Consider the following 61,723-nt stretch of genomic DNA (forward strand, 5'->3'; position numbering starts at 1 on the left):
TACATTAAATTTATTATGAATTATAGAACCGCTAGTTACCCGATTACTTGTTCTGATTTCGACGGGAAAGGGCGCGTGTCTAAAGTCCCCGGTAGGCTATTCTTCAACATCCAAACCGTAGTTTGGATCCTACAGTTCTAAACAAATATTACTTGGCCGAAATCCTTTGGTAATCGTTCGCGGATTTTCTGGAAATAATTGGTCGTTTCGCTTATAATGCCAGTTAATCGTCGAAGGAAATCAAGCTCAAAGTTCGTCGATGTTAACGAAGAATCCCCTATTGTCAAGCAAGTGCCTTTTGACGTCCTTAAGGGTCATGGTTCAGACCTAAATAGGGTTAATTATCATGGCAGTGATTCTAGCCTTAATTCGATGTCAGATGATGTAAAAATCTTAGTTTAAAGGAGGAGCAAAGGCCTGAATTACTAGGAAAGAGCATGTCGCCTATAGTCCATGTTGTTGGCCCAGAGCTACCAAAGGTTGAACTGAGTTATTTCGATGGAGAGCCAAGAGGTTATTGGAAATTTATAAGGCAATTTGAGACGTATGTAGCATCAAGAGTCACGGATGATAGCCAGCGCTTGCTCTATTTGATACACTATTGTAAGGGCAAGGCTAAAACAGCTATTGAAGGTTGCGTCATGATGGAGGCATCCTCTGGCTATAAAAGAGCAAGGGAGATTTTAAAACGTTTTTCGGACAGTCTCACGTAATTGCTCGAGAAACACTAGAGGACTTATTCAGTGCTGTGAATTTTGAGTATATTGACGGGGACCAACTATCAAATTTGGCTATTAAGATGGAAAACTGTGCCATGGTCTTGGAACAGATGAATTATACTTCTGATCTAAATTCCTTAGTTACCTTGGAAAGAATAGTGAGACTCTTGCCTCAACCTATGCAAGCCCAGTGGGCGGACTGGGTGGATAAATTGACTGAAGATAACAGGGAACCGACATTCGACGAGCTCACTCAGTTTATCGCATCGCGTGCGAGAGTGGCTTGTAGTAGATTTGGACGGTTAGCAAACCGTTCTAGAAAAGGACATAACGTAAAGACGAACTGTCACGTGCAATCAGAGCAAGGGAATAGTTCGACAATGAAAACTAAATGCAGTATGTGTTCGTACGACCATGCCATTGATAAATGTCCACAGTTCTTAGCGCTTACAGTTCAAGACCGATGGTCTCACGCTAAAAGCAAGGGTATCTGTTTTGTCTGTCTTAGACAAGGACATAAGGTTAATGAATGTAAGATGACAAGGCTCTGTAAGGTTGACAGTTGCGAGAGGAGACATCACGCTCTGCTGCACACTGACTCGACAAGCAACGTCGTAAATGATAAGCCATCATGCCCGGAATATAGGAAAAGAGTTGTTAATCATATCAGTAAGATACAGACATTAGAGAACGAAATACGTAAGCCTTATGACGTAGAGTTTTCAGATGCTTATTCAAGTGATAAATCATTATCAGTAGACGACAAGGTGGCTATAAAGATTGTGGAAGGTGGCACGCGCTTCGACAACGGTCATTTTGTAGTTTCTATACCGTGGAAAAGAATCCAGATATGAAAGTGGATAATTATGAAGTAGCAAACCGTAGATTACAAAGTTTGAAGGGTATGTTGTCGAAGGATGTCAGTCCGCACATCAGGTATATCAAAAGTACTGAAAGTGATTTTACTAAGACTTATGCGGAGAGGGTCTTTGAAATATATCTGCAGTCTTATTATCGCCCTCGATGGTATTTACCTCATCGTGCAGTATTAAACATGAAAAAACCAGATCTTAGAGTGGTCCTTGATTGTGCCGCCCAGTTTGCAGGGGTTTCCCCAAATGATATGATTTATCAAGAACCCGATACCACCTCTGAGTTAAGGTGTATATTATTAAGTTTTCGCAAGGAGGCAGTTGCAATCCCTGCAGATGTTGAAGAAATGTTCATGCAAGTGAATGTCCCTGAGTCTGATCGAGGAGCTTCAAGATTTCTGTGGTGGCAGGAGGGGACATGTCGAGAGAACCGTCTGAGTTTCAAATGACAACTCATGCATTTGGTGCCACATCATCGCCCTTTCGTGCGAACCTTGCCCTGAATAAGACGGCCCAAATATTCTCTGATGGTTATGTTGTAGATGATGTCAAGAATAATTTCTATGTTGATGATTGCTTGATATCCATTCCCACTTGTGATCAAGCAAAGAGTTTCGTTAAGCATATAAGTGAATTATTATGTAGAGGAAGTATACAAAAATGACCGATCTTGAATCTTGGTTCAAATGTCCTATTTTATTGCATGGCGAATTTTATATAACAATCACTGACTGTACGGAACCTACTCTTGACGATATTGAGTTTAGAAAAACTGCTGTGGTTAACTTGAGTAGTATAAAGTACAACAAGACACCTGTTCTCTCTTATTATTCCGAGTGGTTGAAATTAGTCAGAGCTGTAACCTGGTTTAGAAGGTTCATCGAATTCCTGATGGTACTTCGTTTACCGAGTTGTGAAGGATCCGTTCATCTAGGATGTTTAAAGGTCAAAGAGCTTGAGATTGCCAAGCGTAAGATTTTATTGATGGTTCAGAGAGAAGTGTATGGAGAATTACTTAGTGAATTTAAAAACAGCAGTAAAGTAGTAAGTCATGATGATCTGAAAGGTTTATCGTTGATAATGCTTGATGGGTTACTCTGCGTTGGAGGTCGACTAAGATACTCAGATTTCCCAAATGCTTTTAAACATCCAGTAATTTTACCCAGTCGACACTTAGTGACGGAAATGATAATTAGACATTGTCATAAAGAACAAGGACACATAGGAAGATCATTAGAAAAAGGGTATGGATATGTGTTTACTTGTTTGCAAACATGGGCAGTACATATTGAAATGATGTGTAGTTTGATTACTGATTCATTTTTAATGGCTCTATTACGTTTTATTGGAAGAAGAAGGAAACCTCCAGAGATTTACAGTGTCAGTGCGTCAAGCTTCGTGGGGACAGTTTCTGAGTTAAGCAAGTTTGTGCAGCAGTCGAATCAGAAGATAAACATTGAATTGTCAGCGAGGCCCTCATCCAACAGCATGGGTGGAGTTTGGGGAAGAGTGATTAGGTCTATATCACGACTGTTATTGTTGATCACCAGAGAACAGGTGAAGCAGGTCTCCTTGAAGCTTTGGATTAGTCTTTGTTGTTATTAATGTAGTTAGGTCGAGTAGGCGTACTGTTGTAAGTCCTACTCGTTCCTATGGTGTGATATGTTATATAATGAACCATGACCGTAGGCATCAAGGTAGCTTGTGTGGTATGGAGGGATTTTGGGGGCCGGTGTAAGATCCATTTTGAAGGTCTTGTGTGTTGGTGAAAATCCCTCCATGTATATACTTGTACTTTATTCCTATTGATCACATTAGTTGTACATTGTTGTATTTTGATTACATTTGAATTGTTAATATTTGTATTTTTGTTATAGTTTTTGTTTTTATTACGCATTCACTAAGTTTGTGTTTCTTCCTGAACTGCATCTGTGTTGTTTTACTTGACACTTGTTCTTGGCGGTAGCCATATTGATTTGTTCCTCCTGTTGTGTGTGATCTATCCAGTCAGGATAGAATAACGTTCATTTGTTGTGATTGGTAATTTTTCCTCATCTTCTATCAACTTCTTTATTTATTGTAATTTAGATTTAATTGATTGAACAATCATTGGTTGAATAACCGGGTGATAATATTTGTTTAGGTAATCATTTAAATTAAATTTATTATGAATTATAGAACCGCTAGTTACCCGATTACTTGTTCTGATTTCGACGGGAAAGGGCGCGTGTCTAAAGTCCCCGGTAGGCTATTCTTCAACATCCAAACCGTAGTTTGGATCCTACAGTTCTAAACAAATATTACTTGGCCGAAATCCTTTGGTAATCGTTCGCGGATTTTCTGGAAATAATTGGTCATTTCGCTTATAATGCCAGTTAATCGTCGAAGGAAATGAAGCTCAAAGTTCGTCGATGTTAACGAAGAATCCCCTATTGTCAAGCAAGTGCCTTTTGACGTCCTTAAGGGTCATGGTTCAGACCTAAATAGGGTTAATTATCATGGCAGTGATTCTAGCCTTAATTCGATGTCAGATGATGTAAAAATCTTAGTTTAAAGGAGGAGCAAAGGCCTGAATTACTAGGAAAGAGCATGTCGCCTATAGTCCATGTTGTTGGCCCAGAGCTACCAAAGGTTGAACTGAGTTATTTCGATGGAGAGCCAAGAGGTTATTGGAAATTTATAAGGCAATTTGAGACGTATGTAGCATCAAGAGTCACGGATGATAGCCAGCGCTTGCTCTATTTGATACACTATTGTAAGGGCAAGGCTAAAACAGCTGTTGAAGGTTGCGTCATGATGGAGGCATCCTCTGGCTATAAAAGAGCAAGGGAGATTTTAGAACGTTTTTCGGACAGTCTCACGTAACTGCTCGAGGAACACTAGAGGACTTATTCAGTGCTGTGAATTTTGAGTATATTGATGGGGACCAACTATCAAATTTGGCTATTAAAATGGAAAACTGTGCCATGGTCTTGGAACAGATGAATTATACTTCTGATCTAAATTCCTTAGTTACCTTGGAAAGAATAGTGAGACTCTTGCCTCAACCTATGCAAGCCCAGTGGGCGGACTGGGTGGATAAATTGACTGAAGATAACAGGGAACCGACATTCGACGAGCTCACTCAGTTTATCGCATCGCGTGCGAGTGGCTTGTAGTAGATTTGGACGGTTAGCAAACCGTTCTAGAAAAGGACATAACGTAAAGACGAACTGTCACGTGCAATCAGAGCAAGGGAATAGTTCGACAATGAAAACTAAATGCAGTATGTGTTCGTACGACCATGCCATTGATAAATGTCCACAGTTCTTAGCGCTTACAGTTCAAGACCGATGGTCTCACGCTAAAAGCAAGGGTATCTGTTTTGTCTGTCTTAGACAAGGACATAAGGTTAATGAATGTAAGATGACAAGGCTCTGTAAGGTTGACAGTTGCGAGAGGAGACATCACGCTCTGCTGCACACTGACTCGACAAGCAACGTCGTAAATGATAAGCCATCATGCCCGGAATATAGGAAAAGAGTTGTTAATCATATCAGTAAGATACAGACATTAGAGAACGAAATACGTAAGCCTTATGACGTAGAGTTTTCAGATGCTTATTCAAGTGATAAATCATTATCAGTAGACGACAAGGTGGCTATAAAGATTGTGGAAGGTGGCACGCGCTTCGACAACGGTCATTTTGTAGTTTCTTTACCGTGGAAAAAGAATCCAGATATGAAAGTGGATAATTATGAAGTAGCAAACCGTAGATTACAAAGTTTGAAGGGTATGTTGTCGAAGGATGTCAGTCCGCATATCAGGTATATCAAAAGTACTGAAAGTGATTTTACTAAGACTTATGCGGAGAGGGTCTTTGAAATATATCTGCAGTCTTATTATCGCCCTCGATGGTATTTACCTCATCGTGCAGTATTAAACATGAAAAAACCAGATCTTAGAGTGGTCCTTGATTGTGCCGCCCAGTTTGCAGGGGTTTCCCAAATGATGTGATTTATCAAGAACCCGATACCACCTCTGAGTTAAGGTGTATATTATTAAGTTTTCGCAAGGAGGCAGTTGCAATCCCTGCAAATGTTGAAGAAATGTTCATGCAAGTGAATGTCCCTGAGTCTGATCGAGGAGCTTCAAGATTTCTGTGGTGGCAGGAGGGGACATATCGAGAGAACCGTCTGAGTTTCAAATGACAACTCATGCATTTGGTGTCACATCATCGCCCTTTCGTGCGAACCTTGCCCTGAATAAGACGGCCCAAATATTCTCTGATGGTTATGTTGTAGATGATGTCAAGAATAATTTCTATGTTGATGATTGCTTGATATCCATTCCCACTTGTGATCAAGCAAAGAGTTTCGTTAAGCATATAAGTGAATTATTATGTAGAGGAAGTATACAAAAAATGACCGATCTTGAATCCTGGTTCAAATGTCCTATTTTATTGCATGGCGAATTTTATATAACAATCACTGACTGTACGGAACCTACTCTTGACGATATTGAGTTTAGAAAAACTGCTGTGGTTAACTTGAGTAGTATAAAGTACAACAAGACACCTGTTCTCTCTTATTATTCCGAGTGGATGAAATTAGTCAGAGCTGTAACCTGGTTTAGAAGGTTCATCGAATTCCTGATGGTACTTCGTTTACCGAGTTGTGAAGGATCCGTTCATCTAGGATGTTTAAAGGTCAAAGAGCTTGAGATTGCCAAGCGTAAGATTTTATTGATGGTTCAGAGAGAAGTGTATGGAGAATTACTTAGTGAATTTAAAAACAGCAGTAAAGTAGTAAGTCATGATGATCTGAAAGGTTTATCGTTGATAATGCTTGATGGGTTACTCTGCGTTGGAGGTCGACTAAGATACTCAGATTTCCCAAATGCTTTTAAACATCCAGTAATTTTACCCAGTCGACACTTAGTGACGGAAATGATAATCAGACATTGTCATAAAGAACAAGGACACATAGGAAGATCATTAGAAAAAGGGTATGGATATGTGTTTACTTGTTTGCAAACATGGGCAGTACATATTGAAATGATGTGTAATTTGATTACTGATTCATTTATAATGGCTCTATTACGTTTTATTGGAAGAAGAAGGAAACCTCCAGAGATTTACAGTGTCAGTGCGTCAAGCTTCGTGGGGACAGTTTCTGAGTTAAGCAAGTTTGTGCAGCAGTCGAATCAGAAGATAAACATTGAATTGTCAGCGAGGCCCTCATCCAACAGCATGGGTGGAGTTTGGGGAAGAGTGATTAGGCCTATATCACGACTGTTATTGTTGATCACCAGAGAACAGGTGAAGCAGGTCTCCTTGAAGCTTTGGATTAGTCTTTGTTGTTATTAATGTAGTTAGGTCGAGTAGGCGTACTGTTGTAAGTCCTACTCGTTCCTATGGTGTGATATGTTATATAATGAACCATGACCGTAGGCATCAAGGTAGCTTGTGTGATATGGAGGGATTTTGGGGGCCGGTGTAAGATCCATTTTGAAGGTCTTGTATGTTGGTGAAAATCCCTCCATGTATATACTTGTACTTTATTCCTATTGATCACATTAGTTGTACATTGTTGTATTTTGATTACATTTGAATTGTTAATATTTGTATTTTTGTTATAGTTTTTGTTTTTATTACGCATTCACTAAGATTGTGCTTCTTCCTGAACTGCATCTGTGTTGTTTTACTTGACACTTGTTCTTGGCGGTAGCCATATTGATTTGTTCCTCCTGTTGTGTGTGATCTATCCAGTCAGGATAGAATAACGTTCATTTGTTGTGATTGGTAATTTTTCCTCATCTTCTATCAACTTCTTTATTTATTGTAATTTAGATTTAATTGATTGAACAATCATTGGTTGAATAACCGGGTGATAATATTTGTTTAGGTAATCTTTTAAATTAAATTTATTATGAATTATAGAACTGCTAGTTACCCGATTACTTGTTCTGATTTCGACGGGAAAGGGCGCGTGTCTAAAGTCCCCGGTAGGCTATTCTTCAACATCCAAACCGTATTTTGTATCCTACATCATTAATATCTAGAATTTGAACCATAGATTTTTCAACACTATCCTCCCCCGCGAAATAATGTTGGATTTTTATATCCCCAAGTTATGAATAATGTGGCTTCATTTAAAACATATTTCTCACATTGTTTAGAGTAAACACTAGAACTGTTTTTGTGATAAGGGTAAACAGCAGTTGATATGAAATCATCCGAAATGTAATCAAACTCGAGGTCACTTAGTACTCATGCTCCGCATTGAGCAGGTTTTTCATAAGGATCAAATGCATTATGAGGATAGGTAATATATGATATGACATCAGGATTTGATTCTTCTGAAATATTCTTATGAAATTCATTAGGACTGTCGTTGCAGAGCGTAGGATCGTTAGAAAAATCAGCATCTATCCAAACCACATCAGGTTTTCGATCATGACTAGGTACATTTAACATATTTTTCTCAGAATTGCAAGTAATTTCATTAGAAATATGTGAATCATTAGGAAAAGTCATACCTGGTACAATAGCATGAGAATTCTGATAAATCGGTTGATTAGGAACTGTTGTCTCACAGGAATTCTGGATTTCATTTAACTCTGAACTGCAATATGACTCTGCACTGTCTTTTGAAATCGTTGATAAAGATAAATGATCATCATGAATACTAGACTCAGTAGAATCAGAATTACAGGACTTAATATTAGTTGCAGTAAGATGAACATTAGCATTACAAACCGACTGAACTTTTCCAATATCACGACATTTGAAGCACTTAGAATTACGAAATTGACATGAATTAGAAGAGTGGAACTTGCAACAGGACAAACACTGACCAAACTTGTCCCCATCCTCGTGAACTGCATCCAAACTCAATAAATTGTCTGCATAACCTTGAGTATGCACTGGGTTGGGATGACGTAGTAATGTAGTGGTGTTTTTATATCCTCATGAATCATTTTACGAGATCTTCCTCCTTTACCGCGTTCGAAATTTGTATAATTAACATAGTCTAGCAGCAGTTCCTTGAGAGTTGTATAAGGAAGCGAAATGAGCTTTTCCGGCACAGTTGGAATTCTTAAAAGCTGTATGCTTCTTTTCCAATGAGTGTGAGGAAGTGTGCCACAATATTAAAATCCTCATCATCTTTCTTGGTCATAGCCCAGAGTTCGGACCTTTCAAAGTAATCTTCAAAAGCTTCCGAAGTTGAATGAATATCTAACTTTTCGAATACAGGCTCCATCGCGACGCCAATATAATGTTTTGAATTATTTGAATTGTATTATGAACTAGGAATCCGAGAATTAAGGCAATTGAATTAAGAAGTGAGACACAAGCACAAACGAATGTATTGTAATTGGAATTCGAAATCGAGCATTCAACAAGTACAAAGATATTATTAGTTCGTTCAAACACCACATTTTCGTAATCCTAAGAGAAAATAATCCGTACTACTCTGGGAGAATAAGAACGAAACTGTGGGCCTTGGTCTGAGAGTAATTTCCAGTTCGCCATAAATAAAATCGTTTGATTAAAAGTTATTAGAAACCGAAATCGTCTCAGTTTCATTCCAGCACTTTGAAGATAACACCACATACGACCCAATATGCTTCCCAAAAGGCCTCAGGAAGTTTGAAGCCTGCGCTACTGTGAGTTCTTACCCTAGTTGCGTAACATTCCACAAGGTAGACAGGAGTTTAAATAACAGTTTCTTACAAAGTACTACTGATTCGCATTTCTAAAAAATTCTTGTGAAGTTTCTTCCCTTGATATTCAAGCTTTTTATCAGACATATATGTATATCAATATACATTGTGATCAACTGTATACACTAGACTATAGTCTACTGAATGTGTAGATATATATGTACGGGAGTGGGAACGTTGTCGTTCCTGATCAATCAAAAAGCGGTGTTTTCAGGGTAACTTCTTACACGAGTTTGAATTTAGTTGTACTCGTTTCTCAACGTTGAGAAATACTTCAATCTTAACATGTTTTATTAGTTCGAACCTAGCCTAACCATAGTTCTATATTTGTCCAATCATCACGCTTATTTCAAGTTCTAGAGGTTGTTTCCTTTTAACTTCCAGCTGTATTAGTGAGTCGCTAATTAATATTAACCAACTATTCAAATAGTTCACTTTGGTTTACGTTCTGATTATTACCTATATTCTAATGTTTAACACCTTGGTATTGTTTGCTATCAGCCCATCAAAACTGATATACAATTCCTTACTGTTGAAACAAATCAAGATCCTATAGGACCGGCTTATAAGCCGGTCCATTATGTCGTGTAGTCGATCGAAACTTATCTATGTATGGAATAAATTCCTTTGGGTTTTGTCTTTTTGCTGTAACTAATGGATTTGCAGCATTACGCGTCTCGTCCATCTGTGTGCAAAGTAGTATGCATGAGAGAATCTTGAGAAGAGAAGTATAATAAAATAGTGACGATTTTTCTGTGAGATTTTAAATACGTTGAATCCCACCACAACTAATTTTGGGGCCATTCGTTTGTTGAGTGAACAAAGTGTTGATCTTGCCAAATTACATCATCTGTCACGTGTGACACATATTTATCCGTATTGAATGTCATGGATGTCTCAGAAAATTACAATGTTATGTCCTATGACAAAATATAATTACTGGACATAGCATACAAACAAGTATTTACAAATGCACATCCTTTTGGCCTTGTCTCTGTAGTTGATTAGTCAAGGTAGTGGCCAACTCGATCTTAAGCCATCATTGTTTGAATTAGTTGAGATATGTTACGTGCCTGTACACACACACACGACTTCTATATGTTATGTTAGCTCGTATGCAGACATGTCTGGAATAGATTAAGGGCGGACATGCTGCTTTGCAAACCCATAAACTCTGGCAGTTGGTTTTCATCATCTACGCAAATTCTTTCTCCTCGATAAGGTTGGAAATAAGTTCACGAAATCTGAAAAAAATTAAAAAAACAGTGCTAGACACTTAAATATACCATCTGCATTTTAAAATCCTATGCTTTTCCTCTCTTCTAATTCACTTCCATCTATGTTATAGTTCGTTATCATCATAATGCGCTTGACATTCTTTTGTACCTTTTGTTTTCCTTTGTCGTATCACTATTGTGTGTGGCAGGTTAGGGAGATAGATAAGTCATGGTTCTTATTTTCCACTTCATATCACGATGTAACTGGTAGCGCAACCTTCCCATTTCATAACTTCTTTTCGACATATGTTTGACCTTCTACTAGCTTCCATGAGAAAGACCATTCTAAACGCATATCACACGTTAATGAAACTTCCTGTGATTGGGCCATTTTCAGGTCGTTATGAAAGTTGTTAATTTGCACATAAGTTTATTTGCTTTCGGGTTGTTCGCCTTATTTATTTTTACAAAAGATTCTTCTTAGGTATATATATTTTAGTCATATTTTATTCATTCTTATCTTTTTTAGTTTTTTTATCCTAATCCTGCTACTGTTTCGGATAGAGAGAGACATTTCGATTCACTTGCAATATGAATTTGAAGGATCTTGTAAGTCATTTAATTTTTGAGGTTACGTACGGTGAGTTTTTGAAACCATTAATCTTGAGAATATGATAATATTTCAGTTGGTTATTAATTTCTTGAAATCGAAACAGTCATCATATAACCGGATGAGTAAAAAGTAGCCATTTTTCCAAAACACCGTGTGAATTAATAGTGTGCTTCCTAAATATCACATAGAGCGCAGAACTGAAAATTTTAAATTTTCGCTCAATCATCCTACTAGTCATGTACTAGGGCTTGCGGATTCGTAGTCATTCTTGGATGAGGGTAGCCTTTGGGAAACCCTAAATAAAGTACTCATCTAATTCGACATTTCTTTTAATCCTACCATAAAGTCTTCTCCTACAGTTCCAGCTTTGTCCTGCCAACGCTAGCAATTCAATTCCTCAGTGTTACTCTTAGTATGCTAGTACCACACTCTGAAGTACATCTTGGGCTTTAAAGTTTTGAACAGGGCAGGTTCTTGTAAACTAAATTTCGGTAGATTGCAGCTCATGCACTTTCTGACTAAAAGGATAATAGGAACTCGGTGGATTAATTACACACCAATGTCTCTTCATCCTCTCTGCCTACGTTACCAATGATCGCAGTTCGGATCAATTGAAGGATTAGTTTTAAAAAAGGACTGTCTCTTCTACAAGAAGTCAAACACTTAGACGTAATTGTAGCAGTTGTTGAAAGTCGATGTAGGAGGAATAATAGGAATCGAAGACGGAGGTTTATTATGAATACAGTGGTCTTGAGTGCTGTTAGAGGTATGAGGGCGGTTATCACTTCCCGGTTGCCCACATCGTGGAAGGGTTCTTCTAAAGGTATCTGAAAAGGAAATTGGATTAGAGGCGGTCTCAGTGACTTGAGAGCGTGACCGCAGTGCCCAAGGGACAACTGCTTGAGGCCGGTCGCGCACGGCCTTTTCGTGGGAGGTTCTTGACGTGCTAGCTACGTTCTTCAAAGGGCCTTACCGCCGGAGACGGAAATCCGTGAGGTAAGGTGAGGTGTGCATTTTTAGGGTCGACCTTTTCTAACCCCACCCCTCCTTGTGGGAAGGCAGCATCGCTGTCATGCTGGTTGTCTGAAGGAAACACACTGCTGTCACACCTCTGTACAGTCAGCAGTACGACTTCGCCTTCGGACCTTGGGTTTGTTGCTTTTAGTCTTAACGCTCTTCAACCGACCTGTCTGACATGGTAGGACCTTGAGGAACGGTTGTTCCAGCCAGTATAGCTCGGTTGGTTCATCACGATAGGCAAGCCCGACCACCACGTCAAGGTAGCAACAACGGTCGGACGAGTATACTGCGCGGCAGTCCGTTCTGTTTTAATTTACGGCAGCGAAACATGGCCATTAAGAGTAGAAGACACTCGTAAGCTATTAGTATTTGACCACAGATGCCTTAGAAATATTGCTGACGTCTTCTGGGATCACCGGGTAAGTAATAGTGAGGTTAGACGCAGGGTATTAGGGAATGATGGCAAATCAGTTGATGAGGTTATAAATCTTCATCGACTGAGATGGTTGGGCCACGTGTTACGTATGCCTGAACACCGATTACCACGACGTGCAATGCTATCCTATATTGGAAATGGTTGGAAGAAAGTTAGGGGCGGCCAAACCAAAACGTGGCATCAGTGCTTGAAGTCACTAACTTCTAGTCTGAGCCATGTCGGTAGATGCAGACTACTTGGTTGGGGTCCGCGTGACTATCGTAACCAATGGTTGGAGACTCTTGGTGACATGGCTCAGAATCGATCATAATGGCGTCGGTGTATACACTCCCTGTCTTCCCTTAAACTAAGAGATTAAAATCGCTTCATATCTTTCTTTCTACGAACCAATTCTTTCTTCTTGTACTATATCTCTATATGCAATCTTTCTCGTACATATCACTACCTTTGACCTAACCACTGCTATGAATCCGGTGTTCATCTTGTTGTGCTGATGCGGTATGGCAACCTGGACCGATGCACATATGTGCCTGGTCCTACGTTGCAGCTGACTGACTGACTGACTGACTGAATTGTAGCAGTGGTTTTATCACCCAAGTAGGTAGTTTCAAGTGAAATAGAAGACATTTAGATGGACCTTACTGTGTCCCAGCCCAACGAACAGATGACGACGAGCATCTGTCCAGACAACCGTTTATTCCTAAAAAGTATCAATTTTAAGCATAAGGAGAGACATCGTCCGACATGGCGACCAGTAGAATTAACTTGAATGTATTGATCAGATACCAACCCTTTGTCAGGTTCTAGAGCATTCCCACACCCATTATCGTCTCATAGTAGTGGCATTTCATGACATGAGAACAGCGTTCGGTTCCGTTAATGAAAACCTCACATAGCAGTGTTAATCATAGAAAGAAGTTTCAAAGAGGTACATGAACCTTGATATAATTTTCTATTCGAACACTTTTGGTCGAGTCAATGGTTGTGACGAACCATCAACTTCAAATGGTGTTCGTCGGGGCTACTTACTTTCGCATTTCTAGTTAACTTTCTCATGAGATAGTATCTCTGTCTAATCCCTCAGGGATTGATCTTTAACTAGGCGATTCACTTATCCACTTGAATTTATTTACTTATTTAAACACATAAATATCGGTACAAAAACGCAACAAAATATATATGCCCCACACAACGTAGTTACCACTCAATTTGCTTGTGAGCTGGGATACCCTCCAGCTTCTCAAACCTAAACAGGTGGATTTTAAGGGCTCGACCCCCTAGCCTTTGACCCAGGCCCCCAAATGCCCTGGCACGTCCGAGAGTGGAGAGAGTCCGCTCACCCTCCCAAAATCCTCTCACATGGCCACGAGTATATAGCCTCTACCAAGGAAGTCCTACTCGCTGACTCCTCGTGGCCGGGGTGTTGTTTACGAAAATGAGAGGACCTAAAGCGAATGTCCGGCGCTTTAACCGGGTTGGTGGACACAGAGAATTCACCTAGGGGAGTTGGAAAACCCTGATTCCAAACGAACGGTGCACATGGGCTCCAGTATCCTGAAGGAACAAATGGCGTATGTACCAATCATTGGTCACCGGCTATTATGGGACTGCATCTCCTTACAATGCTCCACTGCCTTGTGGATCAGACCTTCAGGTCGAATGCTCCGAGTGTGGCCTGAAAAAACCATCTGCTTCGGTTTGGGCACCCGGGCAGTATCACAGCCCTCAAACAAATCAAGTGAGATTTGTGTGGCGCATATGTATTTGGTGCCTACTTTTACCAATATCTATGTGTTCAAATAAAAAAATAATAAACCTTTGACTCAGAGGTCTAATCTGTAGTATCTAGCACTATGTCAAGCCCACATGGGAACGCTAGCTTCCGGACAGACCACGTTATTTATTCTTGAGTCACATTTTGACCTTGTCAATTATTCGCTTATTAACCTTGACTATCTCTATATGAACATATGTATATGTATCACATCTTTGGCTTAATTTATCTGGCTGTAAATATTGAGTGACATTTGCTCGGGGTCAATAGGTGTGTGAAGTATACGTATCCAAAATTCTCGTGTTTAACTTATTTTATTCCGTTGTTCTCTAACGCAAACTAAATCGATAATTGTATACGAGAGTTGGCGGCATTTTTATCTTGTTAACATCATCATTCAATCAAGTTGGTGTCAAATCAACAAAGCACGAAAAATCCACAAGGCAGTAAAACGACGTTAAGAGATGCGGTCCCATCATAAACGGTGGCCAAGAATGGGTTCACGAGCCATTTTTCCCTCAGGATCCTGGAGCCCATGTACACCATTGGCTTGAAATTAGGGTTTTGCAACCCCACCAGATGAACCTTGCGTAGTCACTGACCAGGTGTAAGCACCGGACCTTCTATTTTCGTCTTCTCAATTTCGTATACAACAGTAATGCCGCGAGAAGGCAGTGAGTAGGATTTCTCAGCAGTGGCTATATACGTGTGGCAATATGAAGGCATCTCAAGAAGGCGAGCTGGATCTCCCCACCTTCAACCGTATCAGGATACTTGGAGGCTATCCATTTAAAATACACGGGTAAAAATCTTGTTTCATAAGGTTGACTTTTGATTTCCTTAAGGGACAATGCAAAGTGTTACTTTAGGACTGATCTATGTCAGTGACTAAAATGATATGTAGCGAAATATTTGAGTGCATGGACTGCTTCACTTATTTCAGAAGTCTCGTCAGCTCTTGTGGGTTGTCATCTAACGAAATCTCAATACGGATTCTGTAAGCTCGGTTGGCTTATGCAAACTTGAACTTTTCAGTGCATAATAATTAATGATAAATATAATCTTGGGGTTGCTCGTTAAATTACGCCTACTCTTCTGATTGTATTATTTTACTATAAGTTATTTTAGCGATATAATCTATTTTGTTTCCAATATTGTTTTAGGTTCCTGAAGAACGTATGAAAATCGCTGCTCTTTTAGCAGAGAAAAAGTAAACTTTTAAACATCTAAATAAAATTTACTTTTCCCCATTATTAGGAGTACAAATGAGAATTCATGGATGTATGAGAAACCGAAAGATGATCCTGAAGCATTTTTGTTGGGAAAACAAGTTCAAAGCTTAAACCAAATTCAGGAAATTGGTAAAGGTAAAAGAAAAAAATCGAGTTTAAAAAAAAAAAAAATTTAGAATATGACGAATCACCTGCTCAACGACTTGCTAGATTTGATATGGAAGCCAAATTTCGTGAAGATCCCCTGACAATTATGAAGTGATTATTTAAATCATATTGAGGTATTTTACTCATTTACTTAATAGGCAAAGAGAAGCGGAAAAACGAATAGAACTGCTCCAGAATACAGCTAAAGTTAGGAAACTTCGAAGACTTGTAAGGTCTATCCAATCATTTGATAATATTTTTTTTATAGCTAACAGAGCAAAAATTGCGTAAAGAAAAACGTAAAAGCAAAAAACATTTAAAACAAAAACGTCTGCATAAAAGTTCAGATGAATCAGAGGGAGGTAGTTCAGATGATGAATTACTGAATAAGTTCATTGAAATTATTCATCAATCCAATGAACTGAAAGAGGATAGCTCACAGAAATCTATGGATAAATGTAGTAAAGAATCATCTAGTACTGTTAAAAAACAACTTTCAAATTCTTGTGATCAGGAACATGCACTTTCAGACCAAAAGTGTTCAAATGTGAACAGAAAACATCATTCAGAACGTAATCAATCAATTTCATCCTGTTCAGAAAGATCTAACTATCACAAATCATCATCGAATCGACGAAAGTTATCCAAAGAAGAAATCGAAGCTAAGCGAGCCCAGATGATTTCTGATGCAAAAGAACATGAAAAAGAACGTTTACATCGTTCCACTACTCACTATAAGATAAAAAAGAATGAAGAGGAAAGGGAATTAGCCTCGAAATTTTCTCATGGACCATCATTTATTAGTCATTTAAAAAACCAACACGTTGACAGGACTACTTTAGAAGAAGGTATTCATCGTAAGGCTAGTAATCGTCAGAAAGGGGAGCTTCATGATAATTTTATCAAACGTTAGGTCTTTTAATTTTCTCATTATATTGTACATAAAAAATGTTTCTTTGATAAATTGCATAAATGTAATTTGTTGTTCTGATAATGAGTTTGACTTTAGTACCCAACTTAAACCTCTTACGCGGTCATGTGATTAACGTTCATTCCTCCTGGTTAATTTGTTACGGACAAATTAGATTCAGATCTACCTCCTAGTTTACGTGTCTTTCAGTAAGTTTATTATTAACTGACTGAACTGATATCGAGTTCTACATCTTCCAGGGTGTCTTAATGCCAAATTATTTATTTTAGTTAAACACATAAGCAATCTCTATTTGTCCTTGTAGGATCCTGGAGCCGTGGTTTGGAATCACGGTTTTCCAACCTCACTAGGTGAATCGTCCACATCCACTTACTTGGTTAAAGCACCGGGCACTTGCTTGTCCTTTCAAACCCCGCCGCGAGAAGGAATTTTTATGTACGCATGGCTATGTAAGAGCTTTTCGAGGTGAGAGAACTCTCCACACCCTCAGCCGTACCAGGGCTTTGAGTGCAATACTAAATTGAATTCATCGTGAATTCTGAAGAATTTGTAGTTATATGTCACCTCCGTAATTCTGTACTACCTTTCAGGTGATATAGGGCACTGTAAAGTATCTAATTCATTATGCATATAATTTTTATATCTGTTGTTTATGAAGCGCATTGTATATCTTAATACATATACAGTGAATGTCATCCTACTAACTCCTATATCGTTTTTTATCTATCGACGCTGGGACTGGGTGTAAATGACAGGAAGGTAGTCAATTTATGATATTGTCAACGAGTATGAGAGCTGTGGAAGAATATTCATCACGGTTTCCTAGTTTTACTTTGAGAGCAAATACACATAAAACTTTAAAAACATAATGATAGTCGTCAAAGATCGAGGTACATGACGACTCCAAAGGCATAAGTGAACAAAACAAAACGACTTTGATTCCCTTCAAATTCAAATGAATCGTATTACGCCGAAATATATCAAAGCATCTACGATAACTTTACAAAAGTCTAATTGTGAACATTTAGTTGTTTTTTTTAAATTATATCAAATCTGTTAGCCTAATGAAAAAACTAAAATGATACGAAATCAACTAGATAACGTAAGCTAACAAGATAATAACGGAAAGCCTTTAATTAATACGAACCATTGTGCAAATAAAGAAAATATATACTTAACAAATACATAATTAGTGGATTATGTAATTAGATTGAAGGTACTGATATCCAACACTGACAATTTGTTTACGATTGAATGGAATAATAAACAAAACACAATGATAAATAGAGAATATATATATATATATATATATATATATATATATATATATATATATATATTCATTTTATTTGTGAAAACGATCAATTTTTTCATAGTGAAAGAACAGTGAAAAATACATATTATTACAAGTATCAAGAACTTGGGAGAGTGTTATAGCAATAATAGTAATAATAACACATTGTCACAAACACACAAGTGAAACAAATAAAAGTTAAAATGGTGTACAGAATGTATACAAAGACAAGCTTGATTAAACAGGATAGTTACTACAAAATGACTTCAACCAATATAGTAATAATAAATAACTAAATACAAACATTCTATTATTGTAGAAAACAATACACAATTCCAAGATGATCAGACATCAGGAACTAAAAAAAGGGTTAATATGAAGTGAAGATTATTAATATATATATATACGTATAAATACAACTTGAATTGGCATATAATAGATTCATAATTGAGAATAGTCCGATTTACAGTAGATGCACATACATTGAATAAAAATTGAAATTTTTACTACATATAAGGATATTCAGTTGATTACACAACAACATACACCGAAAGAAATAACAAGTGAAGTGTACCATTAATACAGAATCAGTCATGTCAGTATAACAACACAACTGACGACGATAGGGTAGTATGGTGAAAGAGAATGAAACGCAACAATAGAATGTATGTATATATAAATAACCTGGACCCGTCATCCATGTATTAATCAGTAAACATCACGTACAGTGAAAAGTTATGTTTTACAAGGAGGTCTCATACATTTCTTTGCATAAAAAAAAGAAAAAAAAATCAAAGCTTATACGTACATATACATGAGACAATGGAAGGTCGAAATTTTTCTTAAAAAAATATATAATAAAAAGAGAGAAAAAACATTACATAATAAATCGTCTGTGCAAGAGAATGATATTTGCTGAACATGAGGAAATCTTTTTAAAATAGTTTGAGATAAATAGGTCATTGCACAAGGAATTGAAGCTTGATAAAATACAAAACATGGAAGATACTATCAAATAAGCAATTTCCTAACGGTTAATTGATGATCATATAACATTTAGAAAAAAAAGGATTTAAGAAAAAGAAGATAAATTGACATAAAGGAAGAGGAAAAGGTATAGCAAACATTATTAATGATCACTACCGTTAGTCAGTAGTTCACCGACACTTCTTGACTTTCCACCATTAACATCTACTTCATTAAGTTTGACGCTAGTAGATGTTGGAATACTAGATTTTGTTGTTGATGACACTCGAAAATCACTTGATACATCATTGACTACTTGATACAAATGACTAGTACTGCCTGGATCTGATAATTTTACTTTTCCTTTATTATCGTCACAGTTCCTATTGGAGCGTTCATTCGTAGTCGTTGGTGTTTGATTAAAATTAGATGATTCTAATTCGGAATTGTGTTTTTCATGTTTACTTTTTAAGGACCTAATATTATCACCACCACAGAACTCGTCATCAAAACTTCTATGCACTTCCAACGTCTCTTTGGATGAACTCGTACTATCAGACATAAGTGTAGAACTACTTTGCATTTCCTCATTTGAAACTTTCTGAGAATTTGAGTTACTATTATTGGACTCTTTATGTTTTACCCGATGTGATGGTAAACCATTACGCGAAAATGAAGATAAATACGACTGATGATGGTGAGAGATATGATTAGAATAGCAATGGTGTGAATGACCGGATCGATTCACTGAAATTGACTTCGAAGCTCGAATAGCCATATCTGTTGGAGTTAACAGTGGTGGGAGGAGTGATGCAGCCGAACTGCTATGTGTACTTCCACAACTACGAATAGTTGAATTTAAATTCGATTGAGTGATGTTTGAAGAAGCGTTTACAATATCTAGAGATGGAGGTGGTGATGGAGAATTTAGTCCAACGGCTAAATGTAACTGATTTGTTTTCATGTAGTATTTTTCCATCTTATTAATGATATGTTTACCGTAAGTATATTTACGTAAAATACCTAAATGTGGACGAATTTGAATCATAAGCTCTTTCCTTATCGGTTGCTCAGCAACATCCAACATTTTCTGGATAACATAATTAGCAAACTGATCTTTCATCATCATAACTAAAACCGAACTTCTCGTTCTGGGTTCATCATCATCATCGTCATCATCATTCTCACTAAAACTATCATCAACCCGAAATTCCCTAGATTGATTTTGTCCATTTTGTACAATTTGATTTTCAGTTAACACAGTTTCTTCAAGTATTTCATTGATAAGTGATTGACGCTCAACTCGTGAAGCGTTCGCAACAGCTTTCTCTACAACATTACTAGCGAACTTGTGCACACTCAGCTTAGCTACACGACCTTTGATGTGTTCTACGATTCGGCTCTTATCTTCCGTTTTTCCGTGTTCAAGAACATGCTAGAAAAAAAAGAGGAATATTGTATTTAAAAATTGGTATGTGTGAAAATAAACATGAATTTATAATTAGATATGTATTAGGCGCTCTCCTTTAGAAATATCAATAATCTGTATAAGCTAAATAGCATAATTCTAGAAATTCAATTGTGTTTGTTTTGCCCAATTACGATGTTAAACTTGTAGAAAGGCCGTATTGTAAATATATTCCAATTATGAAAATTCAATAAAAAGTAGATACTTGTTTACTAATAAGACAAAACTATTGCGAACATTATAAAAAATCTCAGAAGTTCCAAAAGAGTATACAACAAATCCATGTTCTTAATTACATCATATAACTTTATAAACAAGAAACAGTATTAGGTACAAAATTTTCACCACCTACTTGAATCACATAATTTCCATACTGATCTTTAACAAGCGCATCAGTGTGTTGGTGTAACTCAGAGAGAATTGGAGTAGTTTGTTCAGGTGTACAGTGCTCTAAAATACGTTGAATAACACGACAACCATACGAATGAGTAGATATCGAATATACCTATGAAGAAAACACATCCACAAACGTCGACGTGAATTAATACACAGCAAGCAATGCAATGAAATAAAATATAATAGGCCCCTTTTTTAGAAATTTAAAGCAATTAGCCTTTGTGATAAATTTGGATAATCTAATAGAAAGAGGAAATTATTGGAACTATGTTGATTAATATCAAAAGGACTTTTGTTGATATTATAGTAATTGCAATAGTTGACATCATGAGTCAATTGAAGGTAGACCATGGAAAACCTGGAAGCACTGGACGACCATTTCGTCCTAGTATGGGACTCCTCAGCAGTGCGCACCCGCGATCCCGTCTCGCGAGATTCGAACCGATGACCTATCAGCACTAAACCTCTAGACCACTGAGCCGACATCCTATTTCTAACTTTAACCAGTCCAGTGCTTGCAGGCTTCCCATGATCTTAATCATTGAAATATATATGTGGTCAGAGTGTTCGCAATGTATTGCCTAATATATCACATAGTTCTGAAAATCTTCGTCTATCTTCATTAAATTATACTAATCAGTGACAAAAATGAAGTGTAGAATTATATTTAGGATTGAAATTTTCTATTAAAAAAATACTTCATAATGTAAAAGTTAGTTAGAACTTTACGAAGTAATTATTTAGCAAGATAATATCGAAGTTTACACACAAAGCATGTGTCAGTAATAATTTTAGCTTCAATTTATAAAATATGACACAAAATTACGTAAACAATACTGTTATGTAATAAGGAAATGGTCATAAATAAAAATATGAATTAGGATATTTCAGTGTTACTTAGTGATATAATCTGAAAAGTACTGATACATACATGTTAATTAAACTCGCTATATGGTAGGATTGTTTTTCAGAATTTCAAGTAGTAGTATATAATAGGTTTAACGTAGATACATTGTACAATGCAGCGATAGAACACAACTTTATGTGCTAAGCTACAAACTTTGTTCAGTGTTACTGGGAATCTAATGACAAAGCCAGTTTTTTTTCAATCACAACTAGGCTGTCACTTTCACGAAGGAGACTACACTTGCTAAGGTTGAATGGCAGGTGCTAATACTGGACTATATATTAAATGAATATAATTAAGAAACACGTGCATTGAATACACCTCACATCTACTAAAAAAAAACGTAAATATTATCCAGAAGATTGAGTGAATGGTGTGAAAAAATTACATCACAATCCATTTTTGAACTGGATTGACATTTAACATGAAGACTGTAAGCTGTTAGTGCTATATATACGCTTGCCTTCAAACCACATAAGGTGAGCATTCATCCTTACTAAAACCGAGTTTGCACTGTGTTATAATTTCTCTTGTTACTACCTAGCTACTTCTATCGCTTAGCACGCTTGGACACTACATCACTCGATAAGTCCCCAAATCAGAACAAGGTTGAAAAGGAACGTAATTATATTCCAAATAAAAAGGTTGAATGGAAGTAGGAATCACAATAAGAAAAACGTTGTTATATTTATAGATTTTACGTGAGAGGGTTCCACAGTGTTCTCCAAGTATTCACTAGCGCTGATTGGTTAAGAGATAACCAATCAGCGTGTCCTAACATAATCTTACAACCAGCGTGCCTTAATTCAATCTATATCCCGCCAACACCCTGTACGGTTAATTGTATTATGAAATTCGGTTAAAGTAGTTGTTAATTTTATTTGAATATATTCACAAAACTAGATCGATCTGTGGTACAATGATATTAAAAAGTGTAAAAGTTGGACGTCATATTGAGGGTGCCCCGAATGGCGAAATTTGCAATAAAAATCCATCTAGCCTATTTTACGAGTAACTTCAGAACAAATGATGTAACTTACATGTTTTGATAATATAAATTCCCTGACAAACAGAAAGCCTTAACTAAGACAATTATTCTTTATTCAGTTTGAGGTTGTGGAGATTGTTGAATTTCATTGTAATCATGAAACGATCTATAGTGGTCTAACATTGATTGGATCATGATTTCAATGACCTTTTTAAATTATTCTTTTTAAAAGTATTGTCGACTGACCAATCAAGCTGTTGTCATTAATGACTCATTACATTGGGGAAAGGAAGTATGAGGTATAGCTAGAGTACGGAAAATTGGTACGACGGATAAGGATAATAAAAATATTTACCTCAAGTACAATGTCAGGAGTCAACTTCTTTCTTTAAAAAATGCAAACAATCTGAATAGATACAGATGAACCCGTTATATTGTTTTCGACTTTAATTACTGAATAAAAAACTTGCGAGATCGTGGATGCGCACTGCTAAAGAGTCTCATACTAGGACGAAACGGCCATCCAGTGATTCCAGGTTTTCCGTAAGGGTCTAGCCTCAATGGACTCATGAATTGAACAATAGAAAGAAACAATTCCACACTTCTAAAAGACCTGAAGACCTTACAAAAATTTTATCGACATATCGAGTAAAACTTTTAATTTATTCACAAACGGCTTACATGATCCTTAAAAGCGTCTATAATAAACTGTAAGTGTTCTGGAGGGACATTTTCCACGCATTTCTGTACAACATGATTTCCATTTTGATCCTTCACACATTTGATTACACATCCATCCAGTTCCTTAACGATTGATATTTGCATTTCCAATGGGACAGACTCAACAGCTTTTTGTATGACACGACAACCATACATCTGAAGGGACAATGACAAAACTTGTCCACGTATTCTCTGAGCTAGTATCTAGAGTGCAGTAGAAAAATTAGTTGAGAGGGTAAAATTAATATGAAGACTAAAACTACAAACTATATTATTCTCAATATTATAATGAAGTTTTACTTGTGAACATAAATAGTGCAACAAATCAATAATGAATATTAAGCAAAGAAACAACTGTGTGATGAATGTCAAGTGACTTAAGGTGACCAAGCTCATCTTTAATACGCCGAACTGTTTAGCACAACATAAAGTTGTTATAGGTAATAATTACTCTGCCAAGCTTTTGAGGTCAAACAGAATTATACGAAGGGCATATCAGAAATACAACCGTTTTGTGTTTCTGACAGTGAGAAATCAAGACTTTGAATAGTTTAAAATTATTCAGATGAAGGCATAACAGGAAAGATTAGTGACTAAACAATACACTGGATACCAATAAACCCATTTGAAAGTTTGTCAGCGAGGATCAATTTCGACTAAGATATACATATTATCAACATAACTGTTTTACTAGTGCTATCGGGGTTTTACAGAGAGTTGATTTACACGCATATAGACATAAAGGGCATCTCCAAATTTTATTCAGGTGATCACTTAATTTTAATACATGAAAATTGATTTTAGAATAACAATAATTTGTAACTAAATTTAAAGAATATATAAGTAATGAAAATTATTCCAGTGTTATTGCTGAAATGTTATTGAAAATCTACCCAAAACCCATAGAAACATGAAAGAAAGCGAATATATGGGATCATTTTGTTATGCTATATATACCATTTATTGAATTAGATATTGTAAGAAATTGATTATGTGGATACTTTTCGTTGAAAGATGATATTGAATTGAAATCAGTTAATCAACTATAACAATATAACTCAATTAGCAAGTACGATTTTATTCACTAAGCTACGAGCTAAACTGTTCGTTTACGGGCTAGAGATGCTACTTAGTTTGCAAAAGCCTATAAGAGTCAATTAAGGTAGATGTGGAACGAATAATATTACTCTGTTATAATGAATTAACTGAAGCCAGAAATCGTGTAGTGACTATTTCTGTAGAAAGTTGAGATTGCAAAAGTTATTACGTCCAGATTCAAATTATAATTATGAACTTTACAAAACAAAAATGTTTTCGATGAATGTAAAACAGTACGTTATTTGAATAGTGAACATTAAGCAACCAACAAAATATGTATTAATCACAAAAGCTTTGGATAACAATCAATGAGATAAGTGTTTAAAAAGTAGTAAAAAAATGTAGCGAATGTATTAAGCTTACTTGTTTTTGCTCTGGTGTTCCCAATTCAAAAAATTTCTGTATTACATAATTTCCAAATACATCGATCATTAGATTGTATGCATAAGGAAGAATTTCACGAAACACACTAGTTTTATCTACAACACTAGCTTGTTCTAATTTCTGTTGAATAAAACGTGAACCATACTGATCTTGAGCAAATTCCACGATATGATTCATTAAATCATGCAATGTTAAACAAGGCAATCGAGAATTACTAAACAGAGAATAGAAGTTAAATGGATTAGATGCATGTCTTGTAGAGAAATCTTGTAAATAACTAGAATATAAAATGACGAGGTAATAAAAATCGCAACTAGATTGAATATAGTAGATTGGATTCATTTAAGTTGCATTAACTTCTGATAATTGACCAAAAAAATCAAGAAAAATATTTACACGATGGGATTTATAAGCTAGGATAAACTTTGTCATTAGTATTTGTTGCGTGATATGAGAGAATAAAATGTGAGAATTGAATTAACTGTCAGTCAATTCATAAACAAATGTCATATAAGGTTGACATAATCCAGGTTTTATCTATCTTTTGCATTTTCCGTTGATATGGTCAATTATGAATAGGAAACTATCATCTTGAAAAACATTATCTACCGACTTATACCATCTAATTATATACAATATATATATATATATATATATATACAACAGGACAATACGGCCGTCCAGTGCTTCCAGGTTTTCAATGGTCTAACATCAATCGGTTCATGATCTAAATTAAAATAGTTTTGTTTAATTACAAAACTAGACATTTAACGATTTCACCAAGTATATTAAATCGTTCGAAGGTAAAGGAAGTTAGAAACTAGCAAGTCCTTCATCACATTCTAAATTTCCATGACTCATAAGAATAGAACACACTGCAACAACCAGTCACGCCTACCCTAACAGCATATTTATATTTCACTGAAGTAGTTAGTTTTAGTTAGTATATATTGACCAACATGAAGTACATTTGGTAAGTGGTAGGATCATATACTTCCTATACCGAGAACAATAAACCAAACTTTTACGGCTTAACCAACATATGATTTATGAGCAGCCAAATATGTCAGCACGTCATCATGATAGAAACAAGAATGCAACTTTAAATTCATTAAGAGATTTTTGTGTAAAATATGCACTATTTGTTTCAACGGCTGAGAATCTCAGACATACAACCTTACAGTGAGCTATGAAACACCGCAAATAAACGCAACGTTGATTTGGAAATGTGCGCTCATATGGCATTATAACATTGTTGGATGATTTTCAAGAACTTTAACTACATTAGAGCATACTGGATAACATAACTGACAACATATCAATAAGTTATGACTGCGTTTTAGTAGATGCTTGGATATAAGAAGTCCAGTACTTTACATGTTTTAAATTTATCACAGAAACCTGCGATGACGAATCTAAATCATATGATTGAAGACAAATCATATGCGTAAGCAAAGCTGAGTAGGTGTAATTTGAATCATTGTTGTTTAAACCACACTTACTAATTTGTATTTTACTAGCGAAAGTAATTTTTTCCTGTTTCAGCTTGGACTGGTTGAACTTATTTGTGTTCAGCTTCTGATTCAGATAAAAATTAACAGAAGAAAAAAGAAATCAGATGATGGAAAACATACCGAAACTCTTCCAACAGACGACTACGCTCTGGAGCAGCATCATTAGTCGGTCTTAGGTGCAATACATTATTAATATGTAACGGTGGGTTAGAATGATTAAGGTACGAAGAATTTGGTTGGAAAGTGGGAGTTGCGGTTGAATCAGTAGGAAAACCATAGTACGGAGGTGGAAAATGAGAAGTTTGGTTGGATGATGAATGCCTTATCCCGAAAGTAGGATTTACTCCTGAGGTTTGTTGCTGAGCAGCTGCAAACGTGAGTGTCATCACAGACACAGGGGTGTTAGGTTGATGCAGTGTTGTACAGTGAGTGTGATCTTTTGGAAATCTGTTATGAACAGGCTTGTTTCCTGAAGGAGATGTATTATTAAGTGGGACAGAAGAGCTACTGGTTCCAGAAGGGCGATAGGAATGAGCTGGTGGTAGAAATCCAGGTGGTGGAAGAACAGGCGGTGGTTGATGAATATGATGAGGGTAAGGAGGAAGAGGCGGAGGCATGAGTGTTAAATTCAGTTGTGGATAACTAGTTGGGCCGCGTGAGGGAAAACGTGGTGTATGTATGGAAGAAAAAGGAGGTGGACCATTATTTTGACAAGTATACATAGTTGAAGTAGCTATTTGAGGTCTCGGTGGGACTGGTGGCACACTAATTCTTGGGCCAATTATTGTAGTCGGAGTTCTAGGAGGTGATTGAGAGTCTGTAACACTCGCAGGAATATAAGGCATACGATTGGAAGACAATGGTGGTGTAGGTCTTGCGAAATTATTGGAAGGTCGAAGCAGACGATCACCCATTGAATTCATAGATGACAATCCGGTATAACCTAAACCAGCATGCTGGAACTCCTGAGTAATTACATCAGTTTGTGGAAAAATATTTTGTGAATGAATGGATGATGAGATAGGTGGGAAAGGAGCAGGAACCGTTGAGCACATTGACTTAAAATCCAAGGTAGAATGGGGATGACGGGGACCCGGACTTTCCACTGCATTTACAGGAACACAAGAATTACTCGCATACGCCTAAAAAGAGATTGATGACGAGATTAGAATGGAATATGAATGAAATAATCATAGTTGCCAGGTTTATTAATGTTTCATAAATGCATCAAATAATTAGTCATTCACGTGATTATCATTCATTGTATATCTAATTTCGGTTAAATAAAATCAATTATTCATCGTGGCAACTTGATAATACTCTCGTGCCTTGAATCAAATCAATATTTCCTTAACAATTTGGTCCCTCAAATACCCTGGTACGGCCGAGGGTGGGGAGAGTCAGCTACCTCTCGAAATGCTCTCACATGGCTACGCGTATACAGCCACGGCCACGAAGTCCTACTCACTGCCTTCTCGCGGCATTACTGTTGCTTACGAAATTGAGAGGACGGAAGGCGAATGTCCGGCTAATTAACCGAGTTGGTGGATATGTAGGATCTATCTAGGGGAGTTGGAAAACCTTGATTGCAAGCCAATTGTGCACAAAGGGCTCTAGGATTCTGTAGGAGCAAATGGCGTATGAACCAATTATTGGTCACCAGGTACTGAGTCCCTCCAAAATTGGTAAAAAAAACCGTCGACATATAAAATGTTTGAAAAACCAATGTCACTGATGAACATATAGTAATCAATTACCATAGAAGTAAAAAGACAACCCCCATAAGAATCAAGAATGAGCAATCGTGGAAGTTAACCCAATAATGTGATTGTTAAAATAAAACCTATGAAAACATTCGGTAACAACTCCAAATCCAACAGTGGCTTAATGCACCCCCTTAATCACCGAAATGTTTCTACAGTTACACATTGACCGAAGTTTAAAATTATGAGTTATTTAAAACAACAACATAATACACTGTATAATAATTATATTTTTTGTTATATCCGAATGAGTAGAAAAACTGGATTTCTGATGTTTCATGACTTAATATAAGCCACTTCTTCAGAGTAAATAAAGAACCGAATTAACACAAGTCTAAATAGTACTACTTAAACCCGTGTTAATTTATTTCGGTTATTTATATTCTTTGAAGTGGCTTATATTGAGTCACGAAACATCAGAAATACAATTTTTCTAATCATTGGAATATAACAAAACATATATTTATCATCAAATTCCTACCCCGTACTCAATGTATTTGAAACTATCGAGTCCAACCTTGGCATTGATACCGATAATACACTGTATGTTTCGGGGTGGAAATCAGTCAGTTAATCTACCCAAATTTTCTATTAAAAAATGTTGCGAACTTTACTGTTTTATAATTCTCCACCAGAAAATTCAAACAAGGAAACAGGAATATGATTATTACTATACACTAAGTTCGAACAGCTGTGTAAAGACACTTTGTATTAACTATACATTTTATAGGCTGTATTGTCACAAGGAACTGATCTTCCTAATAAATGCCATAAAACCTCAGAGAAGTTTGATATTAGAATTTGTATACCAAAACAAAACAGAAAATAAGCTCTGATCCAGATTACCTGCAAATGATCTGGTAGAATGGGTGCAGTAAGCGAAACTTCTGCACTTACACCTGAAGGCCTCAAACACTCAAAATCAACAGAATTTAATACAGATCCACTGTTACTTGACCCGACACCAGATACGTGAATATCGTGTGTTCCAGAACCCATATTCCTAGCAGCGGCAGCTGCAAACAACTGAAGAGTGTGTGCGAATAAGGCTGCAGATTGTTGTTGTTGGTCGTTTGAAACAGGCTGAACAGCTTGAGCCTGAATATGTATAGAAGGATCTTTAGGTTGAATAAGAGATTGATATAAACCGCTGGCAGGTAAATTTTGAAAACCAGCCCCATTTTGTGCATGACCGTTCGCTGATGGTCCGAGAAATTGCGACCCCACCAACGTGCTTACCATAGTATCAACTGGGTGCATTGGATAGTTGTTTACACCAGCACAATTTGGTACCTGTATATTCAGTTGATCACCTGGAGCTGGAGATACACCTTTAGGGTAAACAGTATGCTGAAACTTTTGTGGCCCATATTGTGCGGGACCTGAACAAATGTGAAAACACGAAAAAATACCATGCAAAAATGTATTGATGAGTACAACACAAGCTCTTTAGGTGTTTATTCATTTTTGACAATATTACGTGAAATACTCGCATGTCCCACTACCAGCTACTTTACTTATTTATCGTCCTTAAATATAATACCTCCGCATGAGTTTGAACACATCTTTTTAGACTCCAAGCTTCTTAGTTAGCTTTTTTACGCTTTCTTTCAAGATCCCATGTTTTTCCCCAAATCATTTATACTAACATCAATGCTATCGCTGGTGATACTGTTCTGGCAACTCGCTGTGCCGATGTCATGTGGCGACTTGAACCCGCGCACATGTATGTAGTTTCGCGTTGCATTTGACTAACTGACTGATTTCATATACTGTATTTTCTAGCCACTGAAAGATTGAATTGACAGTTTTAATATTGACTGGCGTATTTAAACTCTTTCTAAAAGTTATATGTGAGTGAGGGCATACAACCACCTCTCTCCATTGTTCCATTCGAGCAGTGGGGTTAGGCAGGGTTGCCCAATCTCACCATTACTCTTCAACTTTGCCATCGATGACATTCTGGAAACAGCTCTGATGGATGTAAGTAATGGTGGTGTGGATTTGTTGCCTGGAGAAAGACTTCTCGATCTTGAGTATACGGACGATATTGTCTTACTGTGCGATAATGCTCAAGCCATGCAATCCGCACTTAATCAGTTGGCAATCAGTGTCCGTAGGTATGGTATGTGCTTTGCACCTTCGAAGTGCAAAGTACTTCTACAAGACTGGCAGGATTCCAATCCTGTACTTACTCTGGATGGTGAACAGATAGAAGTAGTCGAGAAGTTCGTGTATCTGGGTAGCTGCATAAGTGCTGGTGGTGGCGTGAGTGATAAGATAAATGCACGTATAGTGAAAACCAGAGCGGCTTATGCCAATCTGGGCCACCTTTGGCGCCTTCGTGATGTTAGGCTGGCTGTAAAAGGTCGGATTTACAACGCGTCAGTGAGAGCAGTTTTGCTCTATGTTTGTGAAACCTGGTCTCTCCGAGTTGAGGACGTTAGACGACTTTCTGTGTTCGATCATCGTTGTCTCCGAAGGATTGCTGACATTCAGTGGCAACACCATGTTAGTAATGCAGAGGTTCGGTATCGTGTGTTCGGGCACAGAGATGATAATTCAATTGGTGTCACCATCTTGAAACATCGACTTCGGTGGCTTGGACATGTTCTCCGAATGTCGTCCCAGAGAATTCCACGTCGTGCATGATTTGCCGACTCTGGGACTGGTTGGAAGAAGCGGAGAGGTGGTCAGTGCATGACATGGTGTCGTGGCATGAAAGAAAGCTGCAAAGGACTGGCTTCTGTCGGTCCTTCACGACTCCCTGGTTGGGGTCCGAGAGATGGTGCAACACAGTGGCTACAGACGTTATCAGATATGGCTCAGAATAGAAGCCAGTGGCGATCCTGCTGTAACCTTCTTTTACTTTCTTCATAAAAAGTGGTTCTGTCTCCCTTACCTGAAAGATTTCTTCTGATTGTACCTTTCCGTTCCCTCATTACTACCACACTACCTTACACCAATCTCTTCGTTATTGTTCACTTTTTTTGCACTACTTAGCTTTTTTTCTATTTCTCTTCGAATTCTCATTGTTTTGTGTGGCGCATATATATTGGCGCTCTCTTGTACCAATATTCATGTGTTCAAATAAATGAATAAATAAATTTCACTCTTTTTGATATATATTATACGCACAACAAATAAAGCCTCCAACTATCGTAACTTTTGGAAAAGGTTAAAATTGTTCAGTCTGAAACACTTATATACGCAATACGTGTACACAACATCAGTCAGTCACGCGCAACAAATGTGTACCGGAACAAATTCCCATAATACATCTCAACAACAAAAATGAAATTATCAAAATGAAGACCAGAGTAGTAGCAGTAGTATTGGTGGTAATAGAAAATTTTGGGCAAAGACAATATAATTCGAGATGAAAGAATAAATTCACTAAATAAACGCACAAAAGAACTCTAAAACTAAAAATTGAAGGGAAGACAAAGAATGAATGCATTACAATTAAATTATTCGGAAACCGGTTAGATATCATAATTGATCCTTAATTAATTATGAATGAAAATTAACCTTCAAATAAACTCATAGACGTTTCTTCTGTATATGTTTATAATTTTACCGGTACAAATAAGCAATGTTTCCGAAGTTAATTCTAATTTGGGATAATTTGAGAAATTACTGTTTTTCCGCTGGACTTGAGTTGGTATGCTATTGTACACTAAACATAACTTCTTTAAATTATTTATTTATAGACATCAGCTGAACTATAAATATGCCGCTGAATGTTTTTTTTGTAAAATGCGTTTGTGTTTGGCTAAAATCAAATCAAAAGTTGTTGTCGACATACATGATAAGTCAGTCGGAAGCCGGTAGCAACACAAAATACTAGAAACGGGATATGGTATCGGTAACCATAAGCTTGGAATTTTCCCTTTCTAGAATATATTTTCTAGTTTTTCTTGAATGACTTGTGGCAACTTGGTCCAGATGTCACATTGTTTGTGACTGGCTGATTGTATACCGAAGACCGCTTTTTGAAGAACCTTAGGAATTGGATATACATATACACAGTTCATTTTGCTAAGTTGTGTCGTTTCACTCGTCCACGAACTCGTACATCTTATCATCGGCTTTTACAGCCAACCGTCGCCAGATTTAAAATGGTCATCCAAGAGAAGTATCTCACGGTTTTTACATTCAAGTACAACGATTAACCACAGTTTTGAATTTTAATGACAAAATTACTTAAATAAAGATAGCAGCTGTTTCCGCTTTGCCACTGAGCTACCTGAATTTGAAATAAAATACTGTCTGAACCACAAATGTGGCGATGTTATCGACAAGTCCAAATATCAAGTGTCGCCTTATAGTTACAGCTAGGATGTACATTATTTGAATTGCGCTCAAAGCAAACGACTATATACAGTCGCGAAAAACCTTAGGATTTATCTTTTTTCAAAGAAAAAACTTACCATAAGGAGAATTTGTAACTAGTCCGTTAGTAGTATGTTCAGATGGTGCATGTTCCACCGTCCTGTTGCCTCCGAGATTACTATAAGGTCCATGCATATAAAAATCTTGATTTACAGAAGGATAGCTTGAGCAACCTCCAAAATTATTTATGTCCTGTGAGGGCGGCCCATTAGACCGAATAAATGTTGGTAGGTAGCCTTCACTACAAGCTAAAGAAACATGACTAATAAACGAAGGATTCGTCATAAATTCACTATTAAAATCTAAGCATGTGTTTAATTGATTTACACCAGAAAACGCACCACCCAAGTAAGGATTAAATGATTGGTTTTTATGTTCCTCGTTAGCGTTTGTGGAGTTATACTTCATATGATGTAAACTACTGATGCGATTTGTTTGGGGAATTATAGGAACTAAGTGGGTTGTATTATCAGATTGGCTTGCTGGATGCTGATCTCGATGTAAATGGGAACCAGTAAACATATTGAAAGACTCTGCAGGTATGTTGGACGCTGAAGGATCTGTATTTGCTGGAACGTTGATGAAATATGGTACTAAGTTTTCAGCTTGAATGGAATTGCAAGGTTCGCAACTAATTGCTTCTGAGGTAAAGCTTTTTACATGCACATATTCCGATGATCTATTAGGTATAATCGAATAAGGTACTTGTTGTAAAGACTGTGTTGCAGCTGAGGGTGGACGCATATAATATTGAGCTGGATTAAAGCAATTTGAAATCAATCCATTAGCTCCAGACTGAAGAGGTTGATTTTGATGCAAAGCATCTGACTCATTTGGAAGGACTGATCTTACGTTTGAATCATATTGGTAAGAATTTAATGCAAAAGATTGGGTTCCATTGAGTGAATTAGGTGCTGGACGATGAGGAAATGCATTTGACAAGTTTTCAGAAATGTCTCTCAAGTACTGAGCTGCGAAAAAATAACGATTATATATTTTAAAACTTACCATTATTTCCTGGAGAGTTACTTAAAACGTGGTCTGCCATCTGCATCCCCAAAGCCACCATATCCTTAGATCCAGGAGACATCAAAATACTCCCATCACTTAGATTAGATTCTGGGATGGTACTGTTGGGCTTGTCGCGCCGACTGCGAACCATTGGTATGGAATTTGAAGTGGTATGGTTTGAAGAAATATCCCATGGTGTCGAACCGAATGGTGGGCGGTTCCCAAGAGCATCTTGAGTAGACACAGTAGCATAACCACTATTTCCCCAAAGCAAACGGGTTTCTTCGAAACTTAGGTTAGCAATAGAGCTAATGAGTCCCTCCGTAGACGAATTCGTATTGGACGAAGCAACCCACTCACAGTGGCCAGTTTGGACATCCATAAGTGATTATGTTGGAAGTTTCAAATTCATGTTATAAACACAAGTATTAAAGCCTAAAGCGAGAAATAAATTTCTGAGTATGATCTGTAATGCACCTAGGACATTAACTAAATGTCTAGGAACCAATATTTTACATAAAACCCACTATTTTCAAAATATTTCACTTTTACTTCTAAATAGTGTAATATTTTCACCAGGAAGTTCGGACTGAAATGGACGTACAGCAGTTATTGGATTATTTAGATTTTCCAGTACACAATCAGTAGGGCTTTTTCAGAACTTAATAAAGGGGATAATCACGTGAATTAATCAACTACGTTTGATAGCTAATCGGAAGTCTAATTAGAACGTAGTTTTGGTTAAAAAGTATGGAACGCATGACATTCCTGAATAGCAACATTGGCTTAAAATACAGGCAAAATACCAAGAGATGAAGATTCATAGCTCAGGTGGGTGATTTAGGTGGTTTTCTTCTCTGAGCTGGATGGCAGAGAAATGCATGTGTGGAGACATTCGAACACAACTTCTACCTGAAGTTTGTACTGATGATGTCGTTAAGAAGAACGATGAAAGCCCCATAATTAAACTATCCAGCTCAGAGAACAAAACTCTATCTAAAATACCTAGAGGACTTTAAAATCGTCACAAAAGGCAGTGTATGGGTTATAAGTATTGTGTAATAATAAATTAATAGTGAAAGATTGTCGATGTGCGATTCCTAATTGCAACTTATGGAAAGCAAATCAATATCCATCAGGTTGAAGTTCTGATACAGTAAATTATTCAGTGTGAACACTTCGTGGAATTCCACTACGTTTTTACGACGACTCATCTTAATGACAAATAGTTTTAATATTCTCTGACCGTAGCTGCTACCTTGATGCGGTGGTCGGGCTTGCCTATTGTGATGACCCAACTGAGCTATATTGGCCGGGGCATATGTTCCTGTAGGTTCTACCATGCCAGGCAGGTCGATTGGAGAACGCTAAGACTAAAAGCAGCAACTCAAGGTCTGAGGGCGAAGTCGTACTGCTGACTGTAGAGGGGTGTGACAGCAGTAAGGTGTTTCCCTCGGAAAACTAGCATCAGCAGCAATGCTGCCTTCCCACAAGGAGGGGTGGGATTAGAAAAGGTCGACCCTAAAAATGTCACACCTCACCTCATCTTACGGATTTCCATCTCCGGCGATAAGGCCCTTTGAAGAACGGAGCTAGCACGTCAAGAACCTCCAACAAAAATGCCGTACGCGACCGGCCTCAAGCAGTTGTCCCCTGGGCTCTGCGGTCACGCTCCAAGGCCGTTAAGGCCGACATTAATCCGAATTCCTTTTCAGGTTCCTCAAGAAATACCCTTCCACGGTGTGGGCAGCCGGGAGGTGATATCAGCACACATACCCGTAACAGCACACGAGACCAAGTTGGTCACATTCAAATCCTTCTTACACCTCCTAATAACTATCTCATCTCCATGACTAACCCTCCTCACGTCCCTTTAACACCTCGCACCGCTAGGGCAAACGATTCGAGTACGCGGAACGTCATCCCTGATCTCCTGAAACCACGCTCTAAACCACACGTAGGAGCTTTTAACGTCCGGACACTGTGCCAAATAGGACAACAGGCTTCCTTGGCTAGGACTTTAGAATCCTGCGCCATCGATGTGTGCTGCGTCTCTGAAACGTGCATACAGGATCCGAGCAGCGTCATTCATTTGACCTCACCATGTCAAAATTAAGGACCAACTCGATTCACACTTCCTGTATCTGGAAGCCTTGATGCTGATTCCCGTGGCCTCGCTGGAGTAGATATAGCATTGAGTCCTAGGGCAGAACTAGTTCCCTTAGAGTGGATCCCAGTAGACAGTCGTTTGTGCGTTGTCCGACTAAACGGAACACTAAGGACTCGGAAGAACAGGGACACTCGTCTTTGCCTCTTCGTCGTCTCTGTCTACTCTCCCACTGACTGCAGCTCAGATGATGTAAAAGATGAGTTTTACATAAAGTTTTCCGACATTCTCCGAAAAGCTAGGCGCTCTGATGTAGTAATAATGGCTGGTGACTTTAATGCTCAAGTAGGCAAACTAAGAGAACGGGAGAGACCCCTGGGTGGATCTTATAGTGGTGTGGCTCAAAGAACAGATAATGGCGACCGTCTGTTGTAGCTATGCTCAGATAACCGCCTGTTCCTTGCAAATACTAACTTTCGGCATAAGGAAAAACATCTTTTAACATGGCGACCCCCTAATTCGTCCCAACGTTGGACCCAAATATATCACATCGCTATCAGCCACCGGTGGAGGGGCTCGACAGAAGACTGTCGCTCATTCTGGAGCACATGCTTAAATTCAGATCATGCTTTAGTACGAGCGCGTATTTGCCTGCGTCTTACCGGACGTAGGAAAGACGCTGCAAGGAAACCTCTTGGGGGCCTACTTAATGATATTTAAGCTAAGAGTATGTTTCAGGAACAACTAGGAAAACAGTTAGGCAGCCATGTATGTGATGCCCACCCAGAGGCAGCATGGAATGATATCCGAAAAGCTGTGGAAACAGCAGTGATATCTGCTAGTACGGTAACCCGTAAGGTTAGAGAGAAACACTGGATCTCAGCAGCATCTATCGCACTGATAGATGCTTGGAAACTCATTCCATCTGGCTCTGAACATAACGAAGAGCGAAGTCAGCTTAAGCGCAAGCTGACAAGAAGTCTACGCAATGATCGTGAACAGTGGTGGGTAGCGAAAGCAAGAGATGGAAAAGGCAGCGGCAATAGATAATAGCAGACAATTGTTCAGACTCGTTAGGAAAACCGGTATTAGGAATCCGACTGTTAGCGAAACACTCTGAGAGAAAGATGGACATATTATTCATTCTCAATCCAGGAGATTGGATCGACGGACAGAACACTTTAGGGATCAGTTCAACTGGCCTTCAGCCACACTTCGGTTTCCCACGATCTCCAGTCAACCTGAATGGCAAGTTAATGTAGGTCCTCCGACTCTTTACGAAGTCGAAAAATCTATAGGAAATCTGAAGAGAGGGAGAGCAGTAGGTCCTGATAGGTTTACTCCTGAGATTTTTAAGGATGGTGGTCTAGTATTAGCAGTGAGATTAACTGAGGTCTTGGGTAGAATCTAGGAACTGGATGTAATCCTATCTGACTGGTCTCAATCACTGATCGTGCCAGTCTATAAGAAAGGATAAAAGTCCTCTTGTGACAATCACAGAGGAATCAGTTTGGCTAAGATAGTGTCTAAAATATTAGCTTCAATAATACTTTGACGCCTGACCAGAGCTCGTGAAGAGCAAACTAGAAAAAACCAGGCTGGTTTTCGACCCGGACTTGGTTGTATAGACCAGATATTTACACCAAGTCAGGTCCTAGAACATAGACACACATTCAGTATTTCTTTACCTTAAGGTGGCATTTGACTCTGTTGATCGTGAGGTTCTATGACAGTTTCACTGATGGGAGTACCAAAGAAGTACATTAACCTTATAAAGGCTCTCTACTCGAACACAACCGGTCGAGTGAGAGATTATGGCGAACTGTCATCAGAATTGATTACCTCAAGTGGTGTTCATCAGGGCTGTCCACTCTCTCCATTCTTGTTCAACTTTGTCGTCGACGTACTTTTAGAGATAACACTTTCCTCGTCTAGATTTCCAGGGGTTGAACTTTTGCCGGGAGATTCACTTGTTGACTTAGAACTATGCCGATGGCATAGTTCTATATGGTGAAGACGCTGACAAAATGCAGAGTTTTGATCACTCTAAGCAACAATGCAAGCATGTTCGGGATGCGATTCTCCCCCTCGAAATGCAAAATGTTGCTTCAGGATTGGGTTGCATTGACAACCGAACTAATGATAGGGAGTGAAGTAATTGAGCGTGTCGATCGCTTCAGTTATCTTGGAAGTCTCATCAGCCCTTGTGGTCTGGTGTGTGACGAAATCTCAGCACAGATACAGAAGGCTCGACTAGCTTATACCAACTTGCGTCATTTATGGCGTAGGCGAGATATCCATCTACCAATCAAAGGATAAGTTTACTGGGCAGCAGTTCGTTCCGTCCTAATTTATGGCAGTGAAACATGGCCGGTAAGGGTGGAGGATACTCGTAGGCTACTAGTACTTGATCATAGGTGTCTTCGAAGCATTGCTCGTATATCCTGGGACCCCCGACCGTTGTTGCTACCTTGACGTGGTGGTCGGGCTTGCCTATCGTGATGAACCAACCGAGCTATACTGGATGGAACAACCAATCCTCAAGGTCCTACCATGTCAGACAGGTCGGTTGAAGAGCGTTAAGACTAAAAGCAACAAACCCAAGGTCCGAAGGTGAAGTCGTACTGCTGACTGTACAGAGGTGTGACAGCAGTGTGTTTCCTTCAGACAACCAGCATGACAGCGATGCTGCCTTCCCACAAGGAGGGGTGGGGTTAGAAAAGGTCGACCCTAAAAATGCACACCTCACCTTACCTCACGGATTTCCGTCTCCGGCGGTAAGGCCCTTTGAAGAACGGAGCTAGCACGTCAAAAACCTCCCACGAAAAGGCCGTGCGCGACCGGCCTCAAGCAGTTGTCCCTTGGGTACTGCGGTCACGCTCTCAGGTCACTGAGACCGCCTCTAATCCAATTTCCTTTTCAGATACCTTTAGAAGAACCCTTCCACGATGTGGGCAACCGGGAAGTGATAACCGCCCTCATACCTCTAACAGCACTCAAGACCACTGTATTCATAATAAACCTCCGTCTTCGATTCCTATTATTCCTCCTACATCGACTTCCAACGCTAAACTTCCTCTTTCGGCTTCCTCCTCAAGTGTCACCATAGCCAACGATTCTAGTGCTCAAAACTCTGTCCCAGGTCTACTGAAACCTCGCTCCAAACTACACATTGGAGCGTTCAACGTACGCACTCTATGTCAAATCGGTCAGCAGGCTTCCTTGGCTAAAACCCTAGAGTCTCTTTCCATTGATGTATGCTGTGTCTCCGAAACACGCATACAGGATTCCAGTGTGGTCATTCACTTGACCTCACCTCGGCAAAACGGAGAGCCAACGAGATACACCCTACGTGTATCTGGTGACCCGATGGCCAGTTCTCGTGGACTGGCAGGTGTAGGCATAGCACTAAGCATGAGGGCGGAACAAGCACTGCTAGAGTGGATCCCCGTCAACGGTCGTCTGTGCTGTTCGGCTAAACGGCTCCGTAAGAACTCGGAAGGATAGGGACACACGTCGTTGCCTTTTCGTCGTTTCTGCCTACGCTCCCACTGACTGCAGCTCAGATGATGTGAAAGATGAATTTTACAGAAAGCTGTCCGAACTTCTTCAGAAAGCTAAACGCTCAGACATAGTACTCGTAGGGGGTGACTTTAATGCTCAGATAGGTAGCTTAAACCAAACAGAAAGGCATTTAGGTGGATATTTTAGCATTCCGGCACAGCGAACAGATAATGGTGATCGTCTGCTGCAACTGTGCTCAGACAATTGTTTATTTTTAGCAAACACAAATTTTAAGCATAAGGAGAGACATCGTCTAACGTGGCGACCGCCTGCACCAAACCAACGATGGACTCAAATAGACCATATTGCCATCAGTCATCGTTGGAGAGGGTCGGTAGAAGATTGTCGCTCATTCTGGAGTACCTGCTTGGACTCCGACCACGCCCTAATACGGGCACACATCTGCTTGCGCCTCACTGGACGCAAAAAAGCAACAGTAAAAAGACCCATTAGAACCGAACTGAGTAGCGAGGAAACCAAAAGTAGGTTCCAGGAACAACTGAGGTCATGATTAGGTAGTTCTGAAGACCAGGCTGACCCAGATGTTGCTTGGAATGAAATACAAGCAGCTGTGGAAGCAGCAGTGACATCTATTAGCGACTTAAACCACAGAGTTTCAAAGAACCAGTGGATTTCTTCAAAGTCTAACACACTGATGGATTCTCGCAAACTCGTCCCATCAGGTTCTGAACATGATGAAGAGGGACAACAAATCAGATCTAGGTTAAGAAAAAGTCTAAGAAACGACCGTGAGCAGTGGTGGGCAACGAAAGTAAAAGAGATGGAAAAGGCGGCGACTATAGGGAACACAAGACAGCTTTACAAACTAATAAAAGAAACTGGAATTAATAAGTCAAGTGTAAGTGAGATTATATCGGAAAAAGACGATACACTCATCTGCTCCCAGTCCAGGCGTTTAGAACGATGGGCGGAACATTTCAGAGAACAGTTCAGCTGGCCTTCAGCTACTCTACAACTACCCTCCATTCCCAGACAGTGTGAATGGAACATTGAAGTAGGTCCCCCAACCCTTGCTGAAGTTAAAAAGGCTATAGTTAATCTGAAACGAGGAAGGGAAGCTGGTCCAGATGGATTGGCTCCAGAGGTCTTTAAGGATGGTGGTCCAATTTTAGCGATTAGGTTGACTAATATTTTAGCTAAAATCTGTGAGTTAGACGTTATTCCATCTGACTGGTCACAATCACTTATCGTCCCAATATATAAGAAAGGGTCAAATTCATCTTGTGACAACCATAGAGGGATTAGTTTAACTAATATAATATCTAAAATACTAGCCTCGATAATTATCAGACGCCTAACTAAGACTCGTGAACTGCAAACACGAGAGAACCAAGCTGGCTTTAGACCTGATCGTGGCTGCATCGACCACATATTCACCATTCGTCAGATTCTAGAACACAGGCATACTTATCGGCGTCCGACAATGGTGGTCTTTCTTGACTTAAAAGCAGCATTTGACTCCGTAGACCGCGACATTCTGTGACAGTCTGTCATTGAAAGGCGTACCTCAGAAGTACATAAACCTTGTAAAGGCTCTTTACTCGAACACTACTAGTCGAGTCAGAGCTTATGAAGAACTGTCATCTACTTTTGCAACCTCAAGTGGTGTCCGTCAAAGATGTCCACTTTCCCCATTTTTAACTTCATCATAGATCTACTGATGGAAATAACTTTCTCGTCGACTGAATTCTCGGGTATTGATCTCCTTCCAGGAGGTCCACTTATCGACTTACAATACGCAGATGACATAGTCCTGTTTGGTGAAGACGCTGACAAAATGCAGAGTCTTCTGGTAGCACTGAGCAACAATGCCAGGATGTTTGGAATGCGCTTCTCTCCCTCTAAATGCAAGTTGTTGCTTCAGGACTGGTCTGCGTTAACACCTGAACTAAGGATAGGGAGTGAAGTAGTCGAACGCGTTGACAACTTCACTTATCTTGGAAGTCTGATCAGCCCTAATGGGTTGGTATCGGACGAAATCTCAGCACGGATTCGAAAAGCTCGATTGGCTTTTGCCAACTTGCGTCACCTATGGCGAAGGCGAGATATCCGTCTATCAATAAAAGGACGAGTATACTGCGCGGCAGTCCGTTCTGTTTTAATTTACGGCAGCGAAACATGGCCATTAAGAGTAGAAGACACTCGTAAGCTATTAGTATTTGACCACAGATGCCTTAGAAATATTGCTGACGTCTTCTGGGATCACCGGGTAAGTAATAGTGAGGTTAGACGCAGGGTATTAGGGAATGGCAAGTCAGTTGATGAGGTCATGAATCTTCATCGACTGAGATGGTTGGGCCACGTGTTACGTATGCCTGAACACCGATTACCACGACGTGCAATGCTATCCTATATTGGAAATGGTTGGAAGAAAGTTAGGGGCGGCCAAACCAAAACGTGGCATCAGTGCTTGAAGTCACTAACTTCTAGTCTGAGCCATGTTGGTAGATGCAGACTACTTGGTTGGGGTCCGCGTGACTATCGTAACCAATGGTTGGAGACTCTTGGTGACATGGCTCAGAATCGATCACAATGGCATCGGTGTATACACTCCCTGTCTTCCCTTAAACTAAGAGATTAAAATCGCTTCATACCTTTCTTTCTACGAACCAATTCTTTCTTCTTGTACTATATCTCTACATGCAATCTTTCTCTTATATATTACCACCTTTGACCTAACCACTGCTATGAATCCGGTGTTCATCTTGCTGTGCTGATGCGGTATGGCAACCTGGACCGATGCACATATGTGCCTGGTCCTACATTGTAGCTGAGTTGAGAGTGAGAGAGAGAGTATATCCTAGGACCAACGAGTAAGTAATACAGTAGTTAGAAAACGGGTACTAGGCAAGGATGGCAAATCAATTGAAGTAGTGAAACTTCATTAGTTGAGATAGCTGGGGCACGTGTTACGTATGCCCAACGACCGACTGCCCCGACGTGCTGTTTTATGATGTAGGAGTAGGTTGGAAGAAAGCTAGGGGCAGCCACACCAAGACATGGCACGAAATCATGAAGTCACTGACAAGTGGACTGAGCCATGTTGGTAGGTGTAGACTACCTGGTTGGGAGCCGTGAGACGATACCAAACGATGGTTAGAGACCTTAAATGACATGGTCCAAAATTAACTGAGATGGCGCAGGTGCATCCACTTTTTGTGTTCTCCCAAATTCTAATCTTCGGAATTCTTCATGTCCCTTTCTTTTAACTCTTTACAAATTTATTTCACTGGATCATACTCTTTGAATAACATCTTCAAACCGCAATCTTCCCGATTACTGCCTATACTCTTACTAACTCTACCACTACGGGATGTGAATCGACAACTGCATCTCTGTACTAATGTGGTATGGCAACTCGAACTGATGTACGTACGTACGAAGTTCTACGTTGTTACTGAGTTTAAACATTCTGATCATTGTTATTGACAAATAATCGACAAACTTAATGTATTATAATTCATTATACTGGGTTAACATTAAAAAGCGCCGTCTGAACTGTCTTTACTCTAGTTAACGGCCAAGAAAAAGATAGTTTCGTTCACAGTATTGAAAACGAAGTAACGAACTATCGGGTGTGGCCCCCTAAGAGAACCACCTGTTTTGGTTTGGGCACCCAGGCAGTATCAGAGCCCATACACAAGTCAAGTGACTTGTGTAGTGCATATGTATTTGGTGCTCCATTGTTCCAATGTTTGTGTTCGAATAAATAAATAAAACGTTGCTGGGGACGGTGTGCGCCCCAGTAAGAGCGATAACCCATCACCGGATCTCTAATGGCTGGTAACCTGTAGAATTTGTTGTTTAATCTTCAGATATCCTAACCGTATATCACGGGAATTTACCACACACACTAAATAAAGTTATAACTAAAGGGTCCATGTGTGTTTTTAAACGAACAACATCGGTATAAGTTTCAGTGCTGATAACCCACGCCGCCAGGCGCAGATTAGAACAGGAACTTTTAGGACGTAGTGGGTAACTTAAATTTTGAATTATCGGCAATTACAGCAAGTGCTGAATTTGAAACCAGTAAACGACAGTTAATAACAAAGACAGGTTTCTAAGAATATTAGTCAGAAGACAGAACTGTCGAATTTCGGGGGAAAACGTAGCACAAATCGACGGTGCTGGTTTAACTGATTTGGAAGCGTGTTTGCTAAGCCTGAGAAACCACTATTCTAAGACAAACTAAGGTCAGAACATATAAGGAGTAGTCAAGACTACACTGTGGTTTGCAATCGTGATCAGTGACTTAAAGAGCCTGTATTTACGACTCACTGACAGGCTTTGTCGGCCATATATAACTAATAAATTTCCACGATGTTACCTTTGTAAAAATGAATTAAATGAATCGATTTTTGGATAGTTCGAGTGAATGTACATACTTATATGATAAAGTTCGACTTAATCATGCATATCACACAGGAAATTTTATCTTCTTAATGATACTTTCACTTTTAACATATAGGAAAAGACTGAAAGGAGAAGAACTACCATACCTGACCAGTCAGCACTCATCACCGACGATTTTCAAACATCGCGGTACAAATGAATGAGATATCAGTAAAAACGAAACAAAATACGCTTGTGTGCAAAATCAAAAGTTTATCGATTTATGCGGTTGTATACCTTATCGGCCTTTATATTTTTAAGCGAAACACCTGGTTTAAAATGTAAATTTACTAAAAATTTATGTAGAACGGATCTCCGGGCGTTAGCTTCGGTTAGGGTTGATTCCGTGTTTTAGTCGTGGTGATCAGTAATCCTCTGTTGATCCAAATGAATTTTTAATCTGTCGAGATATGAAGTAAAATTGATCAAACCTGATGAAATGCTTGGATATAGGAAGGAAAGGTACGATAACACGTAATAAGTGTTCGGTTTTATATCAATGTTTGGTCTCTCAGGTACTGGTAGTCTGGAAGGAAATGGACAAAGTGTAGATATCTTTGAAGCAAAGGTGTATTAAAGTAGAATGTTACTTAAAAATTAGTTGCAGTATGGAACCATCTGAAGTTGAATCCATCAGGTGGTTTTGTAAAATATGTGCCCCTGTGCCTGTGACAACTTACTTTTACGGCCTGGTTTGTAGCCACGAATACAAAAAATATTTTTTGACTAGGAATGATGACAAATATTTTGTAGCATACTAAGCTCAAGTCTCTAGAATTTAGTGTGATTCTTGGGAACAATGGAATAACTGGAGTCTAATAAACTAATTAACTGTTTAGCTTGATGCTTTTATGCAAAATCTCCTGCCTACTGCAAGTGGTCTTGCATCTGTGGAGCCTGTGACGCACCAGGAGGTTAAGATAGCTTAAAAAACACTGGCACCAAGTTAACGTGAATTCCTTCTTGTCTACTTTTAAACAGCTTTCTACTCTCATGTGCACTATATTGACTTACCACCACCCACTGCCTTATCTATGATCATTATATTCCTATACGTTTCCGCCTACTTCGGTAGAAATCTATCCTGCATTATACCCTTCTTCATGCTCATACACCGACTGGCAACCCATACTTCATACTACAGTCATTTAAAGCATTGCATCGTTGCCTTACACATGGTTAAAAATTTGCAACTGCCTGATAAGCTTGTGAAATGGTATCTATAGAAACAGTGTTTCCTAACAGTGTGTGAAACACAGAGCATAGTGTGAGCCATGATATTCGTCTAAAAATAAGCTTAAATGAATCTAAAATAACAAAAGGAGGGAGGGTGGAGCTACTAACCAGCGAGCATTCATAGTGAGGGCGATGAATTCAATCCATCCGTGTTTATGAGGTGGAACATTTTGTTTGTATCAAGTTGTTTATGATTGAGAATAGGGTAATCCATCAGTGATACTGAGGTTGTTTTCCTACGCTCACCATTGAGACTCATGTTTTCATTTTTATTCTGAATTAGCTGTTTAACTAAGACAACTTATAACACGTTTACTCAGATTATTACATCAGGACTGTGTGTCTGACATCAGATGACACAAATAAAAATATCAGACAAGAAAATATATGGCTATTTGTGTTTCATAACACTCTACTTTCTTGATGCACACTCCATTCTAATAAATAGCGTTCTTTATTCTAATTTTGACTTCCCTTTCATCACTTGAACCCACTCCATCTTGTTACAATTAATTTTTCTTCATTACTGCGTTCTCATATCTGAAGGCCCCAACCACATTTCGCTTTCGCAATAAAAGCTAGTATTAGCTTAATCTACTAATTTAAAACAGCTTTGTCTCTTCCCTTACAAACTTAAGCATTGTGTTGGCGTTTATACTCAAGTGCCTTGCTGCTCCTTTGTTTCCCTTTTTCAGTATCACGCTTTGAGGGCACAGTTATAGAGCTACTAACTCTCGAAACAAGTTCGATGCACGCGATTTTCAAGGTCACAACTCTAAGCACGCACTCTTCAAACTTACCTTATAATGACTCTAAACTCAAAATGCATATTGAATAAAAACTTAGCACAACCAGAATTGTAACACAATAATGCCGAGTTTCAGCCTGATGTGCAACGTGGACGCAATGTCATTTTTGAAAGATATTTTAAAAACTGCACCCATAATGCATTGCTAAAACATAAACCTAATCATCGACGCTTTTAGACATCTACACAAATGTACCGTCTTTCATTTTTGTTGATTTCATTCATTTAACATTCTTACTCGGTAAGCATGCTGTAAGTAAACCATTGTTGTAACTTATAGGTCACACCTGTAAAAATGGCTTATGCCTGCCTTGTCAGAAATATATTACATTTATATTATGGTGCCTATATTAGTTAAAGTCCCTTAGAAACTGGGTTGTTTTCGCCTCGTTAGTATATAGCTCCGATCTTTTGTATATACTTCTGATAATCAGTCAAAGTATGGAATTATCACTATTTGGTACCCTTTCGGTTGATGTGATCGGTCGGTTAAGTGCACTCATACTGTCCTTAAGGTCAACGATGAAATTATAGGAGACCCGGAAGAACTATGTGAGCTAATTATCAACACATTTGTATAGGCATTCACTAAATGTAATCAGGATGAACGTATAACCAGCAATTTCAACTCATATACATTAGCAGACCTGGAATTCACTCTGAGTACTGTGAGAGATTCAGTAGGGTCGTTAAGACCTTTTCTCGGAAGTGATTATGATAGAGTACCGGCTAGTTTAATCAAATATGGAGGTTTTGACATTCCTATCCTGCTTGCTAAAATCTTTAATCTATCATGTGATTCGGATATTTTTCCCAAGCAGTGAAAAACTGCGTACACTGTTCCTTACTTTAAAAAAGTCAGGCTGGACGTGAATAACTATCGCCCAATCAACCAGACTTCCGTCTTATCTAGGAGTGTGGAGAAGATAATTAAGGAGGTATTTGGCAATCATCTAGATAAGCATCAGCTGATTACATCCTCAAACAGACTTATTTCCAAAACATTATGCATGGCCTGTTTCCCGGAATAATTTGACTATGTGATGAGTAATAGAGATGAGGGGTGTAGTGAACGAGAACACGGGTGAGGACGATCAAATGTATTTGACACGAAGTTACAGAGCATCTCAATAAAATCCGAGAACCATATAGTAAATCTTTAGTTCGCAAAATATCAATCCATCATCTCAAACGTGAATGTTCCTGTTGCAAACATCAATCGATTGTCTCAGATTTAATTGTTCATGTGCTTTCATACCAATTGCGTTCCGTTCCCGTTCTTCCCTCATCGACCTTCTACTGAAATACATTCTATGCCTGACCTCCATTATATACTACTTGTGTGGATATAAGTAACCTACACTACAAGGGGAAGCTAGTTACCACTTTCTACTTTGACTTCACTAAACCTTTCGATAAAACACAACACTTGTCCTCTATTTGAATTAAAGACTCTCAACATAGCAGGTAAAAGGCATGACTGAATCTCGTCCTTTTTAAGGGATCGAACCCAGGTGGCGAGAACAGAGCACCACCTCTCCGACCCTCAGAACCTTACTGGTGGTGTCCCCCACGGCTCAATCATTGGACCCTTCTTATTCATCATGTATGTTAACGACATATGCAGTTGTTTTACACTTGGCAAAACCTTCCTTTTTGCTGGTGATCCTAAAGTAGTATATGCATTCGACTCACGTCCACGTTTAAATATCAGCTGTATAACACAAAAGAAACATGATAAAGACCAGTGTGATGGGTGGTTAGTTTCTCTTAATATCGAAAATCCTGGGTACATGTATGGTTGCACGTTTAATCCGCAGACAAGCTTGCAGCTGAACAAGCTGTAATTTAGATAGCTGAGTAGCATCTGTGACTTAGGAGTGAAATATCCCAAAATTCTTCCATTCACCGAACAGGCTACATTTCAAGTCTCTAAAGCCCGTAGACTTGTTAAGCTTATCAATCATAATTTCCATCTAAAAGAATCCAAACTGAATCTCTTTAAGGTTCAGCACCTGCTGGAATATTGCTTAATTATATTTAGTTGCATGTATTCTATTGACCGACAAAAGGTTGAGAAACTACAACACCCTTTTACAAGACTTCTCACATCAAACCTATCAACTGAATTAAACTTAACCTCATCTTGCTTTTCAAAATTCTATATAATAATACTATAGTAAATTGTGAATAAAGGAACGATCGGTATCTAGCCACCATGTTGCAAACCACAAATATTTAACCCCTGAATAACCACTGTAATCTCATTTTCTACATGTCACAGTCGCAACACCGTGCTTATTCGTTTTCTTTTGTTATATGCATCTTATTCACTTTTTTGTAGCTATTCAATAACCATGTTTCTTGGGTTTTCTTTTTATCTTAAATATTGTTGGTGTTGCACACATTAGGTCATAGAATTACTTTGGAACACGACTAAATAAAACTTAATGCAACTAGGGAAAGCTCGTGTAGAAAGTCAGAAACTATACAGGAGAATCACTATCAACGATTATAATGTGAGCTCCTTCCCATATATATCATCAGTTTTCAACTTTTGTTACTGTTCAACCATTTGCTTTCAAGTGCTTACACATTGCCTTAAAATTGTCGCGTTCCATAACTCTTATACTTACTTGTTTGTTAGTTCTATCTTATCTTGTTTAACAATCCATACTCTATCGTGGAAGGCGTTTGACAGTGTGGATAGAAAGACCTTATGAAAGCATTTTGGTCGGACTTTGAAAGTAACTACAGAGATTTGGGAGGAATAATAAGTGCCGACAGACTGAGAGGAGGGATATTTCAGAGAGTGTGAGAGAGGGTCGTCACCATTATAAATAATTCTGGCCGCGGACTACACTGCGAAGTTGTGCATGGAGGACAGCTGACAGACGCATCCCAAGTGTAGACCGTTGTCAAACAAGGTTGATTACCTTCCTTCTTTCTCTTTCTTCTGGTGGTCTACTGAATTATGAAGACCCCCACATATTATGGAAATCGAAACAACTGCCAACCAATGTCAAAGTCACGGTCGTCAATACGAACGTCAAAACAGTCCTACTGTGCAAGTCTTTGTAAACAATTATTTGCGCAAGAAACTCAATGTCCTTTGACAACCCATCTTCATCAACCTATTGCGGCAGAGAACAGCCCCACTTACAGCTGAAGAAGAAAGTAGGAAGAGAAGTGAAGGTAGATAGGACACATTGCAGAAGTCATTGAGTTTCGTCACGAGGCAAGCATTAGCTTGGAATTCTATAGGGAAAAGGGAGAGGCAGACCGAAGAACACATTGAGCCGAGAATCGGTGGCAAATTTCAACGCAACTTCCGTCTTTAACTCGATTTGGTCAGTGTAATATTTGTTTTGGTCTCAATGTGACGTTGTAGTGGCATTGGATTATAATCACAAAATCCTCAAAGCTGAACACGAGACTACTCAGAAAATAGATATTCAATATTTAACGCGGAGAAATACCTGTAACGACCGAACAGCCAATATTCGGTTGGAACTACGGACTGACGGACCCAAAATTTATTCGATTAGACCAGACCAAGTTCCTCTGTATAGCCCACAACGCGTCTTTGAGATACTCGTATTATGTTATATCAAAACACAAACTCTGTGCTCAATATAAACGGTTCTAATTAAGAAAACAGAACGAATTACATCAAAAATACAAAATACCTCAAACGGTACAGCCTGTGCTATACAGTCAGAAGTTTCTCTAACGCAAAGTAGCGCGCTAAACAATGAAAGAGACAGTTAATACTAAAGGGTTTGATACCTGAGAATCAATACAAATATTCCCAATCAGACGGGATCAAATATCTATCTGCAGGGATTGCAGCAATTCTCCCAAGCAGACAGTCAGAAGGTTAACAGTCACAAACTAAACCACGCCGTGACCTTGAGCTTAGTCAAACACAACCTTACTGTCAATGGTCCGGCAGCATGCAATAGAAAATTAGGTAACAAAAATAAGTCTTTAATCAAAATCACGTAATAAAGGCTCAAACGGGGAAGACTGAAGAACAAAAGACATGGTTAAACGAGATCGAAACAAAGGTTGGAATACACAAAAGGGAGAAGGAACAAATAAATGAAAATACTGTTCAACAAAGAAGCTGCAAAGGGATTTTCACTGTTCTCTTTCCGTTACAATACCTAACAATGGAAAAGACTGGAACAAGGAGTTGAATTAATTGAAGTTGATCGGATGGCATGGCTCGGCCATGAAGGCGTGGTATCTGCGGAATGTTACCTTATATCTTTTATTCATATTAAATGTATTGTACTTTCTCTAGCCTAAGCTCGTTCTCCGTCATGTATTGGTAATTGTTAAGATACAGTGGGTTGGTGTAGACGATGATGTAACTTCCACGTAAGATCTTATAGATTAGACAGTTATACCATGACAAATCTACAATTTTAGGATTAGGTCAATCATTAGAGCAGTATTAATATTATAATAGACCATAATTCTACGACCATTCATTCAGTATAACACATTTATTCATGAGTTGATAGCATTTGACGTGACTCGCCTTATTTGTTGTGGTAACCCTCTTTATTTTCGACAATCTATTTACATTTTGGCGGCATTATACAGGATGTTTAACATTTAAAACCATTTCTGCTATGACCAGGTGTTATGATGGTTCTTCTCTTGTGTTTAATCGTTCATGATTCGGGTGAGGAACCTCCCTCCATAATTTCGTCTTCAATGCATACTATGTGAGGTAACGAGATGTTCAGATCTTGTGCATCTATATGTCTAGATTCAGCATGGAATAGATTGCATCTATTTCTGTTGGTAAAAACCTTTGGATTCTTTAACTGTCTGTTAAGAACAGACGGTTTGCAACAACATAAGTCCACTGGTTAAGAGTTTGCCGTAAATATCTTGAAAACGTCAAAACATTATGGCTCAGGTACCGTTTTGTTTTTTTATTTCATGTAAGGATTGTGTTTCCTATTTTCCCATGTTGAATGTATTGTGCATTTGAACCTGGAATTTCACGCTCCAAATGGTATGTTCCACGATCTTTACAAAAAGTACTGCTATCACTAATCCAACTTCGTCCAAAAAGAAACAAGTGTTAACTACCAGAATCAAGTTCCAGAGCCCTGTTTTGAACACGAAAATAGTCTGTTTTGCCTAAGATTTGTTCTGTTGTGAAAACAAGCCTGACGGATTGGTAAGATTATGTTTGACATAAATTTCATACATACGTACATATTTCTTTTTAATTGCATAATACTAGCGTGAAACTTTTCAGACCTAATAATATTAGGTTAAAATATTTGTTACTTACTTACTCAGGCCTGTTAACCCCTGTAAAATGTGGTCGATGGACGAACCCACCAATAATAAAGTGAAACGCCCACCACCACATTAACTCTCTTTCACCTTGTGCGACTGTATCTCTTTATTAACCAATCACAGTTTGATGTTCATTGTAAAACAACTTTGCTTTGTTGACTCATTTTTCCTATTCTCTGCCTACTGTTCGGTATGTTATTTGTCCCTGTTTTTCCCTGTATTAATAGACCGTACTACTTGTTTGTACACTACCGATGTTAATCTATATTTTAGAAACAGATAAAGTTTATCGAGCCAAATTGCTTACTTGTTCTGACTTTGGCTAAACCAAGACTCTGTATTCGACAGTCTAGAGATAAGCTTAGAGTTGAATCTGTAGGAAATTGCTTCCTACCCCCCCCAATGGAGCATAGGCCGCCGACTAGCATTCTCCAACACACTCTGTCCTGGGCCTTCTGTCCTAGTTCCATCCAATTCTTGTTCATTTCTCTCATGTCTATCTCCGTTTCTTATAGTAATGTGTTCTTTGGTCTTCCTCTTTTCCTTTGGCCTTGAGGATTCCAAGTGAGGGCTTGTCTTGTGAAGCAGTTGGATGCTTTTCTCAATGTGTGTCCTATCCACTTCCTGATTTATTACTCCACTGGGATCTGGTTTGTTCTCTCCCACAGTACGTTGTTGCTAGTAGTGTCTGGCCAATGGATCCGAAGTATTTTACGTAGACAGCAGTTAATAAACACCTGTATCTTCTGGATGATGGCCTTCGTAGTTCTTCAGGCTTCCGCCCCATACAGTAGAACTGTCTTGGCATTTGTATTGAAAATCCTGACCTTGGTGTTGTTTGACAGTTGTTTTGAGTTCCAGATGTTCTTCAGTTGTAAATACGCCGCTCTAGTTTTTCCGATCCGCGCCTTCACATCTGCATCAGATCCACCCTGTTCATCAATGATGCTGCCCAAATATGAAAAGGTTTTCACATCTTCCAAATCTTCTCCATCAATTATGATTGGGTTGGTGCATGCTGTGTTGTATCGGAGAATAAATAAAATATTTGTTACATGCCACGTATCAGATTCAATGCAGAATGAAAATCGGGAAGATAAGTTACATTTGTTATCTGTAGAGTGAAACACTGTCATGACTATGAAAGCCTGACTCCAGGAATCCGATCTTAGTGACTTCGAGTTGTGGTTCGCTCAACTAGGGCATCATTTCACATGACAAACATTGCTAATCATAACTCTGGCTTCTATGGCTTTGTCGCTGTGCTAAAACAGTGATACGTCAACCAACACTAAATGCCTTATGCCAACTCCGGTCTCTTATCGGTCCCCAGTATATTAGCCTCTCGCCTAGCCTAAGCCGCTCTGTTCAAAACACAAATATCAGCATCCGCTGTATGAATCGTATATTTCAGACTCAAGTAATTTATGTGCAAGTAGATCAGACCTCATCACACCATAAAGTGAAAAATGATAATTAAACAAGATCAGATCAAAAGTGGCTCTGAGTATAGCCGACTAAAAGATTGACCGAAAACAAGAACAGTATATCGCATAATAGTAGCCAATAGGTCAAATGACTGCTTATGATAAAGGGATTTTGAAATATATATATATATATATATATATATATATATATATATATATATACTTATAATTACCTAATGAGTATATGGGTAATAAAAGTCCATAAATAATTCTTAGCAGTTACCACTCGCTTGTTCTTCGTTCGTATATAGCACAAAATACATGACTGGGCAAGGAATTTACATTACTACCTAGACAAATATTATCACCCAGTCGTTCGACCAATACTTGTTTAATAAGTTGGAACAATCAAGTTTAAATAATACAAAGCAGGCAAGCTGAAAAGATTCATAAGATAATTACCAGTTCCTAAAAACCTTCCTGTTAATGAGAGAATATTATTTCATTCATTCTGGATAGATCAAGTACTATTCATGTAAGTTATGTCCATAACTAACCAGTTAAATCGCTACTTTAACAGCCACCACGTCAATCTGGTCTGATGTGTCTGTAGACTATCCCTGTTACATGTGACCTTCCAATTGAAGGACATGATTATTCAATTATATTAGTGTGACCGCAACCTATATATTTATCATTATTTATTTCGATAAGACACGCAATACTGGTTGGTATAAACAGGTAAGTTTTATAGCCAACTTGTTCTTGTCTTGGCCATAGCTTTCACAAAGACAACGGATCTTCAGTATCACATTTACAGTTCAGGTAGAATACATATAGGACAAATTAAATCCTACGAAGTTTCAAACAGTAATTCATCAGAAATTCATACACCGAATGTTGTCAAAGGTCTACGAAGGATCGTAAGAGTGATCGAATTCCTGAATTGTCTCCCCACTATCCAGAAATTCACAGTGATAACCAGTTTAGAGGAAGCGGCCACCGAATGAGTCTACTTGTTAGAGTTGGAATTAGCTAAGGTACGCTCAACTCAGACGGAGAAATTGGGCTGGAAAGATTGCATCAAAGGGGAAGAGAATATTGTAGTCAAGTTGTGGTCGATAGGGTAATGTCGTACGAGTCTACATCTGGTTCACGTGTAGTTGACATTTCTCCTGAAAAGGACTGGATAACAATGATTTCCAAGGCTTCAGACCTATCAAAGCGGGAGGACATAAAGTTTTATCGTAATCTCATCAACTATCGTAGTTTCATACGGAATTCCGAAGAACATTTTTATGAAAGTGTCGGATCCCGATTCAGTTTAAACGATTTGATTCAGAATTATGATGAAGCTAAGGCTACTATTGTTCTATGTGCCTTGCTCAAACCAGGAGGGGGCTACCGTAAGACATCAGAGCTTCCCGAGGAGGCGTTCGTCCAGAAGCTTATCGTAGCTTATACATTTATTGACAAGATTTTGATCATCCATGATATTGAGAAAACTGACCCAGATAATTTAAGACGTCTGTTTCATGATATGCAGATTTGTGATCTAACGCTCAGGCAGATGAACCATATATCCGATCTAAATTCTACAAAGGCTGTCGAGAGTGCTGAAGGTTACTGACCAGCAAGTATTCATGGTGAGGGCGATGAATTCAATTCACCCGTGTTTATGAGGTGGAACATTTTGTTTGTATCAGGTTGTTTATGATTGAGAACAAGTCAATCAATCTGTGATATTGAGGTTGTTCTCCTACGCTCACCATTGAGACTCACATTTCCAATTTTATGTTGGATTGGCTATTCTACTGAGACAACCTATAACATGCTAACTCGGCCTTTTACATTAAGACTGTTTGGCAGGCATCGAATGGAAAAAAATGAAAAAAGTCAGACAATAAACGATATAGTTATTAGTTTGCTAAATACTCTACTCTCTTGATGCACTTTCCATTCTAATAGACAGCCTTCCTTATACTGACGTCGAAATCCCTTTCATCGTTTGAACCTACTTCACCTTCATCATAACTCAGTGTTCTTTATTATTTTATTCTCTCATCTGAAGGCTCCAACCACAATTCACTCTGGCAACAAAAGCTAGTATGAGTTTAATCTACTAATTTGTCATACCTCAATTTGTTCCACTACAAAATGCTAAACACTGTTTATCGTTCATATCAAAGTGCCTTTCTGCCCATTTGTTTCTTTTTTTTCAAAATCTTTCTCTGAGGGCACAGTTATGGAGCTTCTGACGCCTGGAACAAACTTCTCATAAGCGTTTTCTCAAGGTCACAGATCTCATCTGGCGCTCTACAAATCTACTTTATAGCATCTATAAACTCAAAAAGTTGTATTGCATAAATTCTTGGCACGACCATGATTCCAACACAGTTATGCCGAGCCTGGCTCTTGTGTGCACTGTGGGCTCAATGCTGCTTCGGAAAATATTTCAAAGATTGTACTCAGTGTAGTACTAATGCATAAACTGACTGACAAAAGCTCCAAGAAATCTGCACGAATGTACTTTATTTACTTATATTGATTTCAGCTAATTAACGACCGTACTTGAAAAGCATACTGTAAACAAGCTGTAATTCGTAGATTGTGCCTGCATAAATGGAGTGTACTTTCCCTGGCAGAAATATATTGCTATTAGCAGTAGTATGGTCAGTAAAATTACTGAAACCAATATACTGAAACATGTTGAAGGTGATAGAGATTTATTTTATTTTGTGGATGAAGTAAAAATACGGATATTATAAGTGAAATTATATTATCGCCAAACATAACATATTTCTTTGCAAATAATATATCAAAAGAAACCACTAGACAAATTTCAGAAAAGCGAAGATAGAGATATTGTGGAGATATGACTGACAAGCTTATTTTGTAAATAGTTTTTAGTATTATTTGTATTTATTTTGTCAATTTCTCACTGCATGTACATTTATCATTAAATGATTGTACCTGTTGTTTGAGAAAATGACCTTGAACACTTTTTCCGTTGTGATACTACATAGCGTGACATATCGTTGCTGGTTAACAAATACACTGCTTCTCTCAACTTCCTCGTTCTGTTTTCATTCGAGATTGAGTTAACGAGATATAAAACAAATATTATTTACATTCATAGACTGTGAGAGCGAATACACCATATCTTACTTTGGATTACACCACTGGGGAGTTCATCGATACGTTTGGAATTACCAAGCATCTATAATTGTGGATTTATTGTACCAGATTAAAGCCGAACACGCATCATTTTGGGTGAACTTAAGTAAAGTCCCATTTTTATTGTATTTGTGACATTTAACTGATATATATTAATATTACTATTGCTTTTTATTAACTTTGTTGATACTTTTTGTGTTTATATATCGTCTGGTCCACCACAATTATTTGGTGAGCCTCGATTATTATTTTTTTTAATAATTATTTTTACTTGGTACGACACACCATATTTTTTTTGTTTTTGTCACCATCAACTCTCCTGGTAAACTCATAAATATAGATAGTCCACTGACCAACCCCTTGAACTCTTCACAACCAGAAGATAATTCTTTAAACTCGATCAACGCAATTTCAGAGCTAAGATTACCAACGTACGGTGTAAATAATCCCAGAATCTGGTTTGCACAAGTCGACGCATTATTTATCGCACGAGGCATACGATCACAGGCAACAAAGTATGCATATGTAGTTGGCGCACTCCCCATAGAGATTGCTGCTGAAGTAGGAGACTTGATTGACCATGTACCAGAATCAGAACCTTATGATAAGATAAAGACAGCCGTAATCCAACGCACCTCGGTTTCATACGAGAGAAGACTGCATCAGTTGCTAACGTCTTGCGAATTGGGGGACAAGAGACCTTCGCAATTACTCCGGCATATGAAACATTTAGCAGGGTCATATAAGGTAGACGACGCATTACTTAAACAGATGTGGTTTCAGCGTTAACCACAGAACGTCACTCAAATTCTCAGTGTATCAGGAACTTCCGTCAATCTCGACGATCTAGCTGATATGGCAGACAAGATGATGGAGATTTATCCCGACAGTCGGTGTTTGAATGCACTACAAACCTCTAGTAGAGACACGATGACCCCCCCTCTGGACATTCAGCAGCAAATAGCACACTTAACACAGCAGCTAGCATCACTGCAGGCGACTATTTCCACCATCCATTATCGACCCACCAGATCTACGTCCAGAAGGAGATCAGTATCCAGACATCGTCTTAGGTCACCTAAGCGGGCAGCCGGAATTTGTTGGTATCATTCGAATTATGGTGAGAAAGCACGTCGTTGCACAAAACCGTGCAACTTCACGACAAACAAGCTAGACAATCAGGGAAACGAAGTGGCCAGACAGTAATGGCGGCAGCTGTTATTGGCCAACATGTTAGCCGCCTCTTCCACATCAGGGATCGTATTTCTGGCTCAGACTTTTTAGTTGATACTGGAGCAGAAATCAGCATCATCCCACTCCATCTCTCACGCAGACAACATACGACAAGCACTAAATTGTCCTAAGTAGTGGCTAATGAATCAACTATCAAAACGTACGGTGAGCAATCACTTATATTAGATCTCGGACTCCGCAGAAGATTTACATGGGTTTTCATAGTTGCTCATGTCAAACGACCCATCCTCGGAGCCGATTTCCTTAGTGCGTACAACTTGTTAGTAGATATGACTAAGAAGAGATTGATCGATGCAAATACACGTTTACAGGTAGAGGGTACACCTTCCAACGACTGTGAAATCCATGGTGTACGAATAATGAAGCCTGCGAACAACGTTTTCAACGACATTCTGTCAGAATACGAATGCATCACGAAATCAGATTATCAAAAGGAATGTAATTCACATCAGGTGCAACACCACATCATTACCACCGGCCCACCTATTAGCGCCAGGGCGAGGAGACTACCGCCAAGCAAGTTGCAAGTAGCTAAAAGAGAATTCGGACATATGATGCAACTTGGTATTATCAGACCATCCAACAGCCCTTGGGCCTCGCCGTTACACATGGTACCAAAGAAGGACCAAGATTGGCGTCCATGTGGTGACTATCGACGATTAAACAATCAAACCATTCCCGACAAGTACCCAATTCCGCATATACACGATTTTTCATTAAACCTACACGGTAAATGCATTTTTTGAAGCTCGACCTAGTGCGAGCATATCACCAAATTCCAATGGCACCGGAAGACATTGAGAAAAAAGCCATAATAACACCTTTTGGTCTGTTTGAGTTTCTAAGGATGCCATTCGGATTAAAAACGCTGCGCAGACATTCCAACGCTTCATGGATAACGTAACAAGAGGCCTTGATTTCGTGTTTGCCTACATCGACGATGTTCTGATTGCAAGCTCATCTTTAGAAGAGCATATCCAACATGTCCAGATCCTTTTTGATCGTTTTAAAAAACATGGCGTCGTCATCAATCCTTCGAAATGCATATTCGCAGTCCCAGCCTTAGAGTTTTTGGGACATTACATCGACTCACAAGGGATCAAACCACTTCAGACGAAAGTTGAAGATATTACTAACTACCCCGAACCAACCTCGGTGAAGTCATTACGACGCTTCCTCGGTATGTGTAATTTTTATCGCCGCTTCTTACCACGCTGTGCTGAAGTATTACAGCCATTAACCGATCTACTGAAAGCCGACAAAAAAGGTAAGAAGAGAGAGAAGAATCAAACATTCAACCTATCTCTTGATGCCAAAACAGCATTTGAAAAAGCAAAGTCGATGATAGCTAATGCCACCATGCTACAACATCTAAATACTGACCCCACAACCCACTTAATTCTGTGTACGGATGCATCTCAAAAAGCCGTCGGGGCAGTATTACAACAACAGGTAAACAACATGACTACTCCCATAGCGTTTTTCTCCAAAAGACTGTCACTAGCCCAGGAACGCTATAGTACTTTTGGACGGGAGTTACTTGTTATCTACTTAGCCGTTAACCACTTTAACTTCTTACTACATGGACGAACTTTCACCATCATGACCGATCACAAATCTTTATGTTACGCATTCAACACTTCGTACGACCGACACTCACCTCGCGAAGCACGACAACTGGATTACATCTCCCAGTTTACAACAGATATCCAATTTGTCAAAGGACACAACAACGTCGTAGCTGACGCATTGTCACGTAAGGACGTAAATACCCTGGTACGTAAACAAGACATCGATCTAGAAACAATCGCAAAACTACAAGTAGACGATGCAGATTTGAAGGTCTGTCAGGAGAAGTCTAACTTGAACCTTAAACCAGTACCCATCCCTTTCTCAAATACATCTATCATTTGCGACGTTTCAACGGGTAACAACCGCCCTTTCGTCCCTCTAGCCTGTCGTCGACAAGTATTTCGTCAACTGCATGACCTTTCTCACCCAGGAATCAGAGCCACAACCAAATTGATTACTGAGCGTTTTGTGTGGCCTAAGATCAACTCGGATGTTAAACGATAGACACGTAGCTGCCTCCAGTGCCAACGCAGTAAAACGCAGAAACACACCTCTAGTTCAACTGGGAAGTTCGCTATCCCTGACAAACGCTTCCAGCACGTGCATTTAGATTTAGTTGGGCCCCTGCCACCATCAAACTCTTTCACACATATCCTCACAGCAATAGATAGGTTCACAAGATGGGCCATAGCATGCCCCACTAAAGACACATCGGCAGAGACAGTGGCTTCAGTTTTCCTCGACCGCTGGATATCCAACTTTGGCGTACCATCAACAATCACAACAGATCGCGGTCCCCAATTCCAATCCGTCCTATTTCACGAGTTCACTAAACTTCTTGGAATAAATCATGTTAAAACGACAGCTTATCATCCGGCAGCTAATGGCATGGTTGAAAGATTCCATCGCCAACTAAAAAGCTCTCTGATGGCACAACCGGACTCTTCAAAATGGAGCGATGCTTTACCGCTTGTTCTCCTTGGGATTCGCTCTTCAGTAAAGGAAGACATCGGATGCACGGCCGCTGAACTAGTCTATGGCACGACCTTAACGTTACCAGGACAACTGGTCAAGAATGAATCCACAACGCCAGGAGACTCTTCTCGTTTTGTAAGCAGATTACTACAAATGATGCAGAACATCAGAGCAATACCACCTAGAGAACACAACAACCGAGTCCATCTCGATAAACATTTAGAAACGTGCAAATTTGTTTTTGTTCGAGTAGACGCGGTAAAAAAGCCACTGACACCACCATATGAAGGTCCTTATAAAGTAATAAAACGCACTCACAAATATTTCATTATCAACAAAAATGGGAACAATGAAACAATTTCCATAGACCGAATAAAACCAGCTTTCTACGAGGTCCGTCAAGCCACAGAAGACAATACTGCGAACAAACAATCACTCCCATCAATTGCTAAGAAACAAGAGGAAGAGGAAAAACTTAGCACTACACCCTCTTGTTTAACACGTTCTGGGAGACTTATAGAAAAACCAAAGCGTTATGTACATTTTGCCACATAAAAAACAACTAAAACAATCAAAGCAAACAATTATCGAGGACCTACACTATCAATCTCACCTAAAAAAAACTTTCCTTTCTACAGTACATAATTAATCACATTTTTCCACAATTATTCGTTTTGTAACATTTTTTTCAAAAAAATTTGTTACAATAATAAACGGGTAAACTCTATTTAATTATTTATTCACTGTACACAAAAATAAACAGTTCAATTTTTTTTGTGTGTGTGGGTCATTAACAGTTTTACACATTATTGTCATCGTTAGCCAACCAAGACATTAAATGACAGTGTCTTCATTTTTTTGTGTGTGTTTATTATGCTATGCTACATCTCTGCTACATGTCATACTCATCTCCATATTTTTGTTAGCTATAACTGTAAATATTATTTTTGTATATACATATATATCATATTCGTACATTTTTTTGTTATTATAACCAGTGTTACCTCCGGACACTCTGGGGGGAGCTATGTGGAGATATGACTGACAAGCTTATTTTGTAAATAGTTTTTAGTATTATTTGTATTTATTTTGTCAATTTCTCACTGCATGTACATTTATCATTAAATGATTGTACCTGTTGTTTGAGAAAATGACCTTGAACACTTTTTCCGTTGTGATACTACATAGCGTGACATATCGTTGCTGGTTAACAAATACACTGCTTCTCTCAACTTCCTCGTTCTGTTTTCATTCGAGATTGAGTTAACGAGATATAAAACAAATATTATTTACATTCATAGACTGTGAGAGCGAATACACCATATCTTACTTTGGATTACACCACTGGGGAGTTCATCGATACGTTTGGAATTACCAAGCATCTATAATTGTGGATTTATTGTACCAGATTAAAGCCGAACACGCATCATTTTGGGTGAACTTAAGTAAAGTCCCATTTTTATTGTATTTGTGACATTTAACTGATATATATTAATATTGCTATTGCTTTTTATTAACTTTGTTGATACTTTTTGTGTTTATATATCCTCTGGTCCACCACACTATCAATAGATAAAGTGAAGAAGCTTCTCAGACGCCCGATAAATGTTTGCCTCATGTTTAACTACGGACTCTATGGACAAGTAGATGAAGAAAGAAAGGACATCTAGATCTATAATTGAACACATTACAATGAATTTTTCTACCTCTTTTTAAATGACTTACCTAATCCATAATTTATATTTCTAAACACATTGAAGCTAAACTCCTTTTCAACCCAACAGCATGATTTCAGAAAAGATCACTTCTGTATAACCAATCTGCTGGCCGCGGTGAACAGATGGACGACCATCCTTAATCGCAAAGGGAAGGTAGACATCATATACCTTGACTCCTCAAAAGCTTTCAATAGGGTCAACCGTATATGCCTTATTAATAAACTCAAACGATTAGGCACCAAATCATCACTAACTAATCGGCTTACTTCATATCTAAGTAACCGACTTTTGAAGTTCAACGTAAACTCCACTTTTTCTCGGGCCATGGATGGGATCCACCAAGGCTCAGTACTAGGTCCACTTATTTTCTTAATTTATATAAAGGTCTTTTACAGCAAGTATCGCCAGATTTATTACTTTTCGCTAATGATATGAAGCTTTGGAGAGAAATTTACGACCAAGAGGATAATATGGAATTTGAGGAGGATCTGATTCAGACTCAAAGCTTGGCAAACAACGACGGACTTACCTTCAACACTTCAAAGGGTGAAGTAGTCCGTCTGAGACAT

General features: G+C 38.6%; 2 protein-coding genes across 2 annotated transcripts; one reads left to right on the plus strand and one right to left on the minus strand.

Moving 5' to 3' along the window:
- The first annotated feature begins 9,051 nt into the window (after positions 1 to 9,051).
- CWC25 (RNA-splicing factor) lies at positions 9,052 to 16,709 on the plus strand. The gene is made up of 7 exons (XM_012943449.3): positions 9,052 to 9,241; positions 11,045 to 11,124; positions 15,522 to 15,568; positions 15,616 to 15,725; positions 15,767 to 15,848; positions 15,896 to 15,965; positions 16,006 to 16,709. Exons 2-7 carry the CDS (start codon positions 11,107 to 11,109, stop codon positions 16,648 to 16,650), a joined length of 972 nt encoding a protein of 323 aa, XP_012798903.2. The 5' UTR covers positions 9,052 to 9,241; positions 11,045 to 11,106; the 3' UTR covers positions 16,651 to 16,709.
- A 507-nt stretch (positions 16,710 to 17,216) lies between these two features.
- Positions 17,217 to 43,809, minus strand: PUM2_1 (Pumilio 2). The gene is made up of 10 exons (XM_051208128.1): positions 43,767 to 43,809; positions 33,570 to 34,007; positions 32,600 to 33,532; positions 29,013 to 29,548; positions 26,524 to 27,545; positions 24,869 to 25,103; positions 23,369 to 23,611; positions 20,749 to 20,901; positions 17,991 to 20,363; positions 17,217 to 17,956 (listed from the first exon to the last, which is right to left on the minus strand). The coding sequence occupies exons 2-9, from the start codon at positions 33,952 to 33,954 to the stop codon at positions 19,092 to 19,094; spliced, it is 4,779 nt and encodes a 1,592-aa protein (XP_051068446.1). The 5' UTR covers positions 33,955 to 34,007; positions 43,767 to 43,809; the 3' UTR covers positions 17,217 to 17,956; positions 17,991 to 19,091.
- Between the last annotated feature and the right edge of the window lie 17,914 nt (positions 43,810 to 61,723).

This window comes from Schistosoma haematobium, chromosome 2 (assembly GCF_000699445.3).
Source record: "Schistosoma haematobium chromosome 2, whole genome shotgun sequence".
NCBI classification, from domain to species: Eukaryota; Metazoa; Platyhelminthes; class Trematoda; order Strigeidida; family Schistosomatidae; genus Schistosoma; species Schistosoma haematobium.

Coding starts and splice junctions, on each gene's coding strand:
- CWC25 (XM_012943449.3), top strand. Junction 15,569..15,615: donor GCTCTTTTAGCAGAGAAAAA/GTAAACTTTTAA, acceptor CCCCATTATTAG/GAGTACAAATGAGAATTCAT. Junction 15,726..15,766: donor AATTCAGGAAATTGGTAAAG/GTAAAAGAAAAA, acceptor AAAAAAATTTAG/AATATGACGAATCACCTGCT.
- PUM2_1 (XM_051208128.1), bottom strand. CDS start 33,954: ATGGATGTCCAAACTGGCCACTGTGAGTGGGTTGCTTCGTCCAATACG. Junction 27,546..29,012: donor TTCTACCAGATCATTTGCAG/GTAATCTGGATC, acceptor ATCTCTTTTTAG/GCGTATGCGAGTAATTCTTG. Junction 20,364..20,748: donor ATGGAAATTATGTGATTCAA/GTAGGTGGTGAA, acceptor TTTTTTTTCTAG/CATGTTCTTGAACACGGAAA.